Raw genomic sequence first — 62,817 nt, 5'->3', positions numbered from 1 at the left:
TGAGATACGATGCCACAATGAAGCCCACAAGTCACTTCAAGCTTGCTGATTTACCAAATCCCTTTTGAAGCTGATGGTGCTGGTTTCTGAATAAACATGTATAGACTTAACATTACCAAGCAGGGAAACAGGAACTCTGCAGCAACCACAGACAGGCCTGCTTTGTCTGTGGAACTAATACAGCAGTGGATATCATGCTGGATTCCTCTGGGTCAAAGTTTAAACTGTAATTGCCTTGGGGCAGAGAGCTACCCTTTCTGTTTGTTTGTTTGTTGCACTTAAATTGCAATATATCTGGCTGATATGCAAATAATAGCACCCACACCTTCCCATTAAGAGATTTGTGAACTTCCCTCCTTTTCGCAATTTCTCTATTGTTCCTCAAATGTTCCTTTAATTAAAGGAACGCTGGGAATTGTAATAGGGAATTGTGTGTGCGTGTGTCTGTCACTGGCTCACAAATGAGCACTGAAAAGAGACACACTGCCCTCTGCTGGCCTAGCTATAAAACTAAAGACTCCCATCACTTTCCTGGGTGACTGCAGTCTTATTATTAATAATAATAATTTATTACTATTATATATTATTATTGCAATATATGAAACACCTTCTAAACCACCATCTTAAGCAATTTACACATATGACAATTACAAAGTTAAAAACACAAAAATAGCAAATACATTTAAAATGAGATTAAGGCCCTAACAAATGGACACTTGTGACAAAGACCCATTTATCTATTATCAGGGAACTGCCATCGGAGGAGCAGGAGGTGAAAGGGCTCACAGAGGCTGAGAGAGACTATTCAGCTGAGGAGGGAACCAGCAGGGGGAGAGGTGGAGTTCCAAGGGAAAGTGAGTCGGAGGGAGGGCTCAGAGACACTTCCAGCGAAAATAGTGGGGAGGTTTCAGGACCTCCCATAGGGACACCTACTCCTCGCCGGAAACTGTCACACCGAGAGTCCAGAAGACGCGTTTCCGTTAAGGAGCTTTTATGCTGGAAGAAGTTCCGTAAACGCCCACTGTCCGATTCTACGAGCGACTGATGGAGCCATGCTTAAGGAGCTCCGTCACAGACAGAGGTTTGTGGACTTAGCCAAACTCTGAGGGACTAGGATTTTACGCACAAGCAGCTCACCATCCCATCACAGCAATCGGACAGTCTCTGAAAGCAGCTTGTGCAGAGAGGCATCATGAGCAACCCAGCCGGAGCCGGGGGAGCAGGAGGAGCTGGAGAGGGTCCAAGCCTGGAAGAAAGGTACAGGGTGTTGGAAGTCCAGCTAGCGCTGCAAACGGCGAGGCTAGAGGAAAGGAGGGCGCAGGATGCAGAAAAGGCAAAAGGCGCTACACTAGCAAGAAAGATGCCAGGATTGGTGCAGAAGTTTGGGGGGCACCCCAGGAACTATCAAGCCTTTAGGACAGAGATGCAGTATGCTCTCGAGCTGCAGTTTGACGACTTTCCCGACGAGGCATCGCGAGTGGCGTTTGTGGTTGGCCATCTCGAAGGGGGGGCAAGAGACTGGGTTAGACCCCTGATGGCAGGGAATAGTGAAATGCTGAAGGACACGAGGAAGTTTTTTCGTGCCATGGATTTGATGTTTTCCAGCGAGATTGAACAGGGACTGGTGCGCAGACAATTGATGGCTTGTAAACAAGGGAGCCGATTGGTTCGTGAGTACTGGACTGAGTTTACAATGCTGATACATAAATTGGGGTGGGACCTATCGGCGGAACCCATTCAAATGCTTTTTGAAGAGGGGCTTTCTTCGGCGGTGAAAGACGAACTTTCCCGGGCGCCCAGGGCGGAGTCTGTGGACCAGCTGACCAAATCAGCGCTGACCATTGGAGCGCGCCAGGAGGCAAGAGCCTTGGAGAAGCGGGAAGGGAAAGGAGAGCGTTGGAGGGATTTCCGCATTCCAGAGATTCCGGAGCCAAATTTCCCGCCAGGAGAGCCGATGGAAATTGGAACAGCGCGCGCAGTTTCAAATCCCAGTGAAGGGAGGAAGAAGGAGGGGAAGAGCACCAAGAAATGTTATCTCTGCCAGCAGCCAGGTCACTTTGCCAGAGTCTGCCCGCAAAGAAAGGAATGGCAAGGGATGGCGGGAGCTGTTGGGGGGAAGGAGGAGGGAGTCCAGGAGCCAGTAAAAGCCAACGCCTGGCTGCCACCGTCAGGGCACAGCAGCCAGGCCAAGGAGCAGTAAAAGTGCCCACTCCGGAACCTCCAAGACCAGCCCTAGTAATAGAGGTGTTGCTAGAGCTGGCAAACGGATACCCACTAAAGACAAAGGCGCTGTTGGACTCAGGCAGCTCCTGTAATTTTATGAGTAAGGAGTTTGCAGCTGAACACCAGATACAGATACTCCCTTTAAGCAACCCCCTGCAGGTGACCACGATCGATGGGAGGGAGCTGTTGGGAGGAGAAGTTAGCCTACAGACCGTCCCAATGGTTATGAGGGTGGCCAGGCACACCGAAAGGATAGCGTTCAATGTGGCCACCCTGGGAGGGGCTCCCGTTATTTTGGGAATGAGCTGGCTAGCGTTGCATGATCCGCTAGTGGGCTGGCATCAGAGAGTGGTCTCCTTTGGGTCAGCACATTGCCTGGAACACTGCAGAGAGGGAAAGGTGCCGGAAGGGGCAAAAGCCTTTCTAGCAGGGACGGAAGTGGCGGACAAAGGGAAGGTGCCCAAACAATACGCTGACCTGAGCAAGGTCTTCAGCGAAAGGGAAGCAGATAAACTACCACCGCATAGAGCCTTTGACTGCCAAATTAACCTGGTCCCTGGAGCCCAGCTCCCCGTGGGCAAGCTGTACGCCATGTCAGACAGGGAAATGCAGGAGTTAAGGGAGTTTATTGATAAAAACCTGAAGAGAGGCTTCATCAGAGAGTCCAGAGCGGTGGGGGGGAGCCCAGTGTTTTTTGTGGACAAAAAAAACACGGATAAACCCAGGCTTGTAGTGGACTACTGGGCCCTAAATGCAGTGTCAGAACCAGTGACTTTCCCCATGCCCAGAATTGATGACATTTTGACCAGGGTGAGGAAGGGAAAGATATTCACGAAACTGGACCTGAGAGGGGCATACAACCTGATACGAATAAGGAAAGGGGATGAATGGAAAACCACCATGTTCACCCCTTTGGGGGCTTTTGAATATTTAGTTATGCCCTTCGGATTGCAATCAGGCTCAGCATGTTTTCAATCGTTCATGAACCACGTCCTGGGACCTCTGCTCTACAAGAATTGCGTGGCCTTCCTCGATGACGTGTTGATATATTCAGAGAATGAGGAGCAGCATGTAAAGGATGTCAGGGAAGTGCTGAGCCAACTGCAAGCAAACCAGCTGTGGGTGAAAGTGGAGAAGTGTCAGTTTCACACCAAGGAGGTGGAATTCCTGGGGTACCGCTTATCAGACAAGGGATTAGCCATGGATCCAGGCAAGGTCCAGGCGGTGCTGGAATGGAAGACACCGAAAACGAAAAAGGATGTGCAAAGGTTCTTAGGGTTTGGGAACTTTTACCGTAAATTCATCAAGAACTTTGCCCACTTAACGGCTCCCATCACGGACTGTCTCAGCAGCAAGAAGAAATTCGTTTGGACGGCGGAGGCGGAGCAAGCATTTGAGGAATTGAAAAGGGCATTCGCTTCGGAAGAACAGCTCCTGCATGTGGATTTACAAAAACCCATGAGAGTGGAAACTGATGCCTCAGACCGGGCGGTGGGGGCGGTGCTGCTTCAGCCGGGGAGGAATAAGTCGGAATGGAGACCGTGTGCCTTCTTTTCGCGTAAGCTGAACAAATCCGAGAGGAACTACACCGTATATGACCGAGAACTACTCGCCATTCACGAAGCGTTCCGGAGATGGAGACATTTACTAATTGGCGCACAGCATAAGGTGCAAGTGTGTATGGACCACAAGAATTTGGAGTATTGGAGAACGGCACGAGTGCTCAACCAACAACAAGTGAGGTGGGCCCAGGAGTTCTCCAAATTCCATTTTGAAATTTGCTATGTGCCAGGTCCAGAAAACATCAGAGCGGACGCTCTCTCACGCAAACCTGAATATTTGGAGGGGGAGGGAGCGCCTGAAGAGAGACATATTATCCCAGAGGGCCGCTGGGTGTGTGTGGCGGCCTGGGTGGGGCAAAGGGAACTGGTAGAGGGAACGGTAAATGATGAATACGCCCAGAATAAGCTCAGAGGTTTAAGGAGAGAGGGAGAAGACCCCGGAGGTTTTGAAGAAAGAAACGGGGCATTGTATTACAAAGGGGCACTATATATACCCGAAGGGGAATTGAGGGGGAGAGTACTCAAACAGCTGCACGACAACCCCACAGCGGGGCATTTTGGGCAACACAAGACCATGTGGTTGGTGACCAGGGAATTTTGGTGGCCCAAGGTGAGGGAGGATGTACGGGAGTATGTAAGAGGGTGTGACCAATGCCAGAGAGCCAAAGGAGAAAGGCGGGCGCCAGCGGGGTTATTAGAACCGTTACCCACACCAGAACGACCGTGGGAGGCGGTATCGATAGATTTTATGACTGATCTGCCTAAATCCCAGGGGAAAACCGCCATACTAGTCGTAGTAGACCTGTTAACTAAGATGGGTCACTTTGTAGCTTGCTCACATGCAGTCACGGCGGAAGAGACAGCGAAATTGTTTGTAGAACATATTTTTAGGCTGCATGGCGCCCCCTTGAGGGTGGTCTCCGACAGAGGGAAACAGTTCACGTCCAGGTTCTGGAGGAAACTTATGAGCTTGTTGCACGTAGAGGTCAACTTTTCGACTGCCAGGCACCCTGAAACCAATGGGCAGGCGGAGAGAGCAAACGGTATCCTCCAACAATACCTGAGGTGTTATGTCAATGACAGAGAGAACGATTGGGTCGAAAAGTTGGCGCTAGCGGAATTTGCCTACAATAATGCGGAGAATGTGTCCACCGGGATGAGCCCCTTTTTGGCTAATTATGGGTGCCACCCCAGGGCGTTTCCAGGGGGAGGAGGGGAGAGATGGAGTGTCCCGGCCGCCGAACATTTTGTAGAAGAAATGGAAGCGATCCATCGTCAACTCCAACTCAACTTAGAAAGGGCCAAAGAAGAATATAAGAGGCAGGCAGACAAGAGCAGAAGGGAAGGTGAAACCATTAGGGTGGGGAGTCAGGTCTGGCTGTCAACCCAAGGGTTGCCGTTCAAGGGGGGTTGCAAGAAATTGAGACCCAAAAGATTGGGACCATTTGAGGTCATCCAACAGGTCAACCCAGTGGCTTTCAGACTCCGGTTACCGAACCACATGAAACTGCACCCAGTATTCCACAGGTCATTACTGTCACCATATAGGGGGGAAGGTGAAGGGGTATCCACACGGGGGCCAGTCTTAGAAGAAAGGGAAAGCAGCAACCATGTGGCGGAGATCATCGACTCCAGGTGGAAGGGTAATCAGGTGGAGTATTTGGTCGCGTGGGAAGGGGAACCGGAGTCGGAAAACACCTGGGTGACGGCAGAGGAGGTCAGTGACGAGATCTTGATCGAAACGTTCCACCAAAGGTTACCCAGGAAACCTCAGCCAGTAGCGAGGTTCCGGAGGGAGTACTTTGGCACCACCGACGATGAGGAGGAACTGGAAGGATTCAGGGAATCGGAGTTGGAAGAAGGAACAGACTCCGATGAGGAGGAGTACTTGGAAACCGGAAACAGCAACCGGTGGAGGGAAGTGTTCGAAACTTCGGAAGATGAGGGAGGTTCTTTCAGGGGTTTTGCTCCCTCGCCTCCCGCAGAGGAGGGGAGGGAAGGGGGGGAAGGGGGCCCTGGAGGGGAGGTGGATGTCAGGGAACTGCCATCGGAGGAGCAGGAGGTGAAAGGGCTCACAGAGGCTGAGAGAGACTATTCAGCTGAGGAGGGAACCAGCAGGGGGAGAGGTGGAGTTCCAAGGGAAAGTGAGTCGGAGGGAGGGCTCAGAGACACTTCCAGCGAAAATAGTGGGGAGGTTTCAGGACCTCCCATAGGGACACCTACTCCTCGCCGGAAACTGTCACGCCGAGAGTCCAGAAGACGCGTTTCCGTTAAGGAGCTTTTATGCTGGAAGAAGTTCCGTAAACGCCCACTGTCCGATTCTACGAGCGACTGATGGAGCCATGCTTAAGGAGCTCCGTCACAGACAGAGGTTTGTGGACTTAGCCAAACTCTGAGGGACTAGGATTTTACGCACAAGCAGCTCACCATCCCATCACATCTATCTAGGAAAGTCTGTTGGAATAAATATATCTTCAATTATTTCTGGAAAGTGCAGAGCATGGGCGTCTTGTTGTATTTTGATAGGGATGCTATTCTACAGGACAGGAGTAGCCACACTAAAAACCCTGATCCGAGTTACTGCGGAGTGGGTTTCGGAGATCTTTGGACTTCCAGGAGAGACTCTCCCGTAGACCACAGCAATCTGCTGGATGTATAAGGGATAAAGCAGTCTCTCAGGTAAGCTGGTCCTGAGATGGTGTCATGTGCAGGCCTTCTAGCAACTTAAGTCTCTATGGCACCAAGCCTCCACCACCCGCAGCCTCCAGAGCGACCCCTAGGGTAGCCCCACGTAGAGTGCATTGCATGATACAAACGCATGATTAAGCTATCCTGCTCCAGGTGGCCGAAGCTGTCTTACCAACCCAAGCTGGTAAAAGACCCTCCTGAATGTCAGAGGATTCTGGGCAGATAAAAGGCAGTCCTCCTCCATGCAGAGCATAGTTAAAAGAAGGAACTGGCTCTTACAGGAGGCAGTGAAGGCCACTAACTAGACTGGCTTTAAAAGAGGATTGGACAAATTCATAAAAGGAGAAGGCTTTGGGCTATGGCTATGCTGTGCCCCAGGTCCTGCTTGAGGATTTCCCTGTGGACAGGGGTCAGCAAACTTTTTCAGCAGGGGGCCGGTCCGCTGTCCCTCAGACCTTGTGGGGGGCCGGACTATATTTTGAAGAAACAAAATGAATGAATTCCTATGCCCCACAAACAACCCAGAGATGCATTTTAAATAAAAGCACACATTCTACTCATGTAAAAACACACTGATTCCCAGACAATCTGTGGGCCAGATTTAGAAGGCGATTGGGCCGAATCTGCCCCCCCCCCGGCCTTAGTTTGCCTACCCATGCCTTTGGAGCATTTGTTTTGCCACTGTGAGAACAGGATGCTGGACTAGGTGAGCCACTGACCGGCATTTTATGTTCTTAGGTTTCGGTGCCTCCCAGTATGCAAACATCTCCATCCCTTCACAAGACTCTTTCCTTTCGGCACATCAAACTAGATAATCCCAGACCTGCCTCTGACATCACATTGGGGAAGCCAACTTGGCCAATTGGGAGGAGGCTCTGGGCCAAGGCTGGTTTCTATAGCACCATCCAGGCCAGGCCAGACTGCTTGGAAAACAAATGTGAGCTCCCCAAGCCCTTCGGGAGAATGCTTGCCATCTGCAGCGGCTGCTGCCCCAAACAGTGGCCCTAGAGTACAGGGAACTAGGGCACCATCAAAACGTGGAACCATGGAAGGGCATCGTGGCAAGGCCTCCACATTTCTGAGGTGATGGGAGGTGAGAGACAGCAGCCCTAGTGGGGAGGTTCTGGGAAGGGAGCTTCCATGATTATAGATGGGGACAGGCTGGAGTGATTAAGGCCTGGCGTAGACTTGAAACTGTACAGTTGGAAGGGACCCCCCAAGAGTCATCTGGTCCAACCCCTACAAGGCAGGACTCGCTGCTAAAGAACATAGGACATTTTCACAAAGTTGACTCCCTCACAGTTGTCTTTAGGGTTAGAGGGTTAGAGTTAGAGAGTTGGGGTTAAGGGTCAACAAATTAGTGTTTGGGGCTTATGATTAGGTGCTAGATTTGGGCTTTCAGTTATTTCTAGGCTATTATTTCTAGGAAGCCACCCAGATTGGCTGGGACAACCCAGTCAGATGCATGGGGAATGAAAATAATAATAATAATAATAATAATAATAATAATAATAATAATAATAATAATATATTTCTACTTATGGTGGCATATCTTTCCATCCACTGCTGCCATCTGGTGGCGTAATTGTGTGCCTGCAGCCTCGTTCTCCCCATTGCTGCCATCTGGTGACATAATTGTGTAGCTGCAGCCTCTCTCTACCCAACTGCTGCCCTCTGACGGCATAGTTGTGTGCCTGCAAGCCTATTGCCAGTGTGGCTCCACCTGTCATTGGCTCTGGCTTCACCTATCATTGGCATCTCTGTCTTTTGCCTTATCAGTCTCAATGGGCACCAGTTGCTATTGAGCCCTGCTGGATCCAGGGTTGCTAAGTTTGTTTCTTACCCACTAAGCTGCACACAAACACTTTGATCCTGTGTGTGAAATACTCAGATTGACCTGATCAAACAAAATGAGCTAAAAGAACTATATAGAGCTTGCATTGTATTGCAACAGAGATAAGTGAATTTCATTCCTCCAGCTGACTGTGATGAGGAAGGAATTGGGGTGTGTGTGGGTGAAATATATTGTGTTGTGTGTCCACAGAGGAGACGGAGAGTGTCCCTATGTGGTCCAACTGAATAGCTCAAGCCATGTGAAGTTGTGTGCTTCATGCGAGCATCCCTCTATAATGTTGTGCTCTCTGTAGTTGTGGCAAAATGGGCATGAATTGCACATAGGTCTCTGTGGGAGACTGATGCTTGGAATCAGTGGTACTCTTTGCGTGGGCAACTTCTCAGTGGCAAAGCTGACAGACCTGCTCTGCTGAACAAACAGTCTTTAGTAACTTTGCCATAATAAAATTGAGTCCGTGCTATACCGATCAGTGTTTTATTACAAGGCTCCCATTAATTCAGTGTTGCTCGCCTGGTCTTTTCCCTCTAGGCCGACCACGGTCTTCTTGGCCAACAGTTGCCTCAAGGGCAGAGGAGGAGGATGACGACAACAACGACAATGACAACGACAAAACCATACTGTCCAAGGAGCAGATCGAGGACCTCAAAAGGGCCTTTGAGAAAGGGAGTTTTTCTGACCTATCCGAGAGGCTCCAAGATGCCCTTCACTTCCTGGAGAACATCTGCCTGGATGTGGGTGTCGCTGGTGAACCTGGAACAGGCAAGTCCACCTTCATCAACACCTTCCGGGATCTGCATGAGGAGGATGAGGGTGCTGCTCCTACCGGTGGGGCGGGCGCCAGTAAGGACCCTGTGGCCTATTCACACCCCAAGTACGACAACGTGGTTCTGTGGGACCTCCCAAGCATCAGTGCTCCTGGTTTCAGCGTGAGAACTTACCTGGAGGAGATCAAAGTCTCCCGCTATGACTGCTTCATCATCCTTGCCTCTCAGCGCTTCACCTCTGCCCACGCCAAACTGTCTCGTCACATCAAAAAAGCTGGCAAGGACGTTTACTTTGTCCTCTCCAAGGTGGATGCGGAGCTGGAAGCTGCCCGCCAGAGCCAACCGTCTGGCTTCAGCGAAGCGGTGGCCCTGCAGAAGATCCGAGAGGCCTGTGTGCAAGACCTCCAGGCCGAGCGAGTGAAAGCCCCCAAGGTATTCCTGATCTCCAGTGTTGTGGCCAGCAAGTACGACTTCCCCCTCCTTGCGGAGAGCCTCAGCGAGACCCAGTGTGTACAGAAGAGCCACTCCTTCATCTTAGCCACTCCCAACATCTCCCACCGCATCCTGGAGAAGAAGAAGGCCGCCATGGTTGAGCACATGTGGCTGGTCTCGGCAGTAGCCTGCGGCCAACAGGCTGTGCCCATCCCGGCACTTTCGATTGCATGCAACGTGGACCTCCTAGCCAAGACCCTGCAGGGCTACTGCGTCAGCTTCGGCTTGGATGATTCCTCCTTAAGGAAAGCAGCTGAGCACACAGGGCAGCCTTTGGAGCAGCTCAAAGCCCTGGTCAAGTCACCGCTGGCTGTGGCCATCACCGAGGAGCAAGTGGTGGAGCTGCTGATGGAGGCAGCCAGCAAAGCGCTGAAGCTGCCCAGAGACCTGGTGCCAGTGGCTGAGGTGGGCCCGTCGTTCACCGTGGTGTACAATATGCTGAAGATTTTTGTGGACGAGGCGGCAGCAGATGCCCACCGGGTGCTGCTCAAAGTGTTTATGAGCCACAGGCCTAGAAGCGAGTCAGACCAACATGTTGTGAGCCCTGGAGGCAGCAGAGGGATCTTCTCACCCAGTGACACAGAAACATAATGTCTAGTGCAGAGAAAGAAAGCTCATGGCCCAAACATTCAAGTATTCCCTGTTTCTGTGGCTTCTTCTTGCAGAAGGTTCCTCTCCCAGAAGGTTCCTGCTCTTGCTTGAGACAGTTAAAGCAGGAGTGACTCCCTCCCTCTCAGAAACAGACAGCAATATGTTATTACGTCTCAACCCGAAATGAATAAGGCAACCAGGGCCACATTCACGCCAGACATTTAGAGTACTCTGATACCACTTTAAACCATCATGGCTTCCCCAAAAGAATTCTGGGAGCTGTAGCTTGGTCAGGGTTCTGAGGTTTTTAGGAGGCCCCTAGTTCCACAGACTGGTGTTTGTTTTGATTCAGAGGTAAACAGTGGGTTTTCCTGTGGAAAGTGGTGGGACAAAAGAAATACCCCACTTCTGGCTTGAACCCGTGCCTACACATCACAAACCTGTGCCTAGAAATGGAGGCACAAAATGGAAGTGTGAATTAGCAGCCATGCTCCTCCAGCACCTTTAAAAAAGGTGCCACCCAGGAAATTGCAGTGCTTGTTTTCAGAAATTGGGTTTTCTGTTCAAATTACCTATACTGATCCCTTTTTACTCATCTGCCTCTGTTTTGGTGTCTATTTTCCTCTTAAGATGATGAAGTACACAGCCTTCGCCATTATTAATTTTCCAATTTCAGAGCAAAGGGGTTGCTAGAAACCAGAGAAGTGTTGGAAGTGGTAAACATTGGAAATTGGCGGATAGCAAGGAAGAAATAGAATGAAGAACCCCAAAAATTAGAAAGCAGAGGAGAAAAGATATAAATGTAATTAAATTTACAAGGAGTAGAATACATCTCAGGAATTTTAAAAACCTTTTAGAGGACAGCATTGAGCAAATGATCAGCCCTCCTCCTTGACTGACTTCAAGAAAGAGGTTGACAGTATTTGTATAACCTTGGTATTTGAAGTTAACCCTCAGTGATGGTTAACTTTCCCACCGCTTCTTAAACATACAGTGAATGTCAGGCCTCAAACTGTGTACCTCATACTTTAGATACCCCAGAGTCCTTATTCCTCACTCTCTTGGGGCCCCCCAAAAAGGTTAAAGAAAACACACCTTGATGTACATTTCCAAAATATAAGATAAAAAACAAATAAAATAAAACCTACATACAGCAACAGTGTTTTGTGTTGTGTAGGCTCCTATGATGTAAGTAATGGGCCCCGCCTGCTAGCCTGCTCCCTAAAATATCACTGGTTTGCTCATTTCTGTATACAGATTGCTTACATTCTGCATGGACTGGTTACATGGCAACATGTGCAAATAGCTTTAGATACCTATTAAGTCCATAAATTACCATACAGCATATATTCAACACAAAAAACAGTGACAATTGGTTGTTGACAAAGGACAGCTGGACATATAAAGGGCCCCATTACCTTCAGTAGCTTAGGGCTTCATCAAACCTAAATCCAGCCCTGAGGTGGACTGCACTGAAACTGGTACCCCTGATGCCACGGCTCTTAAAAATTCATATAGAATAATTCATAGCCCACACTTTTCTTGGTTATCTATAGAAGGCGAGACGGGGTGTGTGTGTGTTAACCACTCCAGATGTTTCAACTGCTAAAATTACTAGCCTCCTTTTTAGCTAATGATCTCCAGGTATGGGAAAAACTGGTCAGAACAATAAGCACCCCCTGATCTCTCCTATGACCCTGATCTGCAGTCGTCCTCAATTACACAAGGTGGATAGATTTCTGTTATGTACTGAAGTTCTCACCCTGGGCCAGCAGGGGGATACTGTAGATAGTTATGCAAATGAAGGATCAAAAGTGACTTCAGTGATTGGATAGTTTTATAAAGCTGCTATAGTAACGTTGTACTGGAGCTCTATATAAGCAGGCTGACTGAGCCCTTCAGCTCAGTTCTGTTTTGGCCTCTGAATAAACAAGAGCTGATTGAAGAATCGCTGTGTCGTCTGATATTTTCACCCACAACTTAACAATTTCAACACTTCATAAATGGGGGACAAGCTAGTTCAGTGGTTCCCAAAGTGGGTAGGACTACTCCCAGGGAAGCTGTGAGATTACCAGGTGGGTGGGGGTGGTGCTAAGAGGCAAGAGGCTGGGTGGCCAGGGGGCACTGGAGGAGCAATTGACTCTCAGACTTTGAAAAGTTGGCATCACTGCTTCAAGTCCATCCATTTTGTTGAATTAAATAGCTTTTTGAATAAATGTGCAATAAATTGTTAGTTTTGAACTCTATTGTGTTGTTATCTTGTTTAGTGGGTACTACAAACCACTATTTTGAATAATGGTTTTTTATTCTGTAGGGTGGTTTGGGGGTGCCAGGAGTGAGTTTGTGGAACCAACAGGGTGGCGGTCCAAAAATGGTTTGGGAGCCATTTTGAGCTAATCTCTAGTAAATTAATAGAGAGGAAATTCAGTTGAAATTGAATCACACCTCTCAAATCCTTCATTTAATTACTGAACCCAGTGTTGAGTAGCTCTGGCGGCTCAAGCCTTGGGGGTGTCGTTGAGCTGAAAATAATCTAACCAATGTTTAGCTAGCCACTGTTCAATATCAGGGCCAAGTAGGAGGTGTGGATTAAGTTGCCACATCCTAGAAGGATTAAACCAAGGACTCTCACTGTGGTTATGGCAGGAGCCTAGTAAGAGACCGTAATATTACGCATAGCAGAATCACTGTTATTTGGTCATGAGAACAAAGTAGACAGAGAAATAGGATTTGACTCAACTAGAGGAAATAGAGAAATCCTGTATTAGAGGGTGCTGATGAGGTCAGATGTCAGCGCAGCCTCCGTTCAAAGTCTCAGAACATTTATAGTTTGGGGTTGGTGCCATTGCCATGGTCCCAGTGAGGAGAGAGCAGCTCCTTGCTTCATTCCCTGAGATGCTCTACTTACCGTATTTTTCCGTCTGTAAGACGCCCCCATGTATAAGATGCCCCCTATTTTGGGGGACTCCAATTTGGGGACTCCTCACTCTGCACTATCTGTGTATAAGAAGAGCCCAGATTTCAAACATTATTTTAGAGTAAAAAAACATACACGGGAAAGTACGGTAGTTTCACGTTTCTGTTTCTTTAGATATCAATTCTACAGCTTTCATAGGCCTACTGGTCAGAGAGCTAAAGTTCTACATGTCCACCTTGGCAGGCTGTCAAGCCTCCCATTATTTTTTTTAATTTCCCATAAATCCACTAGTTATAACTGAAGTTAGAGGGGATAACCCTGGAGCTAGTTTAGGGGAGCAATTACTCCAAACTTTTAAGTGCAGCCTTTGTTGATGCAAGGTGGAATCATATACATACATTTTTCTTTGGTTTAAACCTGAGATATACTCAGAGTCGCAAAGTGATTTCATGCTCTTTATTCAGCTCATAGTGGTGAGGAGGAATGAATGAAAGTCCCCTCAAAGTATCTGCTTTATATACATTATTTACACAATGAGCTGCACATGATTGGCTAATTCCGGAATTCTACTGTAAGCCAATCAGGTTGTGGATTCACTTCTATCTGGAGCATGATTGGGTAGTTCCTGCCAACCAATCATACTGCTGCATTGTTCTAGGACCAATCAGACTGCTGCATTCTGAATCCTCTTGTTCTAGGACCAATCAGACTGTTGCCTTTTGGATCCTATTGTTCTAGGACCAATTAGACTGCTGCAGTTTGGATCCTATTCAACTCAGTACATAACAAAACCAAAACAATTCCCATAGTATTATGGCTACCATGGAGACAAGTGGACATGTGGGCATAAGAAACTTACGAGGACAGAAAACGAATATGCCATTCTAAACCCTGATTTGCCTGTTGAGCATTCAGCAACTCACCCGATGGTTTGTGATTTTAAATGATGGTTAGTGCAATGGTGGCTTGGTGCGATGGCTAAACTGAACTCTGTGCTTAGCCGGTACAGTGGTACCTCAGGTTACATACGCTTCAGGTTACAGACTCCACTAACACAGAAATAGTAGCTCGGGTTAAGAACTTTGCTTCAGGATGAGAACAGAAATTGTGCTCCGGTGGTGCGGCGGGAGGCCCCATTAGCTAAAGTGGTGCTTCAGGTTAAGAACAGTTTCAGGCTAAGAACGCACCTCCGGAACGAATTAAGTACTTAACCAGAGGTACCACTGTACTTGTGAACTGAACACATGTAGCCCTCCCAGTACAAACTATTGTGTAAATTGAGACTTTTTATCTAGATTGGAAGTGTGTGTGTGTATCCCTTGAAGAATAAAGGTGCGATCCTATACTTCCTTGCCTGGGAATAAATTCCATTGAGCTCAGTGGACATAGCCTTGCCCTGTAAGTGAATTAATCTCTCTGCAATCTTTTCAGTGCCCTACTGGTCACTGTGTGTCCTTATGTCAACAAACCTCTGGCCACTGGCCACTGTGAGCTGTTTGCCCTGGTTTGCTCACTAAGGTCCATTTCATTGTTAATGAAGACGAGAAGAGGACTGAACCCGTCTGGTCAGAGGGCTGGGCCTTTCTTCCTGTCTGAGCTGCTGCCTCTGCAGTGTCCTGTGGTAAACAACCAGAGGAAGCTGTGATCTTGAAGTCAGGTGAGCTGAAATGTCCCCCTTCCCCTACCATTTATGCTGCGTAAAATAAGGCAGAAGTTTTTTTGGCTTCAGGTCCCAAAATGGATGCCCACCTTTCAAGCAGAGAATGAGGAGCCTAGAGTGTGAGGGGTCGCTCAATTCTTCATGGAGGGTCAGATGAAACAACCACAGCCTACTACCCACAATGAATATGTGTGTGTGTGGGTGGGTAGGTGGGTGAGCGAGAGCGAGCAAGCAAGATAGCGCATCTTTATTTAGTCTTGCAGCCCCCTGCCAATCCATGTGGGGAACTCCATGTACTTGTGGGTCTGGTTTAGTGCAAACAGCCTGAGGGTGGCTTCCTTGACCCTCCTCAATGGTCTGAATTTCCACCAGTTGGTTTCCCTCCGATTTGCCAAAGATCCAGCCGTCACTCAATTGCAATTTAGCTCTGCTTCCTTCCAAATCTCTCTCTCTCTCGCTCGCTTTCTGTTTGAGTGCATGATGAGTTCTGGAGCGGAGTGATTCTGAAATAATGAACCTTTGGTCTTTCACTTTAGGAAGATGAAGCAACTTGTGATTATTCTGCTGTGTGCGTTTGTGTTTCCAGAAGGCCAACGGTGCGGTAAGCGTGTGGGTCCCTTGGTGAAATAATAGCCAGTAATAGGCGAATGAGCTTCAAAAAATCAGGCCAAGTTCAAATTGTTACTATTAGTATTAGTGTGGCAGCCCCTACACGTCGGAACTTCCTGCCTATTGAAATCAGGAAAGTGCCTTCACTATATTCCTTTTGGTACCTGCTAAAAACATTTTTGTTTAGAGAAGCCTACCCAGATGTTTAGAAAGTTGATGGGAGTTTTAATCTGTTTTGGGCCTATTGTTATTTTAACTTTTTGAAAGTCTTGAATTGTTAATTTTTCTTATTGATAATTTTATTGGGTTGGATTTTTTTGTAAACCACCCAGGTTTTGGTTTTTTTACAATCAAGCAATGTATAAATTTGTATAAATGCAGTGCTTTTTTTCCCTTTTCAATTAATGTCTGTGTTTGTGTTGTTGTTTTAAAAAAACCACTTTGGTGTTTGCCACCCTTTGGGAGCAAAAGCAGAATAGGCATTTAGGAGTTACCGTAAATAAAATCATGTGTTCTGATCACCTGGCTCCAACCAGCAGCTGGGAAATCACATTTTTGCCCCAGTTCAAGTTTCTGAACCATCTTCAAAGGCAGCCCCATGCTAAGTGCATTACAGCAGTCTATCCTGGATATCCTAGTGCATGGAGAACTGTGTCAAGATCCTTCTTCTCCAGAAAGGAGAACTGTGTAGAATCTGCATAAAAGTGTAGATGTAACCATACTCTCCCTCTCTCTTTCTCCTCCCACCCTTTCTGCTTTGTTTAAAAAGCAAGTCTTCTGGTTCCACTTTGTGTGACCCTTCTTATTTTATTGCATCTGCACCCCACCTTCTTCTCCAAGGAGTTTTAAGGAGGCAAGCATGGTTCTCCCCTCCCTCATTTAATCCCCACAACCACCCTGCAAGGCAGAGAGACAGCCACGCCCAGCAAGCATTATGATGGCCGAGTGGGGATTTGAACCCTGGTCTCTCCCAGGTCCTAGCAGTCCAAAGCTCTAACCGCTAAACCACCACTGGCCTCCCTCGCTTGCGGGTTTCTGACCCACTAGTTGAAGACCAGGGCCCTGACGAATCTATTCTGTACAGAGAGCAATGGCTGTGTCACTTCCTTGAAGCGAGACATCCTCAAGCTGATGGTCAAGTGGGAAGATGCGACCTGTCTCCAGAACCATCAAGGTCTGCCCCCGAACCTCCTTCAGTCTCTGCCCCGAAGCTGCATGGAAATCAAAACAGCACTGGAAGGAGCCACAGGTGGGTCAGTCAGGAAAGGGGCATGTTCAGTCCAGAACTTTCAGGGGGCGCAATGGGCTGAATGCAACGGCCACAAGGTACGTTCTGCATGTCTCTTGCCCATGTGACCATTATGGCGGGGCCTTGAGCTGGCTGTTGTGGACAGGAATCAAAGTGATTCCAAACTATGCGGGGATGGTTCTTGCTGGTGAAATTCTACTCAGTACTGATCCAGAGTAGATTCCAATGCATAATTAGCAGAGCAAACACGCTGTAGGATTCCCCAAAAATAGACCAGAGGCAATTAATATTTTATCCATCAGAGCTTTACTGAAGACAAATGAAATCTAGTTGCAGCAGACTTAAACTTAAGAAGTCTAAACCTTAACACTAAGCATACTATGTGCAGAACACCAAACCAGAAGGAAGAGAGATAGAAAGAGAAACCCAGGCTCCTTCTGTCCTTACTATTATAGTCAGCACGACCTTGACAGAAGAGATAAGAGAACTAGTTTAAACCAGCTGTACTCAGCTTCTCTGAAGGAATCACCCAAACAACATGAACCTTCTACTTGTTTCTTTCACACAAAGAAGCTTCCAGAACCCTCTTCAATTAATTACCGTATTTTTCGCCCCATAGGACGCACAAAGTTTTTTTGGGGGGAAATAAAGAAAAAAAAATTATTTCCACCCCAGGCGCTTGCAGGGCAGGCAGCGGGGAGAAGCGCTCTTCTCTCCGCCGCCCGCTTGCAGACTAGGTCCGGGGACAGCGGGAAGACGTGCTGCGCCTCCCAGCTGTCCCCGGAGCTTGCGGGGCTGGCGGCGGGGAGAAGCACGCGTCTCCCCGCCGTCAGCCTCCAAACCACATCGGGAGACAGCAGGATGGCGGCGTTCCGCCTCCCCTGACCTTGTGGGGCTGGCGCTGCGGCTCTCCTGAAGCCTGGAGAGCGAGAGGGGTCGGTGCACACCGACCCCTCTCGCTTTCCAGGCTTCAGCGAAAGCCTGCATTTGCCCCATAGGACGCACACACATTTCCCCTTCATTTTTGGAGGGGGAAAAGTGCGTCCTATAGGGCGAAAAATACGGTAGATACACATCAGATCAATACTTTCTGCACTAAGAAATGCAAACTAACAGGTTTGTGCCCCACATATGGTGAAACTGAGAACCGCAAACACAGGCACCCCTCCTCTTTAGCGGCTAAAATTGTGCAAGTCAAGTGTGTGCAGAATGGGGGGTTATTGTGTAAGAAATATCCATCTCTAAGCACTGCCTATGATATTATTATAATATTGTATATTTTATTTGTGAATGAGAGGGCTATTGATGGCTGTGCTCATGTCTCCACAGTTGGAGACTACAGGAGAGGGCTCTTGCGCTCAGATCCTGCTTGCTGGCTTCCCACAGGCATCTGTTTGTCCGCTGTGAGAACAGGATGCTGGACTGGATGGGCCTGATCAGGCAGGGCTCTCCTGATATCCTGGTTTCCTCTTGCAGATGGGTTATATGACTTGGCCACAGAAGATGGCGAGGTTTACCAAACCTTCTGCGACATGACCACGAATGGAGGCGGTTGGACACTAGTGGCCAGTATCCACGAGAACAACATTTATGGGAAATGCACCCAGGGAGACCGCTGGTCTAGCCAGCAGGGCAATGACGTCAAATGGCCTAATGGAGAAGGCAACTGGTCCAACAACGCCACCTTCGGGTCAGCAAAGGGCTGCACAAGCGATGATTACAAGGTCAGCTTTGCTTTCCGTACTGCACATGGTGGGTTTTCTTGATTAGGAAGCGTAGGCAACATAGGTTGTGTTTGAATATAAATCCTAAACCAGGGTTTAGCACCAAACGAGTGTAAGTCTTGGGCTTTTGCACTCTTCCTTGATTTCACCTTTCCCACAATGCGGTTGGAACCATTTGCTTCCGTTTTCCAGCTAACCAGTTTGTCATTTCGCCCCCCAAGGTGGGACAAACTGCGGTTAGTTTAAACTGGGAACGGAGTAGAAATATGGGTCTGCATTTTGAAGTGAACTGACCTCATCAGCTGGGCTTGGACTTACATGTGGATTAGAAGACAGCTAACAAAAATGCAGACACAATGTGTATTTTGCGTGGCCAGGTGGAGACCCCCCCTTGACCCCCAGGAGGAATAATGACTCATGACAACGTGTTATGGGATTAAAATTGGCCACAACTTTATTAAATTTTCAGATGTAGGGAGACCTTGGCTTAGGCATTGGGTGTTTATCCCTCCCCATCCAGGGATCTGGGGAACATCAGGGTTATCCAAACTGTGTGGGGATTGGGCTGGCTCTGGAGAACGTTTGTTCAAGCAGAGAGGACACCCCCCCAATTTGCTGCAACGCAGGGGAGAGCACTGACAACAAAATGGTGTATGGCCAGCGACTCCCTTCCACACAACCCCTTTAACAGGGAACCCTGGGATCGCTGCCGCGGGGGTTGGGGGGATTGGGTCACTGCTTCATGCCCCCTGCCCATTTAGGGAAGAGAGACTAAAGGATTCCGCCCAAGGCCTGAAACTGCCAAAGTTGTGACGTTTTTGCTACGGGGAAGGCAAAACCTGCCAATGCAGGGAAATTCCTTCCCGGTCCTTCAACAGCAACCATCAATGACCGCAGCAGCGCCCGCATACCTGTAAAGAAGAAGTTAACCTGCAAAAGGAAGGCGTAAACTGAGGGAGGGCAGGGTGGGAGAAGCTCTGGAGCAGACGGAGGACTTCCAGGTAAGTTCCACCCTCTATTGTGTGTGCAGGGTGGTCCTAACCCTACCTGGTCAACTCCCCTGGCAACACCTCCCCAGCTGGGATTGGCTAGCCACCCGAGGTTAGGTGGGAACCTCCAGGTATCCAGCTTGGGGAGGCGAAGTCAGGCTGAACTGCTGGGGATCATGCAGGATGAGGTGGCTGATCATATGGAACTCACCCGGCACCTTTTTTGGGACGATACCTAGGGGTGATACTATGAGATTAGGAAAAGGAGGCTCTGGGAAGAAACAGCAGCATGGCTGAGAGAGAGATGGGTGAGGGGGCTAGGGAAAGAAGAGGGCCACCTGCGGGTATTGCTTCTATTTGGCTATGATCCAGAATTGCCTGAGGGTGCTCCGGCCTCTCTTTTTTCCTGGGGCGTACCTGTACCTGAGCCACGAGAGCCTCGAAAAGGCTTCTTCCCTCGAAAACATTGGGTGGTGGGGTGTGATCCGCTGCAGCGTTCACACTCATGAGCAAATCGACATTTCTCTCTATAACAGGCACCGTCATTATACTCCCAGCACAATTTTCTGGGGACCTTGGGCTGGGGGTTCAACTGCTTTGTGTTGTCAGGCCTTTTCTCAATATATGGGGCGACCAAGTCTGACCACAAATCCTTATCCTGTACATCCCACCTGGCTGTGTGGTACACGGTTGCCTTCTCTCTAAAGGCCTCGTCATACTCAAGCGCCGCTGCCTCCCCAGCTATAGCCTTGGCTTTTAGTATAATAAGCTGGTATTTGGCAAGGTGCCAACCTCTGTCTGGGTAGGCGGCACTTACTATCCCCATGTAGGTGGAAAATGCAGTAAGCCAGTTGTGGAAGTTGCGCTCAACCAACACTTCCTTGTCTTTTTTCTGCTGCTTAGCAGGTTTGGCCTTTAGGCTAATTGATGAGGCAGGGGATAACAAGGAGAATAGGTCCACAAACTTACCATTAAGGATGCGTTCCCTTATCTTTTTACACAGGCGAATGCCTGGGGGCTGGTCGGCCCACTTAAAGTTTGATTTCCTTATGCGGCCTCTGGAGTCAATGCCCTCCTCTCCACATGGCGCAGTAGCGCCATTGGCGCGCCTATGCTTCCTATTGCGGCGACGCCATACCCAATGTGGCAGCCCTGGGGCATGCGGGCCCGTGACCCAATACCCCTTGATGTTTCCTTCCCGCTCACTGTCAGATGAACTAGACCTACCTGTTGAGCTTGAAGATGTGGAAGACTCCCTTCTGTACTTGTGCCCCCTTTTCCTGGATCTGCGATGCTTCCTTCCACGATGACGCGAGCTGCGGGGCTCAGGGCTCTTGTACCTATCGGAGGAGCTGGAGTGGGGGCACCTACCTCTGCGCCCTGAGGATGCGGTTGATGAGCGGGACCTGTGTTCTCGGGTACAGTGGTCTGGAGAACTGTCACTGTGCCTTCTATTGCGGCGGTGAGGTGACCCAGGGCTCCTTCCACGCAATTCCAGCCTCTCCAGGCGTCGCTTCAGCCGGGCAGTGGTCCTGTCCCTCCAGTCCCCGTGCTCCGAGCTTGAAGAACTATCACTATCGAATGAGCGGGCTGGGGAAGAGCTCACCTGACGTTTGCATTTTGCAGCTGACCTCCTGTCTGCATGGCTTGTGGAGGCTAGCGGGCTTTCGGACCTTGATAACCCCCTCACTGCAGCTGCCCTCTTCCTGGGTGCGGCTCGCCCAGGTGTGGGATGCTTGTCCCCAGATGGCTGTGCCCTCCTCCGGCCCACTACCTGCACCTGTGCTGACTTACTGGGCGCATCCCTTATAGTGCCCCTTCTTGTGCAGGGAGGAGAAACTACTTGACACTTAGGTGGCATGGTGGAAAGCTAACAGGGTAGTATCTAAAGGTAGAAATCTATAGACTGAATGAGGACTGAAGGTGTTAGTGATTCAGAACTAATATACTGAAATGCTGAAGCTTGATATTGTGGGAAAGCTAAGGGTGAAAGGGTGAGTCAAGAGCTGAGCCACAGCAGGTGTCGCTAGAGTAAGCTGTAAGATAAACCCAGCAAAAACAGTTAAGGTTCGCTGTATAATATCGCCCGAAGTCAACGGGTTATATCCTCTAGCTGGTGGATAACCAGGCCCCACACTGGCTGCAAATCTCAGCAGCGATAACGATAATAGTAATAGTAATAGTAATAAAGAGCATGCATCATTCATTCATTCATTTACTATTTTACTTTATTTTAATATTTATTTATTTAATTTATTAATTTATTTTTATCAGCCTCCTAAAAATGGCTGCCGCCACTCTCAAGATGGCCGTCGCCATGTGACCACCCCTAGCATGGCTGCCGCCATGTGACCACCCCTAACATGGCCGCTGCCATGTGTACCGCGGACAGCTGCCGCGGGGGCCGCCGAGTAAGCGCGGGGAACGGGGAGGGCTGCGCTAATGCGGGAATCGGCAAAAAGCCCTCCCCCCCCGGGAGAAAGGGGAAGGCAGCAGGAAGCGGCATAGTCCCCCCCCCACGACCGCCGCGAGCACGGGAAGAGGCGCAAGACCACCCCATCGCCCCCCTGCAATGGCCGCGAGCCGGCAGGGGAAAGGGAAGGCCACAGGAAGCAGCCCCTCAAAGATGGCCTAAAGGCGAGCACGGGGGGAAGAGAGTCGAGCGGAGCGCCAGTGAAAGCGGGAATGGTCTCTGAGCCCGCTACACCTCCAGGGGAGCAGGCAGCGGCCGCAGGGCCTCCCGCCGCCGCAGCTACCCCGCCCCCCGGGGCTGCAAAACTGCCCTGTTAGAAAGGGGGAGACCAGAAGAGTCTCTCTCCGCAGCCGCCACCCTCCCCAGGCCGAAAAAACGGGCACAGGAAAAGGAGGAGGGCCCGAGATCATGCAACCTGACTGCGGGAAAATAGCGCCCACTTCTTCAGCAAAGAAGCCAAGGCTCCAAAACGCTGCTGGAGAAGTGAGGTCATGAGTGGAGAATAAGGATGGGGTGGTGGAAGGTATAGGATCCCTGGTCTTACCTCCGGCAAGGATGCGGTCCAGCGATGTCCGCTATCCAGAAGCTCTGGAGCCGACTGAGGAATCCCAGGTAAGTTCCACTCTCTATTGTGTGTGCAGGGTGGTGCTAACCCTACCTGGTCAACTCCCCTGGCAACACCTCCCCAGCCGGGATTGGCTAACTGTCCGAGGTTAAAACAAAAAAATTTTTTTCCTTCCAGTAGCACCTTAAAGACCAACTTAAAGACTATGGCAGACCAACACGGCTACCTTTCTGTAACTGTCCGAGGTTAGGCGGGAATCTCCAGGTATCCAGCCTTGGGAGGTGAAGCCAGGCTGAACTGCCAGGTCGTGTAGGATCAGGTGGCTGCGTGCAACTTGCAAAAGGCGCCCCCCATCTGAGGTGGGCAGCGGTCATTATGGGGAAAGTAATACAAAAATGAAAGCAAAAGTTGTCAAGGATGCTGCAAAGCAAGTCCCATGAAGAGTGGGACTGAGGGCCAGATAAATCTATCTGGAGGGCCACATTTGGCCCCTGGGCCCAAAGGTTCTTACCCCCAGCATACAAGATTTTCCTCTCAGACTTTTTTGCTTTTCAGAACCCTGGCTACTATGATCTTGAAGCTCGGGATTTGGCAATCTGGCATGTCCCAAACAACACCCCCATGAAGGAATGGATGGATGCCGCCATCTTGAGGTACCACACTGAAAATGGATTCTTGGCTGAAGAAGGAGGCAACCTTCTCAGGCTCTACCAGGTAAGCATGGCTGCCTAGTGACTCAATATTTGGGCATTGATAGCTGTGACTAGTTTGGAGTAGCTGGTGCCCTCTCGTTGTTTTGGGCTCCCACCACCTATCAGCTCAACCCAGGCAGCACGGCCATTTTGGTGACCCCCTGCAATTGCATTGACATTTTGTTTTTAATTGGGATATCTAATCACATGTTATATCTGTTTTGGACCAAGTTAAAGGCCAGCATGAGACAAGTGTGATCCTTTTGTTTTTATCTTCTCACATTTGTTATTATTTATTGCATTTATATCCCACCTTTTTCTCCAAGGTGTTCATGGTTCTTCCCCATCTAATTTAACCCCCCAAACAACCCTGTGAGGTAGATAAGGCTGAGAGGCAGCAACTGGTCCAGCACCACTTTTTTAGAGGCCAGCATATATGTTCTCAGACAGGCCTTTCTCAGCTCTTTTGGCATTTCTTCTCCTTCCAGAAATACCCAGTGACATATGGGATTGGCACCTGTCCAGATAACAATGGCCCAGCAGTTCCTGTCATCTATGATACTGGCAATGTGCAGCAGACGTCTTTCTTCTACTCCCCAAATGCTCGATGTAAGTTTTAGTTCTGTGAAGCTAGTGCTCAGTGTCAGTGCAAAAAAACTCTCATGGAGTTTGCTTGGATGGCTTTGGTGGGGAAGCTAAAGCCTACCAAAGTATCCAGCCCAAGACCTGAAACTTGATTTTGAAGTAGGGTTGCAAGGTCAGGAGCACCCCAGACCCTGAGATTTCAGGGCCCAATCCCGAGAATTAAGAATAGGCTCTGGTGATGTCATGGGGTGGACTTTAGAGATTCTTTCTCTGTGCTCCCTCCCAACACTGAGTCCTGGAGATGGAGGTTAATTGGGAGAGAAGAGGAGGGAGCAGAGGAGGGCAGATTCCCACTCCACTGAGAGTCTATGCAATAATTTGCATCCGGCTCCTGCTAGGCTGAAGCTTGCAAGCTGCATTCTTTATTATTATTACAGTGGTACCTCGGGTTACATACGCTTCAGGTTACATACGCTTCAGGTTACAGACTCCGCTAACCCAGAAATAGTACCTCAGGTTAAGAACTTTGCTTCAGGATGAGAACAGAAATTGTGCGGCGGCAGCGGGAGGCCCCATTAGCTAAAGTGGTGCTTCAGGTTAAGAACAGTTTCAGGTTAAGAACGGGCCTCCAGAACGAATTAAGTACTTAACCTGAGGTATCACTGTAGTATTATTATTATTATTATTATTATTATTATTATTTATTGGCATTCATGCCCACCTGGAGCTTCAATACCCCCTGCCCCACCTGGAGGCAGCCAGACAAACCTGGAGACTTCAGGCCAGCCCAGGAGGTCTGGCAACCCTGTTCTGAATAAAAGAAAGAATGAGTGAACCCACCCATCCTCATTCTGAATTTGAATTTTAGCTGTTCCCAGGTCTTTTAAGTACTAGAGGGGGGCGAGTTAAAGGTGGGTTAGTTACCTTAATCTCAACAAGGCTAAGGGCCATATTTAAAGAACTAGACCCACTAGACCATCTGGCCACAGCTGTGCAAGTACAGTGGAGAACCCACAGCTTGCTGCTGATTAACGTATACCTACCCCCACAAAGAGAGAAAAGATTGATAAGAAACACTTGGGCTCAGTTAGAACAGTATCTTGACAAACTATCAAATCAATTTCCTGATGCCTCTGTAGTGGTGGCAGGCGACCTAAATGCCAGAACTGGACAATCTGATGAGGCTTTGTATGCCCATTTCCACGAAACAGTCCCCATTATAGAGGAAACCCACCCAATACCAGCTAGAGTCTCAAAGGATAAAGGCTGCAATTATGGCGGCTTATGCCTACTACGCTTGGTCAACAAGTTGGACTTGGTTATACTGAATGGCCGTACAGAGGGGGAGAAGGTCGGAGAATTCACATTTATATCTAACAATGGCGCCTCCACAATTGACTATATAATCGTGTCGTATGATCTTCAAAACAAAGTTCTGGAATGCAAAGTGGAGGAGCGCTTAGACAGTGACCATCTGCCATTAAGTGCACTCGTAGCTGCGGGGAAGGATTTATCCTGCGCTGAGAAAATCGAGCATTCGAGCCCTACAGCTCTGGAGCTTAGATATTCGCGTATCAGATGGACAGATGAACTGCATAAGGAAATTTCAAGCAGGCTATGCTCAAAGGAATTCCTCACTAAGAGAGAAAACCTTATAACTTCCTCTAGCCATGAACTAAAGATAAATTTATTTCAGGAGTTAATTTCACTCCTTCAAGATTCCCTGAAGGAAAAAAGGAACAGGCCAAGTAGGCAATCTTCAGTATATAAAAACTCCAAACCCTGGTTTGATCAAGAATGTCAGGACATGAAGCTAAACTTACTGAAAAAATACAAGAATTATAGATCTGCCAATTTACCCCAACTCCCCACGGGCTGGTTTGAAGATAAACGAAACTATAAAATTTTGATCAAAAACAAAAAACTCCTGGCACAGAAAAGAGAATGGAAATGCCTAATAGATGCATCCAGAGAGAGAGATTCGGCCACCTTCTGGAGACTGGTAGCAAATGGAGTGCGATCTACTTCCTCAGAAGTGGAGTTTACTATACCTGCAGGGACTTGGGAGGCATTTTTCCAATCTTTATATTCAGCTCTGCCTTTGACACAGCCACTAATACAGTGTGCGGCAGGTGATGAGTGGCCTCCGGTGTCGGTTGCGGAGATTAGGAGGCTTATTCAGGCACTCAAACATAGAAAAGCCCCGGGAGCAGATAATATTTCTCCTGAGCTTCTCAAAGCCAATATTGACTGGTGGGCCCCAGTCCTTGCCACCCTTTTCACCAGCATAGATCAAACAGCAATAATACCAGAGGACTGGGGATTGGCAATCATCGTTCCCATATTCAAGAAAGGCTGTAAACTTGATCCAGCCAATTACAGACCAATCAGTCTCTTAAGCATCATTAGCAAACTTTATGCAACTCACTTACGTGAAAAGTTTGCGGACTGGCTGGAACAGGAGCACATCCTAAAGGAAGCCCAGGCTGGTTTCAGGGCATATAGATCAACTCTAGACCAAGGACTGGTATTGCAACATCTAGTGGAGAAATACACCTCAAAGAAAGGAGGCTCTCTCTATGTAGCCTTCATAGATTTCAAATCAGCTTTCGATTCGATACCCCGGCATAGACTTTGGGAAAAATTAAATGCCACAAACATCGATAGACGTCTTTTGCTTCTTATCCGTAGACTACATGAAAATACTCGGATCCGTGTTAGATGTGATCGTTATGGGAACCTATCAAAGGAAATCCAAAGTTTCCATGGTGTCAAGCAAGGCTGTGTTCTTGCCCCCATTCTATTCAACTTTTACATAAACTCCTTAGTCGGAAAGATGGAGGAAGCAAGTACTCATTCCCCAAACCTAAACAATATACCAATACCAGTCCTTTTGTACGCAGATGATGCGGCACTTATTTCCTTCTCTTGTGTGGGTCTAAGAAAACTTCTACGAGCTCTTACAGAGTATTGCGAAGCTGAACACCTAATAATAAATTATACTAAATCAAAAATTATGGTGTTCCCCAAGAGAAAACTCCGACATAAATGGAAAATTAATAACCAACCTATTGAGCAAGTAACATCTTTTAGATATCTTGGAATAATTTTTGATGAGAAGGGATCTTGGTGCCATCAGATTAAGAATTCCATTGTCAATGCGCAAAGATCTTTTAGAGCTATCATAAGATTCTTTTACAGAAAAGGAGGTCAATATGTTCCTGCCGCCTCCCAGGTCTTTGTTGCAAAAATACTTCCACAACTGATGTATGGCACCCAGATATTTAATTGTCAAAAACTCAAGTCCCTGGAATCTGTACAAACTAAATTTTACCGCTCCCTACTAGGGTTACCTACCTGTGTCTCCAACACTGCCATTAGGCTGGAGGTAGGTCAACTCCCTATTAATGCCAGGATATGGATCCTGAAGATTCACTTCTGGCTAAAACTCATATTTTTCCCAGTGGGAGTGGCTCCATTGACTTTATTAGACCCGTTCCAGTCTAAATGGAGATTGTCGCTTTATGAAAAATTGAAGGGCCTGGGGCTTTCCCCACAAGAACTTATAGCCGCAGGTTTTGAAAAGGCTAAAATGATGGTGAGCCAGCGAATAGGAGATGTAGAGCTTCAGGACCATATGAGCAAGATAGATAAATATCCAGCTATCCAAGATTATGAAAAAGGGTTTAATTTAACCCCATATTTGCTGGATCTACAAATCGCAAAATATAGGCGGGCGTTTACCCTTACCAGATTTGATGTACTGCCATCTGCCTTACTAAAGGGCAGATACGAGGGCACACCCTATGCCGAACGAGTTTGCCCATGTGGTCTGAAGGAGGTGGAAACGGCTTCACATGTGTTGTTACACTGCGACCTTTACGGGGATATCAGGTCACTGTTTATCTCTCCTATCGTCCAGAAATTTCCAGGTCGATCTGAATCCCAGCGGCTGAAAATCCTACTAGGAGATAAAAACCCAGAAGTAACACTGAAAGTGGCCAAGTTTTCTGCGGCCGCGATCAAGCGGAGGGCATTAGTTGTAAAAAAGTAAAAGATCTGACTCTTGGACAAGCCCCCCCCCCTTTTTTTTTTTTTTTTTCTTTTTAAGTCTACACATATATGGTAGTGCATATATGAGTATATATGTGCGTGTGTGTGGGTGTGTGTGCATATGTGCATTGTTTTTATGTATAATTTTACAACTTTTAATTGACACCATCATTCCCTCGTAAACTACTGTTGTCTTTATGTTGGTTTTTTTTCTTCTGGTCTATGACCGTAATAAACTTATTCATTCATTCAATTTTAGCTGTTCAGCATATAAAATGATGGGACTCTCCCAATTATTTTCACCACTTTCGGGAGATGTTTCTTGATTCATTAGCCAAAATAAGGCAACTGCCTGAGTGGCAGGTATGGTGGTATCCCCCTGAGCTTCCCTCCTGAGTGCCCTGTTGCTTCCCCTATGTTGGGGACAGACCATTGTATCTTCTTCACCCTCCACAACTGCCTGAAAGTTAGCTGCCCTCAGGTCCACTGTTGCGAGTGCTAAAGTAAGACATAGCTCCCAGTCCAGAAGGTATCTGTACAGGCTGATACTCTTTCTTTAAAAAAAAAAACTGGAGATGACGAGCACTGAACCTGGGGCCTTTTGCACCCCAAGCAGTTGCTCTGCACCTTGGTATGCTGCCTCAGCTGAGCCGTGAGTACTGTGCTCAAATTAACAGCTAGCAGCTGCCAAGGATAGCTCTTGGGATAGAGGACAGTCTATATGCTGCATACTCCATAATATCCCTCTCCCTCCCCCCCACCATCACCTCTGATTTTGTTTTTTCAGCAAAGATTGAACCTGGCTTCATTCAGTTCCGGGTGTTTAATAACGAGAAAGCTGCCATGGCTCTGTGTGCTGGGGTTAAAGTCACAGGATGCGACACAGAATACGTGAGTGGCTTCTTCAATTGCCAGTGTTGCATATCCTGGTCCCAACACCCAGGCCGGCCCAACCATTAGCCGTGCTGAGGCAGCCACCTCAAGCAGCAGGCTGGGGGTGGCTGGGCGGAGGGCAGCAATTCCAATAAGCCAGGCAGCAAAATGTATTAGGCCGGGCCGGCCCCTCAATTTTTTTAGATTGTGCAATCAAAATTCTGGCTTATGCTTCTTTCTTTTCTTCCAGACCTGTGTTGGTGGCGGAGGGTATTTTCCTGAAGGAGCTCCAAGGCAGTGTGGCGACTATACTGCCTTTGATTGGAATGGCTATGGCGCACACAGTGGCTTTAGTGTCTCCAAAGAGTTACTGGAATCTGCCATGCTCCTTTTCTATCACTAAAGCGAGGAAGGAGATCAAAGTAAACATGACAATCTGTATGCAATTTGGCATGATTTTATTTTTTTTCAAGTAACAAGGCATGTAATAGAGAAGTCCCACCACCCCCTGGTTCACATAGTTTGGCTTTTACAACCCTTTATTTTTTGATGGGCACTATCTGAACCCTGTAATAAATAAAAAAGAATGGATTTATATTTTTTGATGTGACAATAATATTAAAAAATGAGTGAATCTTAACTTGCCTGTTTTCTCCCCTAATTAGCTGTATGATGCATATCAGGTGATCCAAATGATCACCTGTTTTTTCTGTTTTATTTTCTGTATGTTCAAAATTTAATTAAAAGAACTATTTTTATAAGAAAAATAAGGTGAGGAAGGCTGTTAGGTGAGGAAGGCTGTAGAAGCCCATAATGTGTTTGAAAGAATATTGATTTTGACCTCATTCACAGAGGTCAAAGTTATTCCCAGTGGGATAATCTGTTACTCCTCCTAAAATTTGGGATGAATGTTTTAACCGCTCTCAAGCAGTTTCAGCATTTGGTTTGATTGGAAGTTAGTTGGATAAGATAAAGAGTCATTTATAAGTCTTATTATTTCATTATATGTACTATCCATGACTGCTAACCACAATGGATATGTTCTGCCTCCGCCGTCGGAGGCAGTAATGTTTCTGAATACTATACCAGTTCCTGGGAATCACAAGTGGGGAGAGTTGCTGTTGCACTCAGGTGCTGCACCCAGTGAGCTTCATGGCTGAGTGGGGATTTGAACCCTGGTCTCTCAGGTCATGGCTCAACATTACGCCACACTGGCTCTCATGGCAGATATGGCTCTGAGATCATGTTTACCCTCAGAACCACAGATCCAAGAGTGCCCAGCCATGTTTCCTCTGTTCGCAGCTCCATGGCAGTTACAAACACCAACTATTATATGAAGCATCGAATCAGCAAATTAGCATTTAGGTTGTGACAAAACATGACTAAGTACTTGAAAGACAAATAAGCCCTTCTCCCCCACGCTGAGTAGGAGGAAGATGTTCTGTAATGCAAAAAGAAAACAGATGGGAAATACGAAGGAGATGGGTAGGAATCAGTGCCTGTGCCCTATCAATGCATTAAGAGGGGGAGAGTTTGGCTGCTGTGCTCAGCCACTGTCCTTACATGTAAGCAATTAAGCCACAGTGGTTGATTCCAGACATGAAAGACCTTGGATATTACACTCTGCCCTGTGAAAGCCTGTGCCCTTGTTTAACACTGCTGTGATTTGATTATTCATTGGGGAGGGAAAGGCACTCAGCAAATGCTCAAGAGCACTCTTTACATTTGTATTATTAACACCCTTTTTCATTCATGAATCTTGGAACTAGTTCACAATGTACACAAAAAGGCATAACAGTTTAAAGCGTTTGGACAGCCATGTAATTTCAATGGCTACAGCAGGCAGAACACCCACCCCATTTATATCAACAGGAAATGCCTGGGTAAAGAGAAAGGTCCTTAAGGGAACTTCCAGTCATTCAATATTCTGTGGAAGGAATTAAAGTGCATACCAAAACTTTATATTTGTGCATATAAGGTAGATGAATGCACTCTGCCGCCCAGCACAACAAATCCTTAAAAAAAAAGAAAAGGGACTTTTTGCTGTTTGGAAGTGATGGCAATATGCATGGGGAAAGTATAGGGTGAACAAATGATTAATGGGAAGGTGTGTAAACACCCTGCAAGCAAACCAGTGACCTCTAGAGGGCAGGATCCATCAATAAAAGCAATATTTCTCAGGCTTTTGCCAAATTTTTGTGGGATATCCAGCCTCACATAACCAACATGCTTTATTTAAAGTATGAAGCAGTTAAGACCATAGAATATGATGTCCTGCCAGGCTTAGCTAGCTCACTGCTCCTCACTTACCAAACTCTTTGTTTTCTCACACTTCCACCATGTGAACCCTACCAGTTATGGAGCCATCTTCCTTTTAACCAAAATGCAAGCAGAATACCAACAATTTTGAGGTATTGCACAAGAAACCATCTTCATGAAGATATTTTTTGTTGTTATTTTGCAATAAGTGATGGAAAAATGCACTGGGAAGTGTGGGATAAAGTTTGCTTTAATAATAATAATAATAATAATAATAATAATTAATAATAATAATAATAAATTTATTTATACCCCGCCCTCCCCAGCCAAGGCCGGGCTCAGAGCGGCTTACAAACAATAATAAAAACAAGTTAAATGATTACAACTTAAAAACAAAATTAAAAAATACAACATTAAAATATTGAAACATTAAAATATTAAAATGTAGCCTCATCGCAGAAGGAGAAGGAAAAGAAAAAAGAAAGAGAGGGAGGGAATCAAATTGGCTCCAAGCCAAAGGCCAGGCGGAACAACTCTGTCTTACAGGCCCTGCGGAAAGAAATCAGATCCTGCAGGACCCTGGTCTCGTGAGGCAGAGCATTCCACCAGCCCGGAGCCAGTGTTGAAAAGGCCCTGGCTCTGGTTGAGGCTAATCTGACTTCCTTAGGGCCCGGGACCACAAGGGTGTTGTTATTTATGGACCTTGAAGCTCTCTGTGGGGCATACCAGGAGAGGCAGTCCCGTAGGTACGAGGGTCCTAGGCCGTGAAAGGCTTTAAAGGGCAAAAGCAGCACCTTAAATCTGATCCTGTACTCCACCGGGAGCCAGTGCAGCTTGAAAAGCACTGGGTGAATATGCTCCCATGGCAGAGACCCCATGAGGAGTCTCGCTGCAGCATTCTGCACCCGCTGGAGTTTCTGGGACAGCTTCAAGGGCAGCCCCGCGTAGAGCGAATTACAGTAGTCAAGCCTGGAGATGACCGTCACATGGATCACTGTGGCCAGGTCGGGGCGGGAAAGGTAAGGGACCAACTGCTTGATGCAGTGAAGGTGGAAAAATGTCACCTTGGCTGTTGCTGTAACTTGCGCCTCCATGGAAAGGGAGGCGTCAAGGATTACACCCAAACGGAAGGCAATGGCACTAATTGGGCCCCCGCAAGAGAAGGGAGTTGGTCCCTCATCCCCATGCCATCCTGACCCAGCCATAGGACCTCTGTCTTCAAAGGATTTAGTTTCAATCGGCTCCCACGAAACCATCCAGCCACAGCTTCCAAGCATCTGGTCAGTGTGTTTGGGGCCGAGTCGGTGTGGCTGAGTGGCAGATAGAGCTGAGTGTCATCAGCATATTGGTGACAGCCCAGCCCAAAGCTCCGGATAATCTGGGCAAGGGGGCGCATAAAGATGTTAAAAAGCATTGGGGAGAGGATTGCGCCCTGCGGCACTCCACACACCAAGGAGTGGCGCGACGACATTTCCCTCCCTAGTGCCACCCTCTGTCCCCAACCAGAGATAAAAGAGCACAGCCAGTTAAGGGCTATGCCCTGTATCCCCACGTCTGCGAGGCGGTGGTCCAGAAGATCATGATCAACCATGTCAAAGGCTGCTGACAAATCTAAAAGGATCACCAGTCCTGACCCGCCTCGATCCAGCTGTCTTCGGAGATCGTCTGTTAGGGCAACCAGAGCCGTCTCGGTCCCAAAACCAGGACGGAAACCGGACTGAAATGGATCTAAAGCCGATGTTTCCTCCAGAAACCTACCAAGCTGTTCAGCAACCGCTCTCTCAATTACCTTAACCAGATATGGAAGATTTGAAACTGGGCGGTAATTGGATAGGTCTAAGGGATCTAATGAAGTTTTCTTTAAGAGTGGACATACCACTGCTTCCTTCAGTTCCCCTGGGAATGTCCCCGTGTCAAGGGACAAATTGATAATTTCAACCAGGGGGGTCCGCGCAACATCTGGACACTCCCTAATCAGCCAAGACGGGCACGGATCAAGGAGGCAGGTGGTGGGCCTACTAACTTGGAGGAATCTATCCACATCAGCAGGGAGTATTCGATCGAAATGGTCCAACACTGGACCTGAAGTCAGTCGAGGGGCCTCCAGTTCAGTCACTGTATCTAAATTGGCAGGGAGGTCACGGTGGAGCAACAGGACTTTCTCCGCAAAAAAGCTCGCGAATGCCTCACAGCAACATTGCTACAACCTCTTTGCAAACAAATGAGAATGAATGCTCAAAAGAACAGGTCTTCTGAGGCCTCTATCTCACAGAAGTCTATCTGGGGTATTGTAATTTTGGGACATAAAAACATATTAGGCTGCACATGATAAATTTACCACCTTTTGTTTGGGATACAGAGTTGAAAGTTTAAATCGTAGAATTATTTCCAGGGGGGACAGAAGATGCACATCAAGTACATTCTTCACTCCTAAGATCTGGGATAAAAGAAAGAAAAATCACCAGACAAATCAACCAAATGGATATCTGAGGGTTTGCTTGTTTCCTTGTGAAAACAATTGAATAGCAACTGGTAGGCTACCCATGAGGTTATTTGCATTTTTCTGTGAATCTCAAGTTTGATTTTTTTTTTAAAAGCCTAAGTTTCTAGTGTTTGTAATAGCAAAGAAAGTCTTGAAATGCAGGCAGAAATGGATGGTAAGCAATACAAATTAATGCCAAATTTATGGAATTTAGCTGCTGGAGCTTCTACTCAAGAAGACCTTGGGGTTCAACATTTACTTCTGTCATGAACTCATTACGTAGCCCTAGGCAAACTGCAATCTCCACTACAGCCCTTCCTCCCTTCTGCAACATGGAGATAATAAAGAGTGACCTAACTTAAAGGGTTGTTGTAAAGATTTCAAGATAATTACGTGCCTGTGTACATGTTCCCATTGACTCTGCATGCAGTGCACCCCCACCACAGGTCTGGGAAGCAGTGTACACACCAGCTGCAATCCATATATATCTGTTTCTATCATGCCCTTTCTTATGAAATACTGCATTTTGAGGAAGTTTCCTCGTACCATATTTGATCCGAATCGAGAAAAAGAAACATTTAGATGCGTTTTGAATTTATTTTTCATATGCCCAGCCTGTGAAGCACTCATACTCTGAACACTGCACATAATGCTAAACGTAATTATGCTAAACGTAATTACTGGCTGCATCACTGAAGGTGTAATCCTGTACTTGAGACCTACCAGAAGAGAGGCAGTAGGATTTTGTGGAGTCCTGCTATTTCAGCAGACTGCAAGCATGCCTCCACTCCAGCTGCCCAGTCCACTGGGGAGGGGGCGCAACACTTGCCCTGCCCTGGGCACCGGCAAACCATGCCTCACCACTGCAGGAGAGTACATAACATTGGGCTAGAGGGGTCAGAAATGACACATGGTTCTTCTGAAAGATAGCTGGTTTGATTCTGATAGAAAGGAGGTTGATAGAATTACCCTCCTGCCTCTCCAATGCCTATGATAGTTCTGGTTGTGATGCTGCATTTATTTATTTAACAAAAATTACATGCCGCTTGATCGCAATAAAAATATAACAGAATTACTGATAAAAACGGTAAAAAGCAGATACTTTAAAACATTCAAAATATAATTAAAATCAAGAATAGGCTAAAAAGTCATGTGTTTAATCTCAGATTTTGTGTGTCTGGATAGGTTTGCCTGAACAAAAATGTCTTTAGCAAGCATCAAAAAGAGTACAATGGAAGCCTGATGTTAATGGGCAGGGAACTATAAAGTGTAGGTGCTTCCATACTAAAAGACTGATTTCTTACAAGTGCAGAACAAGTATTATGTGGCACCTCTAACAGTGCTAGCTCTGCAGGCTGAAGCAGTCATTTGGGCATGTACGGCGATCCTGGAAGTAAACTGGTCCCAAATTGTTCAGGTCTTTATATACTGATAGTAACACCTTGACTTTGGCCTTGAGAAGCAAATGAGCAACCAGTGCAGATCTCTGAGCAGAGGTGTTATATGTTGACAGAGTCTCACTCCTGTTAGCAATCATGCTGCAGCATTCTGGACTAACCGCAGGTGAAAGGGAAGCTCCACACAGAGCGTGTTGCAGTAATCTAATCCTGAAGTCACCATGGCATTCCTTATGTTTGCTATTAATTTGTACTGAATTGTTTCAAAGATTTTGAGCAATAGTATTTTGTTATCTTCCTCCAGCATGCTACTGGAAAAGAGGGATACAAATACATATCATGAACTCCCAAAACTGGCTCCAGGGGAATGGGAATGCTGAATGAGACCAGCAGAGGGCTCTTCACCCTAACAGTGCTACCATTTAACAGTGCTACCTAACAGAGAATATCCAAGATGTGATGTGGCCTTAGCGAATTTTCAGTTTGCATGTCCCCGCCTTTTCCAGGCTAGAGACACCAACTATGGCTGTCATGCCCAAAGCAACCCCAAACCGCTGGAGTAAGCGCTGTTAGTAGCGCTCCTCCTACAGGCATCAAATAAGGACTAGCATTGGAGAATGTTCCCTCTCCTCCACTCTGTGAAAGTTTTTCTTCTTTGAACCCAGAAGGGATCTGGTTCACATGAAGGGGATGATCTGCCTTTCTCCCTCTCACGTGGTGCACCATGACAGCCTTAACTGCCTTGTGATTTTTTTATCCTTTTGGCTTGACAATATCTGAGTAAGCAGTCTTGCCATGTCCAAAACATTAAGCTAGCAATATCAGTAAATGTCCACAAGCATCAGTTTGGAACAGACTTGGAAATGGTAGAGGCAATGCACAATTTAAAATATAGCTTTCACCCTTATTCAAACTGTTTGGTCATGCTGGCTAGTTATAAATAACCGCTAAAGGGCAAATTCCATCAACAAAATAATTTATGCAAACAGCAGTTTAATTGCATTGATAAGAAGAAAATTAGATTTCCTACCCTAACTGAAAATATAGGCTCCTAACTTCCTCCAGCCTATCTCAGTTTTTAAAAAATGTTTAAGTTTTCCTAACGTATCTTACCATCTAAGTTCCCTGGCATTCTGTAATAAATTCCACAGTTATCCAGCCAGTGCCATAGGCAAAGATCCTGTTGTCTTCAAATAGGTGGGAGTGTGTGAGGAAGAGTTAGATAGTAAGAAGGAAGGGTGGAGTGGGAAATAAGTCTCTGAACATCTTTTATACTGTAATAGGAACTGGACCAAAACGTTCCATCTTGCATATAAATCTAATTACTTGTGTAGACAACTTTAAGGAAGATGTTGAATAGGCATTGCATATTATGAGTATCCACAATCTAACAAGGAGAAACCCGTGCTTTCAGTTCTTTATTCAGGTCAGTTTGGCACATTCCAGTATTTTCATCCAAACCATTGCAGGGGGTGAAAGCTACATTTCCCTGCCTGCTGCAATCTCAATAATTACCTGCCTTCTTCCCTGCAGCTGCTATTTCGATTCTGAAAAAGCATGTGGAGTAAATGGAAAGATGTATATAATATTATGTCCAGTTTGACCTTTTGGTTGCAAATCCATTAAAGATGAACTTTCCCTCATTGCACCCAGTCCTGAAATAGAAAAACCATATTCTCAGTCCTTTGAATTGCCTACCCTCTCCTATCCACAATGAGTGGAAGATTTTTGAGAACAATTTGACTTCAAGCAGAGCAGATCCCTTTAGCAGGCTTTAGTAGGAGCAGTTTATTGTGTGAAGGAAACCTTATATGGCTATATATTTATATTTTGTGTAAACAGACCAGAAGGGTATTAGTTAACAGAGGAAAAACACAAGGAAAAACAGTTGCCAGAAGAATGCACTTCAGCAGCTGGGATCTCTCTCTCTGGCATTCCAGATTGGGTGGAAGGGGGGAAATAACAGAAAGTACCAGAAGCTCTAGAAAGGAGTGAATATTCACCTTCTGCATTGTGACAAGTATAAAATTTGCCTTTCCAGCCCCGTACATCTGTCAAGTACGAACGGCAAATAACAGCTGTCTTCCTACAGCCACATGTAATTTTTTCATAACTGCATTTAATAATAACTGGATTACTGCAATGTACTCTGTGGGGTTGCCCTTGAGGTTGGTGTGGAACCTGCAGCTGGTGCAAAATGTGGCAGCTCGATGATTCATTGAGGCAGAATATTGCCAACATGTTACCCTGCAGTTGAAGGCTAAGTTCAAGGTGCTGGTTTTGGCGAATAAAGCCCTATGCAGCTTGGGACCAGGATACTTTAGAGATCATCTGATCCCTTAAATACCCAGTTGATCACTGCACTCCTCTGCAAATACTGTCTTACCAGGAGGTCTGGATTCCATACAATGTAGAAAGTGGGGCTTTAGTGTTGTGGCACCCACCCTGTGGAATTTACTCTCCCTGGATAATAGTCTTCTGTTGTCTATTTGGTACCTACTGAAAATTTTCCACTTTCAACAAGAAAGTTGAGAAATGTCCCCGTCTGCGGCTGTATTCGAATTGTTCTTACTTTTTTCTCACTTGTCGTTTGCTGCCTTGGACTCATTTGGCAGGAACGGTAGGCTATAAATCCAAGAAATCAATAAATAAAAATAAATAAAAGACCAGTCAGTTGAAACCCAAGCCTGTATTGTCAATTTCTTCCTAATATGGAATAAAAATGAAGTTCCTTTTCCAATCTGACCTGAAACCTGTTTTGGGTATGGTTGCTTACATTTCAGTCAATGATTCTGCTGCATAAGGAGGCACTGAGTTTGTTTCTAAGCAAGACAATGGAAACACAGAAGAAAGAACTGCAGAGCTGGCAATGCAATAGAAGAACATAACCGCAGAGTTGGAGAGTCCTCAAGAGATCATCCACTCCAACTCCCTATAAATCCAACAATTCCTAACCACTTGGATGTTTGCTTTTAAATTATATCTCAAGGGAACCCTTACCGCAGTGACTTGCCTGCTAGCTATCATGAGACAGCTTTGCTCTGGAGAAGATGGAAGCATATCAATCAATTCAAATGGAACTGAGGGCTTCTAGGGCCCGGGACAGGAGTCTTGTTAGAATTAAGTTATAAATGCAAACAAAAAAGCAGCCGGTCCCTGGCAGGCCCCCACCACACAACTAGCTGAGTCCTCCAAGTCTTGGGGCAAGCGTACCCAGCACAAGCCTGGGGGCCTCACCATTGTGAACTGAGAGTGCAGCTGAATTTAGCACATGCTCAACAGTCCTGTGTGTGATGATGCCTTGCAACAGAAGTATGGTAGTGGGATGACCAAGCAGCGTATTTCAGGGAAGCTTGTCAGCCATGATCAATCTTCGCATTCAGTAGCCCCTGATATGTTTCTAAGGAACCCAGGACTTTCCCACAATATAGTTTAAAGAAAACAGTGTTCTAGATCAGGCTTCAGCAACCCGATGCCATCCTGACATTTTGGACTACATGCCGGCTGATGCTGATGGAAGTTATAGTCCAAAACATCCGGAGGGCCCCAGCTGGGTGATGGCAGATCTAGATTAATTAACACAGAATTCAAAGATGTGATCTTGGGTGTGTGTGGCTCAAAACACGGAAACCCTATTGCTATTTCCTTCAGCGTACCTTCAGGAACACTGTGCTATGCTTATGGCCGAATTGAGGTCAGGGAGCCAAAGGTTAAAAGCAGTCTGGCAGAGAAGAGAGTACTTGAGAAGGATACTATTTCTGGAACGTGCCTTGGATTGCAAGCACCACTGGCCGTAAGCCCGTAGCAGGGCAAAAACTTCTTTGACATTTGCAGAATGCATTTGACGCCCGAGAGAAAACTAACAAAGCAGGAATTGAGATGCAGACTGACCCAGCTGAGACCAGCTAAGGTTGACTCTTCTGCGTATGCACCAAAAGTTTTAAGCACACTCTCCCCCCCCCCCCGAATCCCGGGAACTGTAGTTTATACCTCAGAGCTGCAATTCCCAGCAATCTTAACAAACAAAAGTTCCCATGATTTGTGTGTGTGTGTGCGCGCGCTTTAAATGTATGGTGTGCACGCAGGTGGAAAAATAAGACAAAGCATCATATTCGTGGACAAGGTTGGAAGTTTTTTCAATGTAAAGGATGTCACTGAGCAGCATTTCTCTTAGGAAAAGGGCTATTCCCAAAGTAAAGCAGTTGTAATGGAGTGTGAGTGTGGTGAATTAAAGTACTGTGTGTGCCACACAAATTGGTATTTCTGTTTATTTGCAAACACTGAGTTTTTACATAAATGTATGCTTCAAAGGAAATCAGAACTTCTAAGCATGACTAAATGCTACATTTTAGGAATTAAAGATTAATTGGATCTGCTACACTTCTGTGTAATAAACACCAGTTTTACTAGCCTGTAACTTTTTTAAGAACTTCAGCTTTTTTTGATGCCTGGGGCATTGGATCTGCTGTTCAAATCTGATTTTAACTGGTCGTGTTCCTTTTAACCTTTGTTAGCATTTGATTATATTCTTTTAATTTCTCTTTCACATTCTGAGAAATGTTTTTGGATTTCCAAGACCATCTTGAGAGGATGGTCAGATCCAATTTGGGCTTCTCCTTTTTAGAACTGTCCCTTCAATTTTCCTTTGCCAATTTAACCTCTTATTATTGTGGGGGGTGGGGGGTGGATTAGTGACATGCTGCTTGAGCCACAAGCTTTATAAACTAAAACTCTAAGGAAACACTTTTTGGCAGAATGTTCAATTGTCACCCCCATGCTCTTTCAAGAATTTTAAAATATTTGTTCACAAACCTCTTTTAATATCTTTTAGCACTGGTTGTGCTTTGTAAAAGGAAAAGGTTTAAAAAACGAAACATGTAAATATTGAAAGGAAACATATTTTCTCCTCAAGCTAATTAAAAAGTTTATGAAGCGATTAGTTCCTTCCTCCCTTTATCCAAAGTAATGGGACATATTAAGGTCTGAGGGGTGCAGGCTTGGAGTTCCCCTTGCACAACTTGGCAGAGAAGGTAATAAATATATATAGAGAGATGTGCAATATATCCCTGAATAACTTAAGCAAAATTTCCCTCACACACCCCGCTTAAGCGAAACTTCTCACAGCTACTACAACTCCGCTAAATCCCGCCCTCCGCGCCTCGTTGGCTAGCGGCGCTTTTTCCTCCACCATTCTCGCCTCTCGATTGGCTACCCTCCTGCCACTCCGCTCTCCCACTTTCCCCCCTCCCAACCGCCTGTTTCTCATTTTTTCTTACAGCCGGCATCTCCTCTACACACACTGTCCACGCGCCGCGGGCCGGCCTCCGATTGGTTGTCGGGACTGTAAACACGGCGAACCGGCCAATCGGAGCGCTGTGCACGAGGACAGCACGAGGGTACACGAGCCGGCCGCATGGAGCTGCCTGAGATCAACAGCGTAAAGGAGGGGGAAGGTGGGTGTGGGCCGCATATAAAACGGCCGCATCCGGATGACGGTGCCAATCGCCGAGGCAGGCTTGGGACAAAGAGGAGGCAGGAGTTCCTTAGCACTCCATTTGGCTATTACTCCTTTTATTTCGAGAAGACAAAGGGGGGAAACATGCGTTAAAAAAATAATTGCCTTTTCAATTTTGTCCCCTTAAAATAATTTCTGAGCACAAAAGCTAAGCTTTTCGGAACTCAGCCCACTTTGACCCTTTTGCCTGAGAATACTAATAACAGTTGGGTCACCATGGTGATGTTCAAGAAGATCAAGACCTTCGAAGTGGCCTTCAGCGAGCCTGACAAAGTCTACAGCAGCGGGGACAAGGTGGCTGGCCGTGTCGTGGTGGAGGTGGCCGAAGTCACCCGGGTCACCCGGGTCAGAGTTCTGGCTTGCGGGGTGGCCAAGGTCCTGTGGATCAAAGGGCCCCAGCAGTGCAAGCAGGAGATGGAATACCTTCGCTATGAAGATGTCCTCACCCTGGACGACCATCCAGCTGGTGAGCATCATGGTCTTTGGGGTGGGGGTCCTCTGTGTGTTTTGCGTCTCCGCTTTTGCAAAAGAATTGAAAGCCCTTCCTGGAATTTTGAGGAGCCCAACGAGTGGGTAGCTTTTGCAGCCTGGTCCTATGCATGGGGACTTGACTGTAGAGTAAGGAGACTTAGGATGGCACCTTTGGCTTTACATAGGAACATCGGAGGCTGCCTTATACAGAGTCATACCAATGATTCCTCTAGCTCAGTTTGTCTGCATGGACGGGCAGCGGTGGCTTTCCAAGTTCTCAGGCAGGGGATTCTTCCAGCCTTTCTTTGAGATGCTGATGGGGCTTGAACTTGGGACACTTTTGTTTGCAAAGCTAATGAGTTGGTTGGAATTGTGTCCTCTTCAGTGGCGTATATATACTTGGCTCTAAATACTTGGTCCAGTTCTGCTTTTTCTTGTTTAAACTGGCTTTTGGGGGCAGTTGTTTTTTTTTTTTTTTTTGTACTGGGTACAGCATCTTCCTGTGTATTCTGGGCTCTCTGTCTAGGTTTGAAACTTAGCACAGGCTCAGAACGGGATGGGAATGGAACTCTACCCCATTTAAAGACTGGCTTTCAAAACTTGCATCCCAGTCCTATGTGTGTTTACTTGGAATTAAGTCCCCATGAGCTTGATGGGCCTTGATTACCAAGTAAGCCCTTCTAAGATTGCAGCCTTGCAGGTCTGAGATGCAAGCAAGAGATTAGCATCAAATAGGCGCCAGCAGAGAAGAGAGAGATAATTTTCAGGCTTGGGAATAACCTAAAGCAGAGAACTACTAGGGAGTTGAACAAAGGGTCCAGGGTGATGGGTCACCTCTGAATAAAGGGCCAGCGGCGACTTCAAATCATTGTAGTTCCCTTGCTAAGCAAACTTCCGAGAGTACGGTATGTCCCAGTAACAGTTGGCGCAGCAGGGAACTGGCCAGCTGGGACTTCTGGCAGTGGATGTATTAATAGGTAGTGATTGCCTAGCAGTACGGGGAGTCCCTCATCCTGGGAGAGGGGTATAGTCGTCACCTTGGCTGAAGATCAGAGCAAGTGAGGAGAGCCAGGAAGATGTGAAATTCTTTAGACTGTTGGCTTCTGTAACTTGGACGTTTTGGTTTGTAATTGGACAGACACACAGATAGGAAAGGAGACTGAATTTTTTTTAACGGTTGAGACCTTAATTGCATGTGTGAGCAGCTAGTATTAAGGATGAGAAAAGTAGCAGTTCTTGAAATGCTGGCTTGTTGGTAAAACAGAACATGGGGGTTCCTTAAGCACCACTCAAGCTTAAATCTCTTACCTGCTTAATTTTTTGAAAGTGCACAGACATTGATAAAAAACACCTTGCATTGTTAGTCATCTTAAAATACTTAAAATATTTTCTCTGTAAGCCTAACACCTTTTTCTCTTTCTGTGGTGTCTTCCTAGATGCAGATGGTTCTGTGATTCTGAGACCAGGAAACACCTACGAGTACAAGTTTGGATTTGAGCTACCTCAGGGGTAGGTATTGGCCAGACATGGCCAGTGATACGTTAGTATTAAAATACAGGATTTATCACCGCTTGCCTGCCTTTCCTGTGTCTAATGAGACATTTGTATTCTTTCAGGCCGCTTGGTACTACTTTCAAGGGCAAATATGGCTGCGTTGACTATTGGGTGAAGGCTTTCTTGGATCGTCCATCCTTCCCGACTCAAGATATAAAGAAGCGCTTTGAGGTCATGGATCAAATTGACGTCAACACTCCAGACCTGATGGTAATTACCACTTGAGGTTGTCCTTTGATAGCCTTGGTCAGTTGTCAGTCATCAGCTTAGGTAGATTTAGCGCCACAGCTAATCTGAAACAGGCCATCTTTCAGCATTTTTCAGTGAACTTTACTTCAGAATTTGGAATTCTCTCTCCCAATTGCTGTTCAGTTGGTTCAAAGTCTTCACAGAGACATGCATCTCTGTTCATCTTTAGCTTGAAATTAATAGTCTGTGTCCAATTGTCTCATTTACTATCTGTTGAAGCAAGATACTTGTGAATAATTAGTTATAACTCAAGGGGTGATTGAAGGTCTGACAAGGTACCAAAGGCTGAACTCCTCTGGCTACAGATAGTACATATGAACAGGAGCAGCACTTTGGAAATTAGTCAATGTTGTATGTATGTAACAATATCTTCTTGTGCATTTCTTTTCAGTCACCTGTAGCTGCCAAGAAGGAAAAGAAAGTGTCCTGTATGTTTATCCCTGATGGGCATGTGTCTGTTAGTGCCAGGATTGACCGCAAAGGATTCTGTGAAGGTGAGACCTGGCTCCTTTCCTCTTCAGGAAACGGGAGTTGATGAGGAAGGGTGGAAAATTGGAATAAATAATGTAAATGGCTAGTAGTCAGACCTGTAACTGCTAGCTGTTCCTGTCAAGCCAAGCATAGTTCAAGGGCTGGAGATATAGGTGTGGTTTGGGGATTTAATGAGGAGCTTGGATGCAAGCAGGGAAAGTCATTATTGAAAAATGTGGCACCTAACTGATCTCAATGAAGATCTGCTCCAGTGGGCAAATTCTGTAGGTCTTCCACAACTAAGCTTCTTCTCCTTGTTGTTCTTACCAGGTGATGACATATGTATCAATGCCGACTTTGAGAACACCTGTTCCCGGATTGTGATGCCCAAGGCAGCCATTGTTGCCAAGCACACCTACCTGGCCAATGGGCAGACCAAGGTCTTCTCCCAGAAGCTCTCATGCGTCCGAGGCAACCACATTGTCTCTGGCATGTCTGAATCATGGCGTGGCAAGACCCTCCGGGTCAAGAAGATCAAACCGTCCATTCTAGGCTGCAACATCCTGCGTGTGGAGTACTTCTTGCAGGTGAGGGGCTTAGAAAGGCAACCCTCCCCAAATCTTCCTTGTTCTTTGCTTCTGTTGAGGGCTTACAAAATCCCTACTGATTTCAAGCACTGAGGTAATATTCAGGAGTGAATTCTGGGAACTGCATAGCCCCAGAATCTATTTTGAATTCTAGGCTGTCACCTGAAATGTTTTAAAAAGGCATTTCCTACATCGTTATCAAAACTGGCTAAGATACCTCTGGGCTTAAGACTTCCAAGGGAGATACATTCCAGTAGACTTAAGCCCTGACAACTTTAAGAACAGGACATTTGATCTGGATTAAAGAGCTTCACTGCAAGGTGGCTGACCTCTTAATTCCCAGCAAGCCAAGACAGAAAACACCATACTTCTGAAATATTCTGTCTGAGAGATCTTGCATTTAATGACAGCTGCTTTCAAGCCCTGAAACACATCCCTGTAGGCATTGAGTAGCCCTCCTTTCCCCACATCCCCCACAGACTATATTATCTCTCTCAAGAAGGCACCACATTACATCTCACCACATATTTTCCTGTGGGTTTTTTGCAGATCTATGTCAGTGTCCCAGGCTCCAAGAAGATCATCCTGGAGTTGCCACTCGTCATTGGAAGCAAGTCTTCTGGCATTGGCAGCCGCAGCTCTAGCATGGCCAGCCAGACCAGTTCCGAGATGAGCTGGGTGGACCTCAACATCCCAGATGCCCCAGAAGGTGAGCTGAGCTTCCCGGATGCCTTTTTGTTGTTGAAAACGTAGCCTTCAGAGTTAAGGTTGGCCTCTGCGAGGACACAATTGCAGGGGTTGGAAGTCTTTAGAAAGTGGGTGGTAAGAAGCAGCCTTGTCACTCAGCTTGAACCTGGGAAGAGCTAGGATTTCTAAATTTCATCAAGTATCTGTTGCTGCAAACACATTACACCAGAAGTATTTGATAGATTTAGGAAAGAGTGAACTGACGTGTATCTGTTTCTTTTCCAATATAGCACCTCCATGCTACCTGGACATTGTCCCTGAAGACCACCGCCTGGAGAGTCCCACCACCCCTCTTTTAGATGAGCTTGACAACTCCTTTGACAGCCCCATCTTCATGTATGCTCCAGAGTTCAAGTTCATGCCACCGCCTACCTACACAGAGGTGAGACATCTGATCTTGTCACACAATAAAATGTGACTGCAGCACAAACCAATAAACACTGCTTGCAAGTGGTAGGAATAAAACCAGGGCGAAGAGATGGGAGTGTGGGATTCATTAAAGAGGAGCCATTCAAAGCAAGCTTTCTGAATATCATTGTGGCTTCAGTAGGTTCTATTCTAAACTTCAGCTTTTGCACTCTTACCTGAAGGGGAATGGATCCAGTTGCAAAGCCTTAACATTTATTTCATTTCTATGGGATCATTCTGCCAAGTCCCCCAAGGTGGTCTTGCAATTAAAAATAGTAATGCAAATAAATAGTACAGAATATTTGCAAGCTGACTTCTGGAGCTGATAGACCTTCATCTTACACACACCCTCTGTTCTTCCCTCTTTTCCAGGTGGATCCTTGCACTATCAACAACAATGTCCAGTGAGCACCAATCAAAGGACATTTAGGCAGTTGTCTTTTATCCAGCTTTTTCTGGACTTTTAACAATTGCACTCACAGAGATTATGCACCAGGCAGAAATTCCCTGATGAAAAGGGAAGGAAGACCTCATGGTGTCAGCACATCTCGTGGAAGACTTGTCGGCAAGGAGCTGAATTGAATGGCTATCTTTATGCCTTTGTGTACTTGCCACAGGCCAAGAGAAGCTATGTGGGTCAGTGGTGGACCCCAGCCTCGGCTCTCCCCTATAGCCAGGTGCTGAAGTGAAACTTTCAAGATGGGACTGTAGGGTAGGGCAGGCATTTCTGAATGAGGGGAGGTGAAAGGCCAACAACAGATCAACCGTTTTGAAGAAATACTACTGAATGACAACCAGCGACCATTTGTATCTGTTCAAAATTGTTTTGAATGTGGTGATTTAGATACATGAGGTTGTATGTCTGAAGATAGGACAAGCAAGCTTTTGGTAGTTTGTTTCTTACAGTTTTTTTGAGTAAAAGTGCTTTTCTCAGGTTTTAAAACCTAACACCCTGATCTTTGGGACACTTGGAAAAAAGTGTGGGGCGAGTTGCTAGATGGACAGTGATAGGTTGGTAGGTGTTGCTGCAGATGCTGGATGGGATTGGGGTATTCTCTCAATAGCATTAAGTGAAGGAATGAGGTGAGAATAGAAAAGTATAGCAGGTGGTGTTAAGTGTTAGGTTGTAATAAACACTCCATCCAAAGGGGCAAAAAAAAAAAAGCCCCAGGGAGAAGAACTCCCAACTTCTTATGAAGCAATAATTTTGTGTTCTTTTGTGTTTGCCTATCGAGCAAATCAAACGCTGTTTAGAAGTCTAGCTTTCTAAAACAGTCTCAAGTGTTGTTGTAATGGACTTTTGTGGCACTTAATTTCTGTGGTTTTTGTTCTGTTTTTGTCTAATTCTATGTTCTCCTTAGTATGTAAACAAGCAAACATTGTATAAGGGAGAAAAATCACTATATGCCTATTTTTTTTCTTATCTTGAATCTTTAGTTTTGTGTGACTATAAACCAATGTTGATAATTTGGGGTATGGGGCAAGTTGTTGGCAGCCTTGAATGATGCAAGGGCAGGATCTGAAGCTCTGGTGTGGGGGGGCAGCACTTTCCCCCACCATCTTCTTGAGAGGTTTCTCATGCATTCCCTTGCTTCCTTGGTTATCAAAAGCCCAGCACTATCTAAAGACCAATCTCTGTATATTTTGTTGAATGGTGCCAAACAGCTTTGTACTTTCCCACAAAGCTGACACAAGCAGAATAAAATCGGGCATGGCTTTAGGCTTGCAATAAGGAAGCATATCTATTTCTGGGCTGCTCTTCTTCACCCCCACCCCTATATTTTTCAGCAAATAACTTGGTTTATTCCCCACTGATGGAAAAATGCACTTTCTTTAAACAGTTTTTGAAAAACAGCACTGCATATCTAAAGTGTTAATTGATCCCAGATTTTGTCACTCCAAATATCTTGTCACAAGATACTATATAAGTGACAGTTGGACATAAATTTGGGTGTACTGATTTGTTTTCCTATTGTGTATTTTGTTGCTCCGTTTTGCTTTATTTTGTACTGGTTTGAAAATTTAATTATATTTTGTACTACTGCAGTTCTGCAGAATCCCCCTTTTGGGGTCATGTTTCTAATAAATGTTCAAAAATTGAAATGCCAGTGTCTTTGCTTTATCTGCTTAGGCGTTCTGGAGGGAGGCTAGGTGGCGGGGTGGTAGTGGTCAGTTTCTCACCACATCCTCAAATTCTGCACATGACCATGCAATTGTAAGTGGTTTTGCATTAACTTAATTTGCACAATACATATGGTGAACTGGATATAACAGGATCATAATAATAAAAAATTTTATTTATATCCCGCCCTCGCCAGCCGAAGCCGGGAAGGGAAATCTCTAAGTTCATGTGAATGAAAACTTACCAAAAACCCATCTTCATATAACTGAAAGGGACACAAAAGTGTGATCTAGTCCAACCCCATTAGCAGGAATCGCAGCTGATGGCATATAAAGAAATGGGTTTTCTAATGCTAATGGGAGCCAGTGTTGCACAAATTCAAATTCCTACCTTGCCATGATGCTCAAGGGGTGGTGATGTTGGGATACTTGGTTTAACTTGCCTAAAGGTGCTTGTGGTAATAAAAGAGGTATTCATATGTTCTGCCCTCAGCTCCCTGGGCTGAGGTGGTAGATGAATGTAACAAAGGTACCAAACAATAATATAAAAGACTATTTCAAATGGACTCAGGGCCCTGTTAAATCCAAATTACGGGAAAGGCACTTCACTCACTGAAGCTTGTAATTCTCGTCTTCCTGCTGGATGTTTTTGTGTGAGACCCACTGAACTTGCCTAATGGGAAGGTTTAAAAAATATATATCTAGCAACTAATTTGGAGACTCTTGTTGGGGCAATGCCTACCTACCTATTAGCTGCATTAAATCTCAAAAACAAAATGTAGCCAGTTCCATTTGTGCCTCTTGGGTGTGTAGGTTGCAAATCGGCACTATGTTTCCCTTTGGCCAATCAGTATAGCAGCAAGTAATGGGGTTGAGAGGACCTCTGAGAAAACTTGAACCCTAATGCTGCTAACTTAACCATTGCTGGGAGCACCTGAGGTCTTAATGATACCCTAGAGGACACTGGCAGAGATGTGAAAGCCAATGACCAATGCACTCTTGCTTTGTGGGGGATCCTTTAGGAAGCAGAACAGAAATCGCCACAACTTTGATAAAACCTGCTGTTGAGCTGAGCGATGGAAGTTGTCAAGACCAGTGATCCATTTAACCCAGCTCTGCCTCTTCTGACTTTGCATCAGTGAGCTTTCTGCCTGGGTAAGGTAAAGGGACCCCTGACCATTAGGTCCAGTCATGGCCGACTGGGGTTGCAGCACTCATCTCGCTTTATTGGCCAAGGGAGCCGGCGTACAGCTTCCGGGTCATGTGGCCAGCATGACCAAGCCGCTTCTGGCGAACCAGAGCAGCGCACGGAAACGCCATTTACTTTCCCGCCGGAGCGGTACCTATTTATCTACTTGCACTTTGACATGCTTTCGAACTGCTAGGTTGGCAGGAGCTGGGACCGAGCAACGGGAGCTCACCGTGTCGCAGGGATTCAAATCGCCGACCTTCTGATCGGCAAGTCCTAGGCTCTGTGGTTTAACCCACAGCGCCACCTGCGTCTGCCTGGGTACGTTTTTCAAAACTCAGAACCATCTGCACATTCAGCTATGCCCCCCCCCCCGCTCCCATACATACTCAGATCTTGGGTTGCCTCTCAGAGAGCGTTTCAGAGGGTTTTCAACGAGGGACAGGGCCTTTTCAGTGGTGGCCTCTCCACAGAATGCTCTCCCAAGCCAGGCCTGCCAGGTGCCAACATTAACACTCTTTTGGTGCCAGGTTTAGATGTACCTCTTCTCTCAGGCTTTTGAATGACTGTGACGATCTTTCTTATTGCTGTTTCCATGTTGTGCATTTTAGGGACGGGGTATTATTTGAATCGTTAAACTTGGTGGCGGGTTTGTTTTAATTACATGTGTTGCCTAGAGAAATTATAATGAACATCCCGGCAAGGCTGCCTGGCGCCAGCACTGAACATCCTCGTGACTCCAGGTAAAACCCTTTTATCTTCTCCCAGGGTAGCATGTGACTAGTTCTCATGAATGTTCTGCTATTTACCATAGAAAATGTTTCCTACTGCTAATGTTTTTTCTGGGTCTTTTTCTGGATCATTTGGTTCCTAATTTTTTTGTGTGTGTGTGAGAGTTGCTTAAAGAGATTTTTTTATTTTTTTGGCAGTAAGTAACAACAACAACCTTTTTAAATTTATTTTTATTTCCACAGTGGGAACAGGATGTTGAATTAGATGGGCCATTGCCCTGAATCAGCAGGCTCTTCTTATATTCTTAAGGCTGGTCAGCACACTGGATGACAGTGGTTTCCCCCAAGATCTCAGGCAGGAGACTTTGCTTGGAGATACCAGGAATACTAGGAAAGGAACCTGGGACCTTTTGTGAGCTTAGCAACTGTTTTGCCACTGAGCTACAGCCGTTTCCCCCTGGAAACCCACCAATGTTGGCAGACACGCTCCTTTTTGTCTAATAACATCTCTGTGTTCATTCAATTTTTATACCTATGCCCCCATTTATACACATTTCTTTATACCGTTAGCATGTTTACACAGGAATGCAGGAATGCATAAAGATAAAATAGATGAGAACTACAATAAATTAAAATCAGCATATGCCTATACACCATCATTCTACTTACTGTTTCAAAATTGAAAAAAGGCTAATTTATCCACAAATATTTACTTGTAATTTCTTAGGATATGTTAATTTGATCTTTATCATAATTGACCATATGCTCCGCTCCCCCATCCATTAAAAAATGGATTGGTTTGAATGTGTAATACATGCACAGGCAGACATACACTGTTTTCATGAACAGCAAACAATCACACAGATTTAGCCATTTTGGAACCTAGCAAGGACATTTTCAAGTTTAACTGAACTCTTCTTCATGCAAGGAGTTTTTGAAGAGTTCTGTGAAAGCTGAAAGCTCACGTCCTTCAATGCGAACCTTAACCAGCCCAGCGAAAGATGCTGTTTCTTCAATTAATATATTTTATCTCTTCTCCTTTGGAAGCAATGTCAGCGACTGCCATTAACAGCTTCACTCCGAGGAGTCAATAAAGTTAAAAGGGTACATAAAAATGGAGAAAAAACTTATCTCTGCTTGGCTCAGCCTGGCAACCGTGTTAAATGGGCAAGCCGTTAGCCATGGTGGTAAGGGAAACACAAACAAGCATAATCGCAAAGGTGCCCCAGATAAGGTAGATGAAATCTTGCAATCAGATCAGAGGGCAGTGGCCTACAATTAAATTGCCCTAAGAGAGGTCTGGCAGTTGTTTGTTCTAATGGCTCGTGAGAGATGGGACTGGGTAGGAGGAGGCTGCAGCATGTATACGTGAGATAAAAATGATGCACGTCATGTAGAGTCTTATCTGTCTCTCATTGCCCCGTCTGTGCACGGAGCAGCGGGGCAGCTGAGGTTTCATAAAGCCTTCTGCTTCCAAACAGTCCAGACTCTGAAAATTCCACGAAATGGGCTCCTTTGCTGCTCAGCACATTACAACAGGGCAGCAGCGCTCCTTTGCAGATTCTGCAGCCGATGCACTAATGTGTTTGGAAAGCTCTGCGTTAGACAATCAAAACACAAACACTGGTCAGTAGGCAAGCAAAGATGGAGTGAGGAATCCCAGCCCACTTGCAAAAAAATTGATCCCAAGCAAAACCCGTCTCACGTTGCTAGGGGGGAAAGTGCCTCTGAGTTTGTGCAAAGGATCCTTTCCCTCACTGCTTGAGGCATCTTTCATAGCTCAGGCTGCAGGATCTGCTGAGAGCCGCCCAGGGTCCTGACTTCACCTGTATTGCTCTAACCTGAGTGGAAGAGGTGCCAGCTATTGCTCCTGCTTCTCCCGAGACCCCAAACCCCAGCAGGATGGGGCAACAACTGCTGTGCAGTTACAGAGCTGCTCTGTGAATCGCGGGCTCCACTACTGCCTGCTCCCACTCCTCTGCCCCTGACATGAGAGGTCCTGGCCAGGTATCTGAAAAGACCACCCAGAGAACTCATTGATCTAACCTCCTTCCACCTCATCTTGATGCTTCATAAAAAGAATTGAGATTTAGGTGTGCAATAATCTTCTTTTTGAAGTGAATCAAACAAATAGACACAGCAAAAATAACAGAAACAAGAACAAAAACAGGAAAGTATATACGGAAGAGACAAATGATTTTTTTTAGGAAAGCCAAGTTTCACCTTGCACTGTGGAGAGGGAGCCTGATCCACCTTGTCTGCTCCACCTTGCTTTCAACACATTTTCGTGATATTTCCTTTTCAAATATGTAGAAATAATTTTTAATCCTCAACAATATTCTGCTGTGCTCATGTTCCATGTCTGCCCTGAGGATGCTGTGCAATGCTTTTCTTTCAATACCTTCTCTCTCTTTTTTTCTTATTTCCTTTCTGTAATTTTGTCCTGGTCTTTATAATTTTAAAACTTCAGTAAAAATTATATGAAAAGCAAACAAACCCAAAATTGCAACCAGCTTGCAAAAGCGCAGCTGGTGGGTGCTCTCGCCAGCATCTCAAAGAGCAGGAGAAGAGACTTTGGGCCAAGAGAAGATGGTAACCTTTGTACAACATGTTTTGGAGAGAGGACTCTGCCAACGGGCTTATCCGACACCACTGCTGAAATAAGCCAACCCAGTTGATCCCCCTTCAGCCTAGCGGGACAGGTGGGAAAGGGCCCACAGGCCAACCAGGGTAAAGTTGAGAGGGAGGGAGGAGGTGGGAGGTAGGCTGGGGAGGGAGGGAGAATGTAAGGTTGATCTAAGGGTCACCCTCAACTTGCCATGCAGACAGCTGCCAGTCAGTGGTTGCCTCTGCAAAGATTGCTTGGGCAGAGCAATCTGAGTCCAGCAGGGCTGGATGAAGTTACAGACCTAGCAGCAAATCCTGATACACTCCTCAGAAGTGTTTTTTTAAAAAAATAGGCTTGGTGGCTCAAGTCCGCTTAGCAGCCATTCTTGGGAGCACCCCGATTCCAGATTTTTGTGTTCATGGGTGAAGAGTCTGCAGACAAATGGTGGTAATTGTTAAGAGATCAGAAGGATATAATCCATTTGTTCCCAAAATGTGTGGTATTGCCCTCCGGGGGGGGGGGAGATTACCCGGGGGGGGGCGCTAAGAGGCAAGGGGGTGGCAGAGGGGCACTGGAGACATCGATGACTCTCTGGCTTTGAAAAGCGAGTTCCTCTCCTCAGCTATGTTGAATTAAACTACATCGTTTTCATTGCATTTTGAATAAACGTGCAACTAATTGTTAGTGTTTCGAATTTCGTTGTGCTTTCATGTTCCTTAGTGGGTTGTGCAAACTGCTGTTCTGAATGATGCTTTTCATAGGGCAAGGGGCACTGAGGATGAGTTCATGAAACCAAGGGGATGGTTGCCAGAAAAACTGGGAACCACTGATAATAATCTGTAATTGGAGAGCTGGAAAATGTGTGGAAAAGGATGGTCGAGGGTGTGTGTGTGTGAGAGAGAGCACCTTTCCCAGGAGGAAAGCTAAAATCAGGGATAAAACAGATGTTCTTGGACTCCATCTCCCCCCTGACCTCTGGCCTTGCTGGTGAAGTCCATTTTGAAGGCCGCAGGTTCCCCATCCCTATCACATGGAGACAACAGAAGAGCATTGGGCGTGTTATGTAAAGGAGCCTACAGGTAATGACATCTGTTAGAAGTGATACAACCTCTGTCAAAACTCCCAGATTGCTTTGCCCACCAGACCATGCAAGGCAATTCCTCTGAACTCCATGCCCAGCAACCAGAGCTAGCCATATTGTATATCAGTCTAAATAGCAGGGTTCTCTGCCAACACTAAGTAAGTCTTAAATAAGCAGCCCTGATAAAATTACATAAGATCCATGTCTGTGGCCAGTATCTCTAGAGCAGTGTGCCCCAACCTGTGCCCCCTTCAGATGTTTTGGACTACAACTCCTATCAGCTCCAGCCAACACTCGCTGAGGACGATTGGAGTTGTAGCCCAATACATCTGGAGGGAACCAGGTTGGGGAGTAGGGCTGCTCTAAAGTACTAGCTGCAGATATTAAGTAGTGTCTTTGCACATGTGGTGAATGCACAGAATTCGCTTTGCTGAGGATCTCAGAATATCTTTTTCTTTAAGAACCCCGAATCTTAATTTTAAAATTGCTGGGATTGTTTCGTTTTGGGCAGTTGAAAGTTAGTTAATGATGAACAGCACATACTTACTTCAGAAATATATTTTGTTAAGTTTCTCACATTGGGACCTGTTCTTTCCCCCCCTTTTCATTTACAAAACTCTGTAATATGATGGTGGGCTTAAAAGCAGTCCCAGCCAGCACAGTGTTGTTGTTCTTGAAATCAGTTCTTATATTTATATCCAGGGCTTTTGTTCAGCCAGAACTCTCCGGAACTCAGTCATGGCACTTCTCAGGTGAGCACCATTATAAGAGAACAAGGGAGGCGTTCATGGTGAGTTGCAGCACCTCTTTTTCTCGAAAAATATCACTGTTTATATCTCACTGTTTTCTCTTAAATGCTTGCAGAGAGGGAATGCTCATAATAGATTGTCATTGAATTGGCTATTCACTGTCTTGCACTGGAGTTACCTGCAAATCACAGCCTCTGGAAATCCTTATTTTTCTTTGCATTTATATGCCAGAGAGCAAAGTTTAACAGCTGGCCTCCCTTTCCTGCAGCCAGTGATCAGCACCTGTAAAAATCTCAAGTTCAGGAAATCTCAAGGTCAGATACCCTGAGGCATTTATGGTCCGAGAACGGTTACGACTTTCATGTGACTCTCTCTTACCTTTGATGACCGAAATAAAAGTATTGCAAACAAAGGGTGGTTGGGAAATTAACAGAATTTCCTAGTAAAAGATTGTTCTCAAAATGCATTCATTAATGTTAACCTCCTCCTCCTTGCTGCCCACTCCAGTCTACTTCTCACACCAAGGCAAAAGCATTATGGCAAGTGAGGGCTCCTTTGCGCATGTGCAGAGTGTCTTTCCTACAAGGAGATGAATAGAGCACAACAGTCCTGCTCTGGGATACTGGGAATGTAAATCAACTGCTGCTCTGACTTCAAAGCCTATATACTCCCAAACGTATTTTCATAGCCATGAGGCATGAGAACTAGAAACTTGGAGGCCTCATCATAATCCTGGATTTGCAGGGAGTGAGGGAGAAGAAGGCAGACGAGAAAGCAGAAGATAGAGTGACACAGAGGGAAACGGTGATTTTAAACAACAGTGGATATTTTAATAAAGCTGGGGTGGAAGGACACAGAGGAAAACGTTAGTTTTAAACAACAGCGGATCTCTGAGTAAGGCTGGGAAGGAAAGACACAGAAGTGGGGAGGAAACATCGACATGGAGGGTGAAAGCAGGAGTGCTGCAGACGAGAACAGAGAAGGGAGAAATGTAAAGTATTGCACTTGGGCAAAAAAAATGAGAGGCACAAATACAAGATGGGTGACACCTGGCTTGAGAGCACTACATGTGAAAAGGATCTAGGAGTCTTGGTTGACCACAAACAAGACATAGAATCATAGAATCATAGAATCATAGAATCATAGAGTTGGAAGAGACCACAAGGGCCATCGAGTCCAACCCCCTGCCAAGCAGGAAACACCATCAGAGCACTCCTGACATATGGTTGTCAAGCCTCTGCTTAAAGACCTCCAAAGAAGGAGACTCCACCACACTCCTTGGCAGCAAATTCCACTGTCGAACAGCTCTTACTGTCAGGAAGTTCTTCCTAATGTTTAGGTGGAATCTTCTTTCTTGTAGTTTGGATCCATTGCTCCGTGTCCGCTTCTCTGGAGCAGCAGAAAACAACCTTTCTCCCTCCTCTATGTGACATCCTTTTATATATTTGAACATGGCTATCATATCACCCCTTAACCTCCTCTTCTCCAGGCTAAACAAGCCCAGCTCCCTTAGCCGTTCCTCATAAGGCATCGTTTCCAGGCCTTTGACCATTTTGGTTGCCCTCCTCTGGACACGTTCCAGTTTGTCAATGTCCTTCTTGAACTGTGGTGCCCAGAACTGGACACAGTACTCCAGGTGAGGTCTGACCAGAGCAGAATACAGTGGCACTATTACTTCCCTTGATCTAGATGCTATACTCCTATTGATGCAGCCCAGAATTGCATTGGCTTTTTTAGCTGCCGCGTCACACTGTTGGCTCATGTCAAGTTTGTGGTCAACCAAGACTCCTAGATCCTTTTCACATGTAGTGCTCTCAAGCCAGGTGTCACCCATCTTGTATTTGTGCCTCTCATTTTTTTTGCCCAAGTGCAATACTTTACATTTCTCCCTGTTAAAATTCATCTTGTTTGTTTTGGCCCAGATCTCCAATCTGTCAAGGTCGTCCTGAAGTGTGATCCTGTCCTCTGGGGTGTTAGCCACCCCTCCCAGTTTGGTGTCATCTGCAAACTTGATCAGGATGCCCTTGAGTCCATCATCCAAGTCGTTGATAAAGATGTTGAACAAGACCGGGCCCAAGACAGAACCCTGTGGCACCCCACTAGTCACTTTTCTCCAGGATGAAGAGGAACCATTGATGAGCACCCTTTGGGTTCGGTCAGTCAGCCAGTTACAAATCCACTGAGTGGTAGCATAGTCAAGACCGCATTTTACCAGCTTCTTTACAAGAATATCATGGGGCACCTTGTCAAATGCCTTGCTGAAATCAAGGTAGGCTACATCCACTGCGTTCCCTTCATCTACCAGGCTTGTAATTCTGTCAAAAAACGAGATCAGGTTAGTCTGACATGACTTATTTTTCAGAAAACCATGCTGACTATTGGTGATCACAGCATTCCTTTCTAGGTGCTCACAGACTGTTTGCTTAATGATCTGCTCCAGAATTTTCCCTGGTATTGATGTCAGACTTACTGGGCGGTAATTATTTGGGTCCTCTCTTTTCCCCTTTTTGAAAATAGGGACAACATTTGCCCTCCTCCAGTCTGCCGGGACTTCGCCTGTTCTCCAGGAATTCTCAAAGATGAATGCCAGTGGTTCTGAAATCACATCTGCCAGTTCTTTTAATACTCTTGGATGCAGTTCATCTGGCCCTGGAGACTTGAATACATCTAGACTAGCCAAGTATTCTTGTACTATCTCCTTAGTTATTCTGGGCTGTGTTTCCTCTGCTGAATCATTTGCTCCAAATTCTTCAGGTCGGGCATTGTTTTCTTTATCGGAGAAGACTGAGGCAAAGAAGGCATTGAGGAGTTCAGCCCTTTCTGTGTCCCCTGTTTGCATTTCACCATCTTCTCCTCTGAGTGACCCCACTGTTTCTTTGTTCTTCCTTTTGCTACGAACATACCCATAAAAGCCTTTTTTGTTGCTTTTAACCTCTCTTGCAAGCCTGAGTTCATTCTGTGCTTTAGCTTTTCTGACTTTGTGTCTACACATGCTGGCTATTTGTTTGAATTCCTCTTTGGTGGTTTCCCCCCTTTTCCATTTTTTGTACACATCCTTTTTTAATCTTAACTCAGTTAAAAGTTCTTTAGATAGCCACCCTGGCTTCTTTAGGCACCTTCCATGTTTCCGTCTCATTGGTATTGCCTGAAGTTGTGCTTTTACTATCTCCCACTTAACAAACTCCCAGCCATCATGAACTCCCTTTCCTTTTAGTATTACTGTCCATGGGATCTCACCAAGCACTTCCCTAAGTTTTATGAAGTCGGCTTTCTTAAAGTCGAGAAATTGAGTCCTAGTATGCTTGGCTGCTCCTTTCCGCTGTATAGTAAACTTCAGAAGAGCATGATCACTCGTGCCTAATGATCCTTCCACTTCTACCCCACTAACCAGGTCATCAACATTGGTTAGGACATGAGCCAACAGTGTGACGCGGCAGCTAAAAAAGCCAATGCAATTCTGGGCTGCATCAATAGGAGTATAGCATCTAGATCAAGGGAAGTAATAGTGCCACTGTATTCTGCTCTGGTCAGACCTCACCTGGAGTACTGTGTCCAGTTCTGGGCACCACAGTTCAAGAAGGACATTGACAAACTGGAACGTGTCCAGAGGAGGGCAACCAAAATGGTCAAAGGCCTGGAAACGATGCCTTATGAGGAACGGCTAAGGGAGCTGGGCTTGTTTAGCCTGGAGAAGAGGAGGTTAAGGGGTGATATGATAGCCATGTTCAAATATATAAAAGGATGTCACATAGAGGAGGGAGAAAGGTTGTTTTCTGCTGCTCCAGAGAAGCGGACACGGAGCAATGGATCCAAACTACAAGAAAGAAGATTCCACCTAAACATTAGGAAGAACTTCCTGACAGTAAGAGCTGTTCGACAGTGGAATTTGCTGCCAAGGAGTGTGGTGGAGTCTCCTTCTTTGGAGGTCTTTAAGCAAAGGCTTGACAACCATATGTCAGGAGTGCTCTGATGGTGTTTCCTGCTTGGCAGGGGGTTGGACTCGATGGCCCTTGTGGTCTCTTCCAACTCTATGATTCTATGATTCTATGATTCTAAGTAGAATCAGCAATGGGGATGGGACGGAAAAAAGCCAGCTTAGGAGTTATATCGGGTGGGAAGGGGAAGCTTCAAGGGGGTTAATGCAGGGGTTGGCAAGTAGAGTGGAGAGGGTCAAAGCCCCTAGGACGTGTGTGTGTGTCTCTGTGAGTGTACTAGATTATCAGGAAGCTGTTTTCTATGCCCAACACCATAATATTCTAGCTCTCTTGCAGAATCACATCATCTGTATAGTTTCAGGAAAAGCCAACTGCCTTATAACTCAGCTGAGAATAGACCACGGGTCCAGCTGCCAGGTGAATTCAGTGGGGCCCCCTCTTTTTTTAAGAGCTTACATGGTAAAGGTAAAGGGACCCCTGACCATTAGGTCCAGTCATGACCGACTCTGGGATTGCGGCGCTCATCTCACTTTACTGGCCGGCTTCTGGGTCATGTGGCCAGCATGACTAAGCCACTTCTGGGGAACCAGAGCAGCGTACGGAAACGCCGTTTACCTTCTCGCCGGAGCAGTACGTATTTATCTACTTGCACTTTGACGTGCTTTCGAACTGCTAGGTTGGCAGGAGCAGGGACTGAGCGATGGGAGCTCACCCCGTCGTGGGGATTCGAACCGCCGACCTTCTGATCAACAAGTCCTAGGCTCTGTGGTTTAACCCACAGTGCCACCCGCGTCCCTTGGTGATTTCATACCTCCCTCCCAAAAAAGGTTCACGAGGCAAGCCAGGAGGAGTATGTTGGTTCTCCCCTCCCCAGCCAGACACAGAGTGGATATTTTTGAAGCTTGATCACTCAGCACACAGAAGCCTCTCACAATCCAGTGGCGGCTGTTTACACATACCAGCTGTCTGGGAGGGGGGATTTTAATTTATACACAGGCACGGATATGTATCCAGATATCTTTCCTGGAAGTTGTTTACCACCCTGGAGGCATCAGGGAGATCTGGGGAGGACACGAACCCACCGCCCTACAAGGAGATGGAGTTGAGAGCTCCCTGCCTAACTGGGGACTGAAAGCGAGGAAGAAATAGCCTTGGTGGTGAAGGGGCATGGTAAGATCCTGGCTTGTTGCTGTAGCAATGGAAGGGCAGTGAAGGGCTTGGCTTGACTTTGGACTTGTCAAGGCAGATCCCACCTCAGTAGTCATAGCAAAGAGTATGTATCCAAGCCCAAAGGAGGCAAAACGAAGAGTGGAGAGTGTAAAATTAGTATTTATTATGGAAATTTTATTTATACAATTATTTGGTTTTATTTGCTTTTTGCATTTATACTCCTCCATTTTTTGCGTATCCCCTCTTCCTCAATGACTCCCCACAACGATCCTGTGAGGTAGGCTAGGCTGTGTGAGTCAGTGATTGGCTCAAGGCCTCCCAGTGAGCTACATGGTCAAGTAGGGCTTTGTTTTGGTTTTGTTGTTGCTTGGTAAATATTTCTTATTTTATTTTATAATGTATATAAAGCAGAGAGGACAGTTATAAAAATAGGTGAAAATGAAAAATGAAAACCAAACTATAGAATAGGCACATAGAATAAGTGCAGTTGCACATGTGTTAGAATAACCAAATAAAGAATATTAGCCTTATCTAATCAAGTATAATTCCAGATTTTCCAGGCCAAGTGGGAATTTGAACCCTGGTTTCTCCCAGGTCCTACTCTGAACCCTCTAACCCCTTGGTTCCCAACCCCACACCCCACAGGAGGGCTATTTGATTTTTAAGGGGGGCGAGAATGAGTTATTAACAGTGAATGGCCTTTTAGGGTTCCTCCATGTGAAAAGGAGTTCACTTTTTGAATAATAAGAATTATATGTCATTGGGGGGGGGCATCAGGATTTTAGAGATGCTTAGGTGGGGCATGGCCAAAGAAAGGTTGGGAAACACTGCTCTAACCACTACACCAGATGGTTTTACTTCATGGCAGTTGGTTTAATGATTAAGGGCCAAGGAGATGCCTGGAAGATTCCTCATCACTCATAGGATAAGAGCAACTTCATGCCTTCAAAATGTCTCTTATCTACTAGGCTCAGCCTGTATTTTCTGACTCCTGTCATTACTAGCAAAACAATGTCCCTATTTTGAGGAGAAAACTTCCACAGAGTCCAGTGGGGTTTACTCAAGACCAGAGCTGGCTTGCGTAAAATTCCAGAAAGAATTACATTCCCAGGAACAAAAAGAGTGGCAAGAGGCATAAATTGTGATAGACGTCTTCCAGATACCATCTCACTTCTGATGTCAGTTCAAGACAAGCAATTGCAGAGGAAAATGTTGTATTCAAAAGGAAGCAGAGAACAGCCAGAGACAGTGGAGGTGCAGTGGTTAGAGTGTCGGACTAGGACCCAGGAGACCAGAGTTCAAATCTCCACTTGGCCATGGATCTCACTAGGTCACCTGGGGAGCCAGTCACTGTCTCTCAGCCTAACCTACCTCACAAGGTGGTTGTGGGGATTTTAAAAAGGGGGGAGATTTATATATGCCACCTTGAGCTCCTTGGGGGAAAAGTGTACTAAATAAAATTGATTTCATTTATATCCCGCCCTTTTCTCCAAGGAGTCCAAGGTCGCACAATGCTTCCCCCGCCCTCATTTAATCCTCACAACGCCCCTGTGAGGTAGGTTAAGCTGAGAGGCAGTGTCTGGCCTCCGAGGTCACCCAGTGAACTTCATGGCTGAGTGGGGATTTGAACCCTGGTCTCTGAGGTCTTGGTCCAACACTCCAACCACAACATCACACTGACTCTCCAGATGAAGTTTTGGAGAACTCAGGAGCTCGCCAGATTGGTCTTAATCAAGGTTTTGCTCAATTGAGGACCTGAAGTCCCTGCCCCCACCTTATAGACCAACATTTTCTTATATAAGCTTATGAAAAACAACCAAGAGTTTTGCAGCACGCTGAAGATAGACAGAATTACTGCAACGAAAGTTTGCTCAGGGTAGAAGCTTACCTCATCAGGTGAACTCTAGTCCAAAAAGTTTATGCTATAACAAATCTGTTTGTCTTCAAAACGCCACAAGACACTTGTGTTGTGTACACACAGAGACGTTTTATTTTAGAATAAGACTGAACAAGACTGAACACAAGACTGAACACTTGTTTTCTTCTATAGAGTCTGCACACAATGTAATAAATATAATAATAATACATTTTTATTTATACCCTGCCCTCCCCGGTTCAAAAACCGGGCTCAGGGCGGCTAACAACAAATTTAAAACACTTAATTATAAAAGCAGCATAAAATACAGTATAAAAACATGAATAACAATAAAATTCAAAAATCAAAAATCAATTTAGGGAAAATAAGCATTAGATAATCCCCAGGGCTAGCTGGCTGAATTGGTCCTACTTGGGCCAGCGAGGAGGCCAGGGAAGAATTAGCTGTGGGGTCTCAGAGCGTGTGATCTATTACATTTTTTTTTGTCCCTAGCTGCCTAAAAACACTAACCTATTTGTAGCACAAAAAATACAGTTTTCCTCAATCTAGAACAGTTCATGCCTGTCCTCAACCATCCCCCTTCATTGGAGGTTTTAAAACGGATGTTGGATGGTCGCCTGTCAGGGATTCTTTAGCTGCGATTCCTGCATTGCAGGGGGTTGGACTAGATGGCCTCTGGGAGCCCTGCCAACTCGACAGTTCTATGATTCAACCAGCTGCGTTTGCCCTAGATTGAGTTGAGAGCCTGCAGTGGGTGTGGTTACTCGATAGGCAGTTGATAACGCTCCCCTTTATTAGTTCGCCCACGTCTTTCTCTCCCTGGACATGCACCAGGTGAATGAAGGACGTGGTGATTGTGATCTTGGTATTTGCCCATCCACAAGGTCATTGGGTGGATGTGGAGAGACGCTCATCTGCTGCCTTGCTTGTTTTTGCGGTCACAGGCTAATACAATTATTGGCTACCAATCTGGGAGCTTATGAAAGATCACCTAGTAATTAGCTGATGGATCAAGGCAATGCTTAATTGTCCACCCATCAGTAAAAATTTGGACACTAGAAAGAAATCCTGGCAGTACCAAGTACAGTGGTACCTCGGGTTACATACGCTTCAGGTTACAGACTCCGCTAACCCAGAAATAGTGCTTCAGGTTAAGAACTTTGCTTCAGGATGAGAACAGAAATCATGCTCCGGCAGCGCAGTGGCAGCGGGAGGCCCCATTAGCTAAAGTGGTGCTTCAGGTTAAGAACAGTTTCAGGTTAAGTACGGACCTCCAGAACGAATGGAGTACTTAACCCGAGGTACCACTGTATGCAAGCTTTGGGGCTATCACAGAGCTCTTTATCAAAACAGAGCAAGGGCACTCGAAAGCTTTCCCATTGCTATATCATAACAGCTGGTCCAACCTTAAAAAGAGATGTTGTCATCTTGATCTCTTCTGGAAATCAAAGCACTGGCCACTGTATACTAAACTTATCAGCCCAGAAATTCCCACTTGTTTTATTTTGGACTTTTCTTTAAAAACAAATGACTCAAAAGATATATAACTTTCCTGCCTGTTTTGTTTTTCAGGAAATGTAGGGCAAATGACGCCCTTGGTTATTGACATTAAACAGTGCCCTACTTAAGCCCAGAAGAGTCAGCAACAATGGCAGCCAAGGATTGAAGGAAGCCTCATTGGACAGAGAGGGATTTACTTCTGAGTAAACATGTGCAGGGTTGTCTCCAGGGAAAGGCTAAAAGCTCAGGGCAGTGCTGGATTAAACCCTGTGGAGGCTGCTAGGCAGTCAAAATCAGGGGGTGGGGCCCTCGCAAATTAACTCCTAATGCGTTTTTGCAATATTCTTCCAAGATCAAATCAATATTATTTTGATCCCTTGTTGTGGGGCTCTTTCTTTGGCGATCACTCATAGCCGAGTAAGACTGTCTTCTGTGAATATGGTCTTAATGGTGTGTCCATAAGTGACTGTGGAGACCAATTCTGAACTCACACATCCTTCAGCAGTGGGGACATAGGTTTCTGGGCAGGAACTGTGGGGCCCATAGGCTGGTACCTACTCTGCCTATTTGGCAATTCGGCACTGGTGAAGAGTAAAAAATTAGGTAAAAGGTAAAGGGACCCCTGACCATTAGGTCCAGTCGCAGACGACTCTGGGGTTGCGGCGCTCATCTCGCTTTATTAGCCGAGGGAGCCAGTGTACAACTTCTGGGTCATGTGGCCAGCATGACTAAGCCACTTCTGGTGAACCAGAGCAGCACACAGAAATGCCGTTTACGTTCCCGCCGGAGCGATGCCTATTTATCTACTTGCACTTCATGCTTTTGAACTGCTAGGTTGGCAGGAGCTGGGACCGAGCAACGGAAGCTCACCCTGTCGCGGGGATTTGAACCGCCAACCTTCTGATTGGCAAGCCCTAGGCTCTGTGGTTTAACCCACAGCGCCACTGTGGAGGAAGGTATTTCTTTCTCTCTCTCTCTCTCTCTCTCTCTCTCTCTCTCTCTCTATCATCATCATCATCATCATCATCTATTTCATTCATATGCCACATTTTCTTCCAAGGAGCTCAAGGTGGGCATACATGGCTCTCTACATCATTGGGTGATGCTTTTCAACCTAACCTACCCTGCAAGTTGCCCCCCCCAAAGTAGCTGA

At 46.1% G+C, this 62,817-nt stretch overlaps 3 protein-coding genes and 2 long non-coding RNA genes across 6 annotated transcripts; 3 read left to right on the top strand and 2 right to left on the bottom strand.

Moving 5' to 3' along the window:
- Positions 1-7,365: 7,365 nt before the first annotated feature.
- LOC128403408 (interferon-inducible GTPase 5-like) lies at positions 7,366-10,217 on the top strand. The gene is made up of 2 exons (XM_053368155.1): positions 7,366-7,566; positions 8,857-10,217. The coding sequence occupies exons 1-2, from the start codon at positions 7,560-7,562 to the stop codon at positions 10,173-10,175; spliced, it is 1,326 nt and encodes a 441-aa protein (XP_053224130.1). The 5' UTR covers positions 7,366-7,559; the 3' UTR covers positions 10,176-10,217.
- A 4,399-nt stretch (positions 10,218-14,616) lies between these two features.
- LOC128403412 (intelectin-1-like) lies at positions 14,617-29,204 on the top strand. Of its 2 annotated transcripts, XM_053368161.1 has the most exons (8): positions 14,617-14,749; positions 15,289-15,353; positions 16,446-16,610; positions 18,087-18,334; positions 22,917-23,075; positions 23,542-23,662; positions 28,479-28,582; positions 28,815-29,204. In XM_053368161.1, the coding sequence occupies exons 2-8, from the start codon at positions 15,293-15,295 to the stop codon at positions 28,965-28,967; spliced, it is 1,011 nt and encodes a 336-aa protein (XP_053224136.1). In that variant the 5' UTR covers positions 14,617-14,749; positions 15,289-15,292; the 3' UTR covers positions 28,968-29,204. The 2 variants fall into 2 exon arrangements, with proteins under 2 accessions (XP_053224136.1, XP_053224135.1); XM_053368160.1 differs by lacking the exon at positions 14,617-14,749 and having other exon boundaries at positions 15,179-15,353.
- On the bottom strand, positions 29,000-34,342 carry LOC128403419 (uncharacterized). The gene is made up of 2 exons (XR_008327950.1): positions 33,165-34,342; positions 29,000-29,131 (listed from the first exon to the last, which is right to left on the bottom strand). It is a non-coding gene; the product is annotated as an uncharacterized LOC128403419 (long non-coding RNA).
- A 3,081-nt stretch (positions 34,343-37,423) lies between these two features.
- LOC128403421 (uncharacterized) lies at positions 37,424-39,822 on the bottom strand. Its single transcript, XR_008327951.1, has 3 exons — positions 39,802-39,822; positions 37,703-37,743; positions 37,424-37,524 (listed from the first exon to the last, which is right to left on the bottom strand). It is a non-coding gene; the product is annotated as an uncharacterized LOC128403421 (long non-coding RNA).
- Positions 39,823-40,188: 366 nt separating this feature from the next.
- Positions 40,189-46,807, top strand: TXNIP (thioredoxin interacting protein). Its single transcript, XM_053368158.1, has 8 exons — positions 40,189-40,683; positions 42,125-42,197; positions 42,305-42,452; positions 42,883-42,985; positions 43,293-43,549; positions 44,099-44,258; positions 44,527-44,678; positions 45,077-46,807. Exons 1-8 carry the CDS (start codon positions 40,434-40,436, stop codon positions 45,110-45,112), a joined length of 1,179 nt encoding a protein of 392 aa, XP_053224133.1. The 5' UTR covers positions 40,189-40,433; the 3' UTR covers positions 45,113-46,807.
- The last annotated feature ends 16,010 nt before the right edge of the window (positions 46,808-62,817 follow it).

Source organism: Podarcis raffonei, chromosome 16 (assembly GCF_027172205.1).
Source record: "Podarcis raffonei isolate rPodRaf1 chromosome 16, rPodRaf1.pri, whole genome shotgun sequence".
NCBI classification, from domain to species: Eukaryota; Metazoa; Chordata; class Lepidosauria; order Squamata; family Lacertidae; genus Podarcis; species Podarcis raffonei.
This window is presented reverse-complemented; position numbering and strand designations above follow the sequence as displayed.

Coding starts and splice junctions, on each gene's coding strand:
- LOC128403412 (XM_053368161.1), top strand. CDS start 15,293: ATGAAGCAACTTGTGATTATTCTGCTGTGTGCGTTTGTGTTTCCAGAA. Junction 16,611..18,086: donor AGCACTGGAAGGAGCCACAG/GTGGGTCAGTCA, acceptor TTCCTCTTGCAG/ATGGGTTATATGACTTGGCC. Junction 23,076..23,541: donor ACCTTCTCAGGCTCTACCAG/GTAAGCATGGCT, acceptor TTCTCCTTCCAG/AAATACCCAGTGACATATGG.
- TXNIP (XM_053368158.1), top strand. CDS start 40,434: ATGGTGATGTTCAAGAAGATCAAGACCTTCGAAGTGGCCTTCAGCGAG. Junction 42,198..42,304: donor GGATTTGAGCTACCTCAGGG/GTAGGTATTGGC, acceptor GTATTCTTTCAG/GCCGCTTGGTACTACTTTCA. Junction 43,550..44,098: donor GTGTGGAGTACTTCTTGCAG/GTGAGGGGCTTA, acceptor GGTTTTTTGCAG/ATCTATGTCAGTGTCCCAGG.